Genomic DNA, 68,180 nt, shown 5'->3' with positions numbered 1-68,180 from the left:
CTCGGTTTTTTTAAATATATATGTTTTATCGATTTGGTAGATTTCACCTCATGCATCCTGACCCCACCTATCTCCCTATCCCACCACATCTGCTCTCTGCTCTTATAACCTCCCCTCTAAAACACAACAAAATTTAAGAGAAAAACCAAAAGGCAAACAAACAAAATGAAACAAACAGAAACAAAAACAAAAAACAAAAGATTATGCACATTAATGTTTTTCAAGAGACTTCCAAAGCATGCAGCTTGACCATGTTGTCCTTGTTTAACCTTCAAAACTGTAGAGTCCCTATTACAAAGAGGCACTCTAACAAATCTTTTAAGTCATGTCTGTTGGGGAATTTTTTAAAATTCTTATTTATTTATTTATTTATTTATTTATTTATTTATTTGTGGAGCTGAGGACCGAACCCAGGACCTTGCACTTGCTAGGCAAGCGCTCTACCACTGAGCTAAATCCCCAACCCCAGGGAATATTATTTTAAGGTATGTAACTTTTGTTTATGTTGCATTTTTTAAAACTCTGTGAAGCTGTGTTACTTTGCCTGTCTAGAACACCTGATGGTCTAATAAAGAGCTGATGGTAACCCAAACCCAGGAGGACAAACATGGTATGTACTCACTCATAAATGGATACTAAATATAAAGCAAAGAACAATGTCAGGCGATGGTGGCGCATGCCTTTAATCCCAGCACTCGGGAGGCAGAGCTAGGTGGATCTCTGTGAGTTCGAGGCCAGCCTGGTCTACAAAGTGAGTTCCAGGAAAGGCGCAAAGCTACACAGAGAAACCCTATCTCAACCCCCCCCCCAAAAAAAGGAAATTAAAGCAAAGAACAATCAGACTGCAACCCACAGAACCAGGGAGGCTATATAGCAGGGGGTACCCTAGGATGACTGTGGCTTGTAATGAGTTTTGGTTTTACTCAATTATTGGGCAAGCCTCAATGAAACATTTCACTATTAGGATAAGAATTTATACTGTATCAAGCTGATAATGGAAAAATAAATAAATAAATAATGGAAATAAATAAATAGAAAAAAGCTAAATGGCCAATAGCAATTCAGGAGTAAGGATAGGTGGGGCTAGCAGGCAGAAAGAATTAATAGAAAGAGAAATCTAGGAAAGAAGAAGTAGTTAGAGGAGGAGGAGGACTCTAGGGGCCAGTTACACAGCAAGCCATGGAGTAAGAAACAAAGAAATTCAGGAATAGAAAGGAAAAGCCCAGAGCCAAAAGGTAGGTTTGCGATAGGTTTGGACTTGAGCGAGGGGGTAGTAAGGACAGGTGCTGTTGTTTGTTCTTGCTCTTTTGGAGGGCCCGCAACCCAGCTTTCAAATAAATCACGCATGGGGGCTTATTCTTAATTATAAATGGCCTATAAATTATAAACAAAAGCAAAATTTCCATCACTTACACCCAAAAATTCTCATAAGGACTAACACCCCAAGTTAACCATAATGGAAGTCAAAGACTTAAGACAGACCTTTAGCATGGAGACAGGATGCAGAGACACAAATGCCTGGTTAGAATGGATAAAATAGTCTATACACTTGATAAGAATGGTTATTATTGTGTGTGGCTGGATGACCCAAGACTCAAATAGTCCCACTCTTGGTGGGGTAGTCCTTCAATCCAAATGGCACGCATTGTATGATGTTCCTCTTCCAAGATTGAGGGTCCTGAAGTGATGTGTCCTGTCTCACCTGACACTGCTGTTTCCCCCATCAAAGTCATGGGGCCCAGGCTACCATAAAGCTCCTACCCCCAGGAGTAATTGCATCTCATGCCTCTCTAGCTGGGAAGAGCAATTAACTCCAGTGGGCAACGTAATGGGGTGCCGTGAAGGTCAATCTTTTAAAGAGATGACCAGTCAGCTCTGGTAGTCACACAATCAGGTATCTGGTGACATTATGGAGGATCCTTGTTTGAAGTCCTACCAGTGGATCAGTGACTTGTATTTTAGTCCTACTGGTCACCTCTTTCAGTATGGCATTTAGTGACCCCACCTGCCTTAAGACCCCTCTTGCATGAAGAGGGAGCTGTTAAGTCCAGGAGACCCCATATTTATATAGATGGCATAGATATGTCCCAGGGAGCCCCAAATTAATTATTTTAATTAATTAACATTGAAACTAAATAGCAATCAGTTTCATGTCAGCCTTGTTCTGGTGGTCAATAGTTAATAATAATGTAGATTGTAAGCCAGGTGGCAGTGTCATGCACCTTTAATCCTAGCACTCGGAAGGCAGAGGCAATCGGATCTCTGTGAGTTCAAGGCCAGCCTGGTCTACAGAGCAAGATTCAGGACAGGCACCAAAACTACATAGAGAAATCCTGTCTCAAAAAACAACAACAACAAAAATGTAGATTGTAGTTTGCTTCGGCATATATATTAAAATTGGAACGCTATGGAGAAGATTAGTATGGCCCCTGAGCAAGGATGACACACAAATTTGTGAAGAGTTCCAAATTTTTTTTCCTCCAAGGTCTCTGCTTCAGTTCCTGCCCTGAGTTCCTGCCTTGGTTTTCCCGATGATGGACTGTAACCTGTAAGCCAAATAAAATCTTCCCCTCCCTCCCCAAAACTGTGGACTATAGAAACTCGCCTATTATAATTTTAAAAAGATGGCTTAACTATACTGGAGGTGTTTTCAAAGGCACAGCTGAACTACTGACCCTATAAAAATGGATTGGGAAAATAGACTGGCAATTTTAGCTGAAAAGGGTCAGAGTCTGTGTATGTGAAGAGGATAGTGCTGCACATTCATTCCAAACAATGTTGCTGCACATGGGACTGTTATCAGGGATTTCCAAGTCTTGATGTTCTCACTAATGAAGGAGCCAAAAACTTAGGAATAGACAACCTCTTTGCCAACTTGATGGAACTATGACCTCAGCTTTAACATCCATAATTATAATAGTTGGAGTCTTGATTCCAGTGGGTTGTTATAGACAACCTTGGGTTTGAGGTCTAGTCCCAAGGCTAATAAGAACAGCTGCCATTCAGCACCCACACAGCCCTTTCTGGTAGACGCCCCCGGGAGAGAGGTCCAGAGTCTCTTAACAGAATTTGAAGAGGCGAATATATAACAAAACAAGGGTGGGGGGTTGTGAATTTAATCTTTTTTATCAACAAGTTTAGTAGTCAAAAGCCTGTTTCCTCTCAGGTCCTCCTCTTGCTACTCTGTTAAGGACTGTGTGTTTGTTTAGCCAGATGTAATCTGCTTCTTGGAATGTCCATATGTCTGACACCCTGACTCATTGCCACAACTTCCTGGAATGGTTATCTGTTAAAATTTACCCCTTCAGGCTGGAGATGGCTTAGCAGTTAAAAGCACTAGCTGCTCTTCCGGAGGACCTGAGTTTGGTTCTTAGCACCAACATGGGAGCTCACAATGGTCTATAACTACTGTTCCATAGGGTTTAATGACCTCTTCTGGCATCCATGGACACCAGGCGTGCATATGGTTCACAGACATACATACAGGCAAAACACCTATACACATAAATCAATAATTTAAAAAGCATTTTACAGCCCATCCCTTCTCTCTGTACCCTTTTATTTCCTTTGTTGTTTTTCAAACTGGCCAATCAGGTGTAAAGTGTGAGGTTGATTCAGCCAGTAAGGAGCAGTCAGGTTCCCCTTGAGTTAGGGACAAAAGGCTGACACCATTTGGGGCGGTTGTGCCTAGTTTCCGGCTTTGGGCCGCTCTGTACCCTTCTGTGCAGAAGCAAAGTTTTGTTTTGTCAAACCACCTTTATTTTAGTTTTCGATTGACTTTTGGTTTGTCTGTGCAACAACACTGGCTGTCCTGGAACTCACTTTGTAGACCAGGCTGGCCTTGAATTCACAGAGTTCCACCTGCCTCTGCCTCCCGAGCACTGGAATTAAGGGCATGAGCCACCACACCCGGCTTTTATTTTGTTTTATGAGACAGGCTTTCTCTGTGTAGTAGCCCTGGCCATCCTAGAACTTGCTCTGTAGACCAGACACTTCTGTGGACTCATAGATCTGCCTTCTGCTTCCCAAGTGCTGGGATTAAACGTGTATGCCAACATGCTGGGCTCCAAAACATGTTAATTTGAGTGGCGATTTCTTGGTTTGTCTTGTCTCTGATCCTGTCTCTAATAACAGTATTCTGGGTGTATAGGCCTACATGGTGGCTTGACCCTAGCCTGACCCTGGGAAAGCTCCTGCAAAGGTTCCAAGAGAAACATTTTGTTTCTGTTTTTTTTAAACCTTTATTTTTATTTTATGTGTGTAGATGTTTTGTCTGTGTATATGCACAAGCGCATGTAATGCCTGCAGAGGCCAGAAGAAGGCATCGGATCCCCTGGGAACAGAGTTACAGACAGTTGTGAGCCATCATATAGGTGCTGGGAATCAAACCCAGGTCCTCTAGAAGAGCAACTAGTGCTCTTAACTGCTGAGCCATCTCTCCAGTGCCCTGTTTTTGTTGTTTTGTTTCTGTGAAAGGTGGCTAGACATCCAAGGGCTAATGATACATAAACACTCCCCGATGTGTGAAACTTTCCTGTACTTGCTTGTTTCTTCCACCCTCCCCTTGCACCCAGCACGAATTAGTCAGTTGAGTTAGATTGTGAGCTCAAACTCCTACCAATGAAATGAGACACAGTCACACGACCTGCCTTAGCATTAAAACGAAGTGAGCTTCCTGCCCCTGTATGCTTGCCAGACAGGTGACTTGTGGCACACCCTCACTGCAAAAAGTGCCTCACTTTTTCTTTGTGTGTCATTGTGCCACACTGAGAATATTCTTTTCCTACAGTCCTGAGAAAATACAGAGTTAGATCCCATTTTACAAACCAGGATAACAAAGCTGAGTGGGAGGAAGTCAGTCCTACAGAGTCAGAAGCTGGTCCCTGAGGGCCCAGGCATGGTACTGCTCAGCCTAGAGCAGTATTAACAGGGCGATTCAGAATTCAGGACCTTGTCTGCCAGTGACATGTGGTGCCCAGCTGAGAGCCTGGGTGGGTGCAGGGGGATGCACTCGGCCCTCCCAGGGCCCATTCCATCAAAGAGTAACTGTCATCTAGGTGTGTTGGTAGCTGCCAAAACAAGCCCGAGGCCAAGGTCTGTTGTTGGAAAGAAACAATCCAAATTCCTGCCCAGGTGAGTTGCCTGGGCTTGTCTCTCTCAGCCTGGCACCATAGCTCCTGGAGGCTTTTACCCCACCAGCTTTACAGATCTCTCTGGAATGTTCTTAGAACCCAAGGAAAAGCTGCCAGAGAGTCAAGGCCCTGCAGGAAGATTCAGAACTTTCCTGTGATGTACCCTCCTGAGCGGCTGCAGCAAAGGCAGCAGGCAGCTCATCATGGTTGAAGGCTGTCCTGAGTCCTTGGCAACAGTAGGTCAAGCTTTCCGTCTAGCCTCTTGAGTGCCAATCCCCGAGGGTGGAGCTGTGTAGGAAAGCAGGCCCTGGATGAGCTCTACTTCCGGCTAGCCACTGCAGTATGACCTGGCTGCTGCAGCCAAGACCTGTGCACTGCAGGGGCCATCATCCAGGTCCATGAAGGCATCCATCTGAGACCCACCTTGCTCCCAGTGTCTCCATCACCTTATGTTCCTCCTTGGTCTGCTGTTTCTTGTAGGCACTTTGCCTACTCCCTTTGTGAAAACCTCATGACCACAAAGCCCCTGGGCATTGTTCTTCACTGTATAATGAAGCCTGGATACCCCCTGCTCTGCCCTGCCCTGCCCTGCCCCAGGCCCAGCCAAGAAGAAACTGGGTTGTGCTTGAGTTGAGCCTCTAGCCCGCTCCTACTTCACCGTCTGCTGGGCCTGGGCTCCAGGCAGCCCCTGCTGTCTGCGCCACATCCCCAGCTCTAGTTCCAGGACTACCTGAGCCATAGTTCCACTGCTCTGGGCATTTGTTTAGTCCACAAGTACTCAACAAGTACCTGTTTGCCCAGGCCTGTGAGGGGCAGGGCAGGACAGGTGGCAGTTCAAGAGAGCCACAGAGGTCTCCCACAGGACAAGCGGCAACATGGGAGACATTTGTGGTCTCACATTTGTGGACAAGTACAAGGGCTCTTTTGTAGAGGCCATGGTGGCTGCTCATAGCCACAGGGCACAGGCCACTCACTATGGACTTCTGACTAACCCAAACAGTCAACAATGCCTAATGGACAGGCTTTGTTTTCATCTAGGGGTGCTGGGGATGAAACTCAGGGCACCCTGCATTTGGGGTCAACATTTATTATTGGGTTGAAACCATAGCCCGATAGTGAGTGGTTGGAGGGTTTTAAGGGAGATGGTTCCAAAAAGGAGCTGCATGGCTGGTGTGGTGAGGAAGGCCTCTTAGAGAAGTGGACTCTGCTTGCACGTGCACAGACCTGAGCTAGTCTTGCCTCTCCCACGGTAAGACAGGCCCAGCATGCTGGTGCTACTGTGCACAGAGACAGCTCAGCAGGCTCCCAGTCGTGCCAGGCCTGGGGGAATTCCAGAAAGAGGCCCACTGCATTCCTCCACCTGGGTGGGCAGGGGCGGGGGCTCTTAATTCCTGGTAGAGACAGGGGCCCACAGCCTGCGCCAGCATCAGGAGGGACCCGGATAACCTCTGCTCAGACTCAGCTCAGTGGAGTTGGGCTGGGCCTTGCTGAGGACAGCAAGGGTCCCCACCACACCTAGAGGACTGGGAAGAAGCCGGGCTACTAGGTCAGGGCTTTTCCAGCCTGGTGGGCAGGGTGGAGCGGAAGTGTGGGTGGGTGGGGGGAGGAATGGAACGACAGTGTCACTGGTATCTGAGGTCAAATGGCCACCTGCAGCATTCATAGGTGGCTTCTCTGATGGAGTCTGTTCTATGAAACAGATTCTAGAGCAGCTTACTCCAGGTGACAGGGTCCCATCCGACCATATACAGGTCTGCTGAGGCCAGGAAGTGGCCCCTAGCTCCATGCACAGAGGTGGCTCCGGGACTGGGCCAGAGGGCCCAAGGCAGATGGTGACAAAGCGGGAAGGCAATTCATCAATGTGTCCAAGGCTTCCAGGGGCCATGTCCAACCTGGTAGCATAGCGAGGCTGGGCAGAGCTAGGATCAAGGCATCACTAACAACTAGGTGTCTGGGTCCTCCTTCAGGAGACGGTACAGTGGCTCTCCTCCCATGTTCTGCAGGACTGTTGCCAGGGTTCTAAGAGAAAGCCCTCAGAGGACAGGAATATCCCCTCAGCTTGGCTACTGAGACAGCAGACAGAAGACCCCTGGAAAGAATAATCTTGCACTTACAATGAGACCTCCCCCCACCCCCTCCACCCCAGCACACAGGAGCCTCTAAGTCTCCATGTGTTTACATTCCCTGGAAATGTATTTCCACTCAAGAGTCACAGGACAAATATTTTGCTAATGTTGAAACTTGGGGCAAACAGAGACCGGGAGCTAAGACCATCTTAGTTCTTCCCCTTCCACATAGGTAGGGGGATTGCTACTTTCCAGGTGTGACCTCCCACAGGCCAACCCATCTTCCTAGATAGCTTAACCTGAGCTGAAGGCTACCCAGCCTGGCCAGGAATGGCCTGCAGGCCTTACAGGGCTTAGCTGTGGTAACAACTCCCACATCAAGGAACTTGAGCTGAGAACCACAACTCTCTTCCAAACTTTCTGCCCACATTGGACTGTCCTAGACCTCTGCTATCAGCCTGGGGTGACAGTCAGTGACAGTATCTGGGTATCACTTTGTAGACGGAAGCACTATAGACCCCAATAAGACATGTGCTAGGCCTCTGTGTATGGGATGGGATGGGAGTTTTTCCAGCTGGACTCTAGAAGGACTGAAGACAGGACAAGGAGGCCCGTAGCTCTCAGTTCCTGGAGATCTCATGTTGTCTCTCTCCAGGCTGAGTCAGCTTGAGGGTTGGGTGTCCTGGGTTCACTGCAAACCTAAACATGGTGCAAGCCTTCTAGTGCAGGCGACAGGGCCCAGCTGCTGTCAGAAGTCTGTGTGGCCACTGTTGCCAGGACCCCTGCCTCCACTGACAGCCTGATAAGCCCCAGGCACCCGCCCTACCTCCATGGCCCCCAGTCAGCTCCAAGACCAGATCCAGTCATTGATTGATCTTGCACAATTGAGCTTCCCTTTGACACCCAGAAGGGCCATGGCCACAGCATGTTCTGAGCTGTCCACCTCTAACCCCGGGCAGCCTCTTTAAAGAGCTGGTCTTCCAGGTCTGCACAGCAGGTAAGTGGAAGTGCAAGTCTTTCCTGCAGGAACCGCCTTCCTGAGCTAGTCATGGCTGACAGACAGCCATTGAGCCATCTCCACCTTTCAGCCGTGGGGACTGATGCTGCTGTAGACATGGGTAGACAGCATTCTGTGACTCACACTGAGCCACGTGTGGTTGTATTTCCTTGTAGAGTTGCCACTAGACTGCCGACTTGCTGCACCTCAGCTGTGGGTGCGGCCCCTCACACTGCTTCTCATCACTCCCATGGTTCTGCTCAGAGTGAAGGCCGCCCCTGCTGGCCTTGGGTGGCCACAAACAAAGGTGACCTCTGAGCACCAAGTCCTTAATCAGCTTAGGCTGTCTCTCTGCTCAGAGCCTCCAGCACTTAGAACAGGAAGGGGCTGGCCTCCAGGTCAGTGTGAGAGTGATGGCAGACTGGACCTCGGGTCATGTGGTCACTTTGATCCAGCAGTGACTCAGCACGGGGCTTAGGCTCACAGAACCATCCCACCTCATGGGCTCTTGTCTGCAGAGCTGAGTGAGTCAGAGTCATTCACTCTTTGCTGTTACTGTTGTGGGGGTGGGGGGGCGTGGGAGATGAGGGAGTTGTTTTAAGATAGAGTTTCTCTGTGTAGCCTTGGCTGTTCTGTAACTCACTGTGTAGACCAGGCTGGCCTCAAACTCAGAGATCTGCCTGTCTCTGCCTCCAGAGTGCTGGACTAAAGGCCTGTACCACTACTGCCCAGCTGTTTTGATTTTTAATGTAAATATATAAAGTGTTTATTATCAAGAAAAGCCTCCACATACTTCTTGGATATACCCATGACTCAGTCACTGTGGCCAGTGGTCTCAGTGTGCTAGCCTTGCACAAAAAGTATCCCAAAGTGCTGTAGCCCTCAGTAGACCCTTATCTTCCTCAGAAACTTCATGAAGGTTGTCATCCAGGCAGTGGTCAGAGTTCGGCTGTGTTTTCCAGCCTCTGTGTTCAGAACCTCACACTAATATAAATTTTGTATATTGGTGGTCACACATGCCTCCTCAACCCTGGCCTCCAGTGAGGCCACTGTCGAGGTCACATGAACACATCCTCACTGCCACTTTTCTTTCTTTTTCTTTTGAGACAGGGTTTCTCTGTGTAGCCCTGGCTGTCCTAGAGCTCTTTTTGTAGACTAGGCTGGCCTCGAACTCACAGAGATCTACCTGCCTCTGCCTCCCAAGTGCTATGATTAAAGTCATGTGCCACCACCACCTGACACAGTTACCTCTAATGGCAGTCACACCATAGGCTGTCAGCTGCTGCCCATTGATATTGGTGAGTCTCACAAACCATGCTGTAGCTTTCTAGGAACCATAAGAGACCCAGCAGCAGATCCCATGGATGGCATACTATCCTCCCTGAGCTGGGCAGCACAGCACTTCTGTGGTGGGGTGAGGACTGGAAACCATCTTGCTGTGTGAAGATCCAGTGTCCTATGGTCCTTGTGAATGAGAAGCAGGCCCAGCGCCATCTGCCAGTATCAGGCAGGATCTTGGTGCCCTGGAGTGACTAGCCTCTGTAATGGCCTCAGGCCACCTGCAGTATCACAAATAAGATGCTGAGTATGAGAACACGGTGGGGCAGGGGGTGAAGGATGCACTCTGGGTGCTCTGGAGTGGGGACTGATTTCAGGGCACAGCTAGGGAAAAGATACAGTGTTTCCGAGGACAGTGAGGAGGGGTTCCCAGAAGGCAGGTGGAAGAGACCTGGGGGCAGGCTAGGGACACTTATAGGCCTGAGAAGCTTCTGGAAACCCAGCCCCATGGCAGCTGCAGAACTAGAGCCTGTCAGCTTGGTGACCCAGAGTCTGATCCACTGTCTAGCCCAGTCCTGCCAGGGCCACACCAGACCCTGCTGCTGAGTTTGGTAAGTCTGGGGCAGCACTGGCCAGGGAGTAGAAAGAGAGTCAGAGATATACATGGAGACAAAGAGACAGAAGCTGTAATAGAGACATAGAGAGATAAACAGAAATAGATAGAATGGGGGTAGAGACAGAGCAAGACAGAAAGCAGTCTGAGAATGCAGCCCAGCAAGTTGGAGAGAAGTGAGGAGGGTTAGGAGAGATAGAGTGGATCGGGTGGGCAGAGGGGCTGATCTCAGCAGAGAGTGGGAGCTGCTGGGCCTGGGCAAAGGAGAATTGTCTGATGAGCGTGAGTGGGGTAGGCTGACCTCTAGTTCTGTTTTTGCTCACGAGGAAACCTGGCACAGTTGGAGTTTAAGGACCCTACCCACTCATCTTCCAGAAGCTGGTGAGAATCCTCTTAGGCGGTTCCCCTGCTGGGCTGTGGCCAGGAGGCCCAGGCCCGTGGGAAGCAGTCTGACAGTCCAGGAAGCCTTGTCCTAGCAGCACACTGGCTCTGCCGGAGGACCTTCCCTCAGAACATTCCTCCTGAGCTGAAGGCCTCCTGGCCATATAAGGCTGCCTGTGGGCACCTCTCACAGGCCCTCACTCCCCACCCCAGCCTACCCCATGGGAGCCAGTTTGACCAGCCAGGATAGGGAGGGGCCTGTTGCAGCATTGGTACTGGGGGAAGTACAGGGCAGCCTTGGGGCTGGCATAGCATCCCTGTGTGCTACCAGTCTCCCATTGTGCCCAGAGCTCCCTCTTGATCTCTCCCTACAAGTTTGAGCCTCAGGCTTCTCAGGGTACCAAGAGGTGGTGGGGATGTTGTAGGGAAGGCAAGATGAGTCTCAAACCAGGAGGTAGGCTGATGATTTCTCTGCTGGGTAGTTTCCTAGGAGCAGACTCACATGGAAGGACAGTTCCCTTTCTTGCTTGCTTTCTGGGGTTCCTAGGCCTATTATGCTATCTCTTCCAGGGGGCTGATGGGCCTAGAAGGACCTGACATTCATCATTCAGGCAAAGGGCTGGTCCTCTTGCAAACTGGCAGGTAGATAGAGGTGACATCTCATCTGGATGCGGTGGTGTCTTACCTATATTATGCTCCAGCAGGGATGCTTCTGGGAAGACCCCTCCTTCCAGTTCCTGACACCTGCCCCAGATTGGGAAGTGGCACGATCAACAAGAAAATTGGGGTGTACTGATGAGGGGTCTCCCTGGGAACACAGATCTTCCTTCAAACTGCAAGTTTCCTCTGAGGACTGCCAGGGCTCAGGGGAGGGGAACCCCAGGAGTTGGTCCATTACCTATTTGGCTCTAGGCACCTCATCCTGTCCACTAGTGGACAGACTCCCACACTCAGGTAAATTCAGTAAGGCTGGGGAGCATCTGTGTTGGACCCTGAATTCTTGAGCATCACAAGAGGAGTCCTGTGTAATGCCTGGGACCTGAGCCACCATTATGCACTCTCTTGACACACCCCACCTCTCAGGCCTCCACCCATGGGGCAGTGACTGCCTTGGGTCAGGCCTGTAGTGGTACCAGAGCTCAGTGCCTGCAGAGATGATGGACCTGCTTGGACCCTTAGGTTCTTCCTGTGGTATGAGACAGTATACTGTATGCAGTTATACATATATCATGGTGCCTAGGCTTGAAGGTTCTAAAGAATCTGAGGGGAGAAGTCCTTGCTTGAAGAATAGCTAGGAACTGTCTCCAGGCCCTGTCTCAGGCCAGAGATGTCTAGTAGCCATCAACCCCACCCTTATGGGTGTGGGAGCCGGAGACTTGGGAGGTTAGAACAGGTAGCTGCCTTTGGGACAGGGTTTTCCAAGCTTAGGGGAGGGGTCTCTGAGGCTACCAGGACTGCTGACCTCCAGATCACCAAGCTCCCCAGCTCTAGCTTGGGTTGCACAGTGCACAGTGCTGATGGAGGAACATGATGTGCTACTCTGCCAAGCAGTGGTCAACAGAGACCAGATGCTGTCCTTTGGGTTTACAACATCCTAATGTCAGCTTCTCATGGTTGTGATTCCTTTTGGCATCTGTCCAATCTGAATCTTTGGAGAACAGAGCTGGATCTTGCTGACAGCAGCTGCCAGAATCAGCCCTGCCACTGGCTCCTGGCTGCCTGCCATGGGCAGGGACAGCGGTTCCACCATTGGCTCCCTGAAAGGGCCTCAGAGCAGCCCTGAGAAGGGGAATGTGGCTTCCATACTGGCTTTTCTCCAAAGCCTGTCCCTGTGGAGGATCATATCCTGGGCCTTAGAACTGGACCTTCTTTTCAGTTTGTCCAAGCAAGAGGTAGTTAGCACAGCTCTCTGTGAAGGTGTTGCATCCACCCAAAGGCAGGAGCCTGTCTGCAGTTGCTTGTGATGCCTAGTGACATGCTTGAGTGTAAACACGGCTCCCAAGGTGGACTTCTAGGGTTGAGTCAGATGGTTCATGTCTGGTTTTGTTTCCAACAGCTGTCCCCAGGTTGGGTGTCTCAGGGGCTGATGTGTACCCCTAGAATGCTGTTGGGATAGGACTCTGGGCCAGGGCTGGGAGAAAATATGCCAGACTTCTTCCTCCACAAGCTGCAACTGACCTCTCTGCTTTCTCCTGAGTGGGGCCTAGGTGCATGTCCAGCTTACTCTCCTGGCCAGCTTACTCCTTACCGCATCCCAGATAGGCACCCGCTCCCATAGCTACAGGACAGAACCCTCTGGTGCTGTCTGGACTGTCAGAAAAAAAGGGGTCAGCTTTGGGGACGGGTACCCCAAAGATCCCAAAAGGCATGCCTGAGAACAGAAGTAACTGATTTAATTCCTTCTCTTTTTAGAACTGTGTTATTGACTGTCTCCATCCATGTAGCCTCAGTTTCTCCATCCACGAGGAAAAAATTGTCTGGGTTGCTTATGATGACTCAGAGGAAGTTGAAGATACTGGCCAATTGTAGTGATGACTGGAAACCGGACCTGGTCAGCAGGGAATGGGGGGAGTGGAGGGGGCAGAAAAACCACCTAGTGGGATGTCCCCCTCCTGCTCTATTCCCCAGCTCCAGATCCAGCTGCCCCCTCCTGGTCCAGGCACACCAGCTGCCACAGGGTAAGGGCAGAGTCTGGATACCTCACCAGCCCTGTATCACAATGTCCTCTGCCCACATCACCCGCCCTGCCCTGCCCGCCACCAGTTGCTCTTAGGGCAGCTGTCTGCTGGGAAGTAGCTAGCTTGGGGTTAACCCTCCCAGTGCTGGCTGCTGGGCTGACTCAGCACATTCTCAGGCATCTGCCCCTGTCTTCCACTGGCCAGTCTTCTGGGACCAATCCCAAGTACATCAGGCCTGGCCACTAGGGGGCTCAGAGGAGTCCTGGCACAACCTTTGCCCTTTAGACCCTCAAGAAACTCACATGAAGTCTGCAGGCTACGGAGCCTGACGGCGGACACTTTAGTACTGTATCTTTCAGCCTCAGGCTATTTGGACCCCCAGCTGGGGCGGGGAGGGGGATAGAGGCTGGAACAGTTTCCTGATGGGCATGGTCGACCTCCAGGCAGTAGTAGGGTGGGGCCAGCCATCTGGGAACCTGCTACTGCCCCAGCTGTGCCTCACACTGGGTCATAAATCAGCTCCTAAGCCTACTCTACTGAATTCCAGATTCCTCCTGTCTCACGCCCTCTCTGGAGCCAGCCCCTCCCCCACACCAAGCCTTCACAGCAAAGGGAAGCCGCTGCCCTGCCCTCCCCAGGTGGAAAACTAAAAGTGAGGTTATAGAGGAATTCCGGGGAAGGAAAGTGGAAGGAACTAGGGAGGGCAGCTTGTCTCAGTCCGTCTTGACCTTAGTTTTCAACTGAGGCAGGGAGCCACCCAGCCCCTTGGGGTTTAAGATTTGCAGGATGCTGCAGACAGCCAGGAAGATGTGAGGGTGGTGCAGCCTTTCCTAACAACTACGGGTCAGGATCCAGCCAGGACACGACGTCAGGAACTCACTCCTGGGATTATCCAGAAGACCCAGCGAGATGGGAGTCCTACTCGCTACATGAGATGATGTCCTGGCTGGCCTGGCTAGGAGACTAGGGGGAGCTGCTAGCCCTGCCTCTGTGCCTCACTCCTACCCCCTGGGACTTTCCTTGAGATAAGTTTGGCCCTAGAATCCACGGGGAGGAGACCCAGTGGCTGAGGCTGAAGTAGAAATGAGGTACACAATCATCTTAGCTCGACCTCTAGGACCTTCAATGCTTGGTAGCACAAACTCAGCCTGGCTGGTCATCTGGAACCCACTGTACCCCAGAAACACAGGAGCTAGAGGCTTGCTTAAGAGATGTGTAACCAGAGTCCTATCAGACTGGTACCTACAGGGCGATGAGCATCCTTGGAAATGTCCCATGGGTGGGCACCTGTGTCATTCATTTGCTTCTGTCCTGATCGATCCCTTATTGCAGAGGATTTTTAAGCCGATACGGCTAGACAGGGCTAAATCTGCCCTAACAATGGAGGAAGCAGGGGGTCCCCTCCTTCTGGTCTTTTCCCGACCATTTGCAGATCGTATCCCCTCTGGGCCCCCACCCATGGCCACACACAGTTTATACAAACGCCAACAGGGAAGGAAGAGAGTAACAGGATAGGGCAACCGGGAGGCGCCAGGTGGCTGAGACCTGTTTGAAGTCAGGGAAACAAAAAGGGGAGCTTCTGGGCGGGTAGAGGCAGGCCCGGCTTGCTAGGGTCTCGAGCATCCAGGGAAAAGGCAGCGGGGTCTCCCTAAGGATCGACGCCTGGACCTGGGGTAGAGGAAAGGCTCAGTAGCGCCAAGTTCCCACGGCCTGGCCGGGGGCCAGCAGGTGCCCCTTCGGGGACGCTGGTCCGGCCGGGTTCCGAAGGGTTAAGGTCCCCAGGCCGCCCCCTCCCTTGTGCCCTTCCCCAACCCCCTCCCCGGGGCACAAGGCTCGGGCGCCAGGGCGGGCCGAGGCGGGGCCTGACGTCCTCGCACAGGCGGAGTCAGCCGGGCCGGCCGCCCCAAACTAGACTTGCTAGGCTCCTGCGGCGCGCGCTGTCCCTAGAGCCGCTGCCCCCAGCAGGAAGATGGCGAAGCGCGGAGGGCGGCTGTGCGCCGGGAGCGCACCGCGCGCCTGTGGCCCCCGGAGCCCCGCGCCGCCGCCGCCGCTGCTGCTGCTGCTGCTGGCTGGGCTGGTGCTGCCAGGCGAGGCGCGGACTCCCGGGGGCGATGGCTTCAGCCTGCACCCGCCCTACTTCAACCTGGCGGAGGGCGCCCGCATCACCGCGTCCGCGACCTGCGGCGAGGAGGCCCCGACGCGCAGTGCCTCACGCCCCACCGAGGACCTCTACTGTAAGCTGGTTGGAGGTCCGGTGGCCGGCGGAGATCCCAACCAGACCATCCAGGTGAGCGCCGGGCGGAGGAGTTGGTTACACACACCATCCTGCGGTGTTCCTACTTGAACCCAGCCGACTCCTAGAGGCTCCCTGAGTCAGGGTGGTGGTGGTGAGGTTGTGGGGGTCTTATGTACCGACTCTCCCATCAGGACTCCCTGGTCCCATGTTTTGATGGGCCAAGAGGGATCCCAACGCAGCCACCAAAACTCGTGCAGAAACTGCATGTGCCTCTGGAAGAGCCAATGAAGTGTCCGGGTCGCGGACCAAGGGCCCCAGGGGCCGGTGAAGCTCGGGAGTGGGGTTCCTAGGCAGGAGGGGACCGGTGATCAGTCTCTGGCGGCCCTAAGTCCGCGATCCCTGCGTGGGCGGGACTTGGCCTGGGTGCCCGCTGACTGTGAGGAGGGGGCGGGAGCTCCTTCTTCCCCCGGGACAGGCTGGAACCTGTTGGCCTCCCGGATGAGGACGGAATGAGCGCGGAAGCTGTACCGGCGCCCTTTCTGCTGGTGTTGGGTCTCACTGTCCCAGCCAAGAGTTGAAACTTCTCTGTCTGGGATCTGGGAACTCCGGAGGGAGGTGGGAGAGCGCAGGCGGGCAACGTTTTAACTGAGCGGGAACACCTGCCCTGCCCAGCAGGTGTTAGTCCATGGGCTTCAGTCTCCCAGGAGATACGATTCTGTACCTAAAGACTCTCAGGACGCTTGTCTTTCATGCTGAGCCAGCAGGTGGGCTAAGTAGTCCAGTTGCAGGACCTCATGTTAGGGAGTAGGGAGAGTTGGGAGCCGTAAGGGCCTAATAACTTTAGCTACCTTCCAGGGACCTGCTTCCACCTTCCTGGAAGGAGGCTGAGGAGGGGAAAGTAGGTGAAAATGGATTCGTCGGGGTGGAGAAAGGGGAGACGTGAAGGAGCTTAGTTCTGTTTACTGCTTACCTGGCTATCACCCTCCTTGCCTGCCCACTTAGCCTTCTTGGGCCCTCCAGTGGGGAGGAAGGAGTTGGGAAGGGCCAGGCTCCTCCCATCCTCCCTCTGGTTTCTTAGCGGTCTGAGGGTAAGAACATGTGTGGGCCATCAGAGACAGGGCAACTGAGGCCTGGAAAGTTACACACACCTGTTTTTGAAGCCGTTTAAGTCAGAGCAGGACCCATCTGAAGTGAGCAGTTGGAAGTAGGGTGCCTCTTTGCCTGTGGTTCGCTGTGTATAGTGTCAGGGAGCTAGGTCTCAGGAAGGGGCCCAATAGGAACCTTCAGACTTGACCCAGAGAGGCTGGCTGGGCTCCCAGGGCTCCTCACTGCTTACCTAGTAATTTGTTAGTCCCTGGGAAGGGAAGTCAAGTCCATGTCCACACCCTAGACCATTCATTCCCTGCTCTACTTGTGCACAGGCTTTCTCAGAGGGTTACTGGCTTGGATGGGTTCTGTCCCTGCACAACTGTTATTACTCCTTATAGTGAATGATAAAGGTCCAGCCAGGAGCCGGGCGGTGGTGGCGCATACCTGTAATCCCAGCACTCGGGAGGCAGAGGCAGGTGGATCTCTGTGAGTTCGAGGCCAGCCTGGTCTACAGAGCTAGTCCAGGCCAGGCTCCAAAGCTACAGAGAAACCCTGTCTCGAAAAACCAGAAAACAAAACAAAACAAAAAAGGTCCCGCCAGGTGGTCAGAGGTCAAGCCCTTCTCTGTTGTATCTCCTTGGTGAGAGAGTAGAAGGTAACAACTGCTTTGCCAAGGTCCCACTATCTAAGGGGTTAGACATGGAACGCAAGAACCCAACCTCACAGCATGGCCCCAAGGAGCCAGGGACCCTTCACGGCAACAGAAGAGGGACTGGGCATCTCAGAGAGGAGCCTGTGCGAGTCCCATAGGGCCTCTGGACAAGGTGGACCGTGGGTTGGCACTCCTGCCCTCTCAGTGTTAGGTGGGCATCAGAAGAACTCTGCTGGGATCCACTCAGGGCAATTGGTGACTCATTGGAAGGGAAACTCCTAATCAGCCCCAATGTTTCCTAGTTCTGTTCCTGGCAGGACCCTCTGCAGCAGAGGGGTGGAGGAAGCCTGGTTTCCCAGCCCTGTCTGCTGTAAGCCAGAGGTCAGTGGGGAAATCCAGGCCACCAAGGGTGTTTGTGGCTTGCTGCTCAGTGAATAGCTGATTGGAGTTAGTTTCCTAACTCTCAAGACCTCCTCTGTTGGCTGGAAGAGGGCACACACTGGCTTCCCTGGAAGGGGGTACACACCACTGGCTTCCCTGGACTCCTGGGAAACTGGAGACCTACCTGCATCCTTGAGCCTGGGCCTGACTTCTGGGGATGGTATGGTCATGTTCCACGTGGTGTGGACCACAAGAAGCCTCCTTAGAGGCCTGCCCACTTGACCCTGCTTGGCACCCATGGGGTCAGGGTCCTGTCAGTGAACCTCTTGGGCCCCTGCTCTGTCCATTCTGTGGCTCTGAGAGCAGTTAGGGGATCAGCAGTGAGGCTTGACAGACAGGCCTCTTTAGGTTCACCATAGTCCTGGCTCCTCTGTGGATCTGTGGGTGGTGGAGCACAAAGGTGTGTCCAACACCAAAGAGCTCTCCGGGCCCCAGTGGGACTGTCCGGATAGGATAGTTGATGTGGTGGGATAAATAGAGCAGGCAATGCCTGGCAGGGGGCAGGCCAGCTTCTTGGGTGGTCCAGGACAATGCCCGGGGCAGGCATCTAAACCAAGATCAGAATAGCAAGCACCCAGGCCCCTACAGGCTGCCAGGCAGGAGCTCCCCAGATATCAACACCTGGGGTTCTTAGGAATGAGCAAACCAAATGGAAGTATGGAGCTAGCTGGACTTCCAGGGAGGCAAAGTCTACTCTGTGCCAGTGGGGGCTAGAGGCTCTCTTACCACTGAGACCTCCTAATTGGGGCAAGCGTCTTTGGAAAAAAGAAGCGTCTTTGGAAAAAAGTCCTGTACCCCATGCTCAGTCTGAGGTGAGTGGAGTCACTTTCTAGGCCTCCATCAGGGTGAGTCTCCAGGGCTGTTTTTGTGTAGGACAGGTTTGGTTTCCCTGTGGAGTCTGGGGGGGGGGGGAACTCTCCTGGCCTGGAGCCATGGCCCTCCCCTCCCCCACCAGGAACAGCTCCAGAAGGTGGCTAGGCTGTGATCGAAGCACTACCAGGCCCTACCCTGCAGATGGGAACACTGAAGCTCCCAGGACATCTTGACTTCCTTTGTCCCAGAGCTCAGAAATGGCAGTTGAAGCCCCAGGCCTCTCCTGCCATTGCCCACATACCTTGCATTTGATCAGGGGCTCCCACAAGCTGCAGACAGCTTAACTCTTGTGTCTGGAGACCCAGTCTAGGAAGTACTGGACTCACCTGGGGTGGGACCTCCAGGCACAGGCCGGGAGTTAGGGGGACATCTGACTCCTCCATGAACCCTCTTTCCCAGATGGTCCCTCTTCCTAAGAGATCTCCTTTTCTTACTCTTATACCTGCCCCCCAAAATCCCATACTATCAACCCTTTGTGGGGATCCTTGCAGTGACCTGCAGCAGGGACAGTGGTAGCTGGGAAGGGTGCAGGGTATCTTACCTGCTCTCACTTCCTTTGCTTGTAGGCTGCATCAATCCCAGATCCTTTCCAATAGCCTGCCCCCTGCCAGAGCTCCCTTTACCCTAAAGGCCTCTGATGCTGCCTTCCCATGGAGGCTTGCCTTGATTTTTCTCAACTAAAGCAGGTGTCTCCTCAAACAGTGGCTTTCCTGTAATGTGAGCCATACCTCTTGAGTTGATTTAATAACTGAAAGATGATGGGAAGGTTGACCATAGAGACCTGTTTTGTGGGACCCAGGGTTCATATGTCAGGATGGTGGCTCTAGAGGAGGAAAGGGGTGCTTAGATCTTTCTGGTCATCTGGCCATCTTCTCCTTTGCAGGGCCAGTACTGTGACATCTGTACAGCTGCCAACAGCAACAAGGCACACCCTGTGAGCAACGCTATCGATGGCACAGAGCGCTGGTGGCAGAGCCCACCCCTGTCCCGTGGCCTGGAGTACAATGAGGTCAACGTCACACTGGACCTGGGCCAGGTAGAGTTCATTTTTGTCTGTGCAGCTCCGGCCACAAAGCTTGCCTTGGGCACAAGACAATGGGATTGGTGAGATCACCATCCGGGGAGACAGAGCCTGGGGCAGGGCCGCTGGGAGCAGGGCCAGCCCAGGCAAAGGCCCAGTGGTGGGCATCTTTGTTCTTCCAGTGTCCCTGGATGCACATGGAAAGTGGGGACTGAATTGGGTGCCACCAAAGGCCACACCAGAGTTGGTAGGGGGAAGTGCTGGCTGTGCCCAGGAAGGCATGGCAGACCTGCTTTAGGGCCCTAGTGCCCTCAGAGTCGCCCTGGTGTTTACTCTCAGGAATTCCTGGTGGAGATGGGAGGGGTGCAGGAATGTGGAGGAAGCCTGGTAGAAGTGGACATTCCTGAGATACCTGTGCTCTGGTGACCACCTTCAAGTCAGAGGGTCAGCGACGGAACCCAGACTGCCAGCTCTGAACCCTCATAGGCCTCCAGGCTCCTCTGTGAGCAAGAGGGTAGATCAGGCTGTGTCTGGGCGATGAGCAAGCCACCCCAAGGTGAACAGGGCCTGGGGACTCTGATGTTACTCCAGGACTGGGTCACACTCACAAATCTGTGTCCTAGTTCATTGGGATTCTGGCTTATAGGAGTGGTGGCCATGGGACCAGGGTAAGGGTGCGTGCATGAGCTAGGCTTGGTAGAGCTGGGGCTGGGGCAGGCTGCATGTGGATCCTACAGACTTGCCATCCTTCCAGGCCAGGGGCTTGTGTTGCCATTCCTGCCGCAGCACAGCTGGTTGGCATCTGCTTCTTCTGGGTCTTTGTGCCTACTGCAGCCTTAGGTGTTGGGGGATGAGAGATGGGGCAGACGGAGTAAGGTGTGTCTCCAGAGCCAGGCTGAGGGACAGGCCTGAACAGCTGATACCTGTTTCCCCACCTGGTCTCCTGTGGACAGACAGCTGGAGAGCAGGCTGGGTCTCAGCAAGTGGTCTAAAACTTTACAGAACCTGAATTCACAGTTGTGTTCTGGCAGCCAATGTGGGGAAGGAGGGAGAAGAGAAGGAGGTTGCTGCCCCAGTGCTGACTGGTTTGGTCTTGACCCGGTCCATTCCCCTTATCTCTCAGCTTTCTTTCCATCATCTGAATTCCTGTACCCTGGGGGCCAGGGGGTCTCAGGAGCTCCTTGAACCCAAAGCCACCCTCTTTGGCACAACAGTGGGGCACCTATGGGAGGCCGTGTATGTGAATTGTCACTTGCTGGCGGCAGCAAGGGGGTGCTCATGCCCTCCTTCCTTCCAGTCCTGCTTGGCTGGGCCTAAAGAGGCAGGGGTGAGGTAGTGCTAGGGAGAGGGGGCCTGTCTCCATGGTAACCCCAGACTGCCTACAGAGCAGGTGGGCACTATGCCCAAGTGCTGTGTGGGAGGGGATGAGGGCAGTGGACTGCCTTCCTGACAAAGTGTGGACTCTGCTACCTCCAGGGCCCGGAGCCACCTCTTAGCCTCCTTCTCACATCTGCCCACTGGACCTTGGGTTGTTCCAAGCTGGGAGAGAGCTTCATGCATGAGCATGTTGTCTCTCTCTGCCTCAGTTTTACCAGCTGTAAAATGCCACAGGGAAAAGAAACCCTTTCTAGCTGGATTTGAGAAGAGGCCACCACCAGCCTTCCCTATCTGCTTTCTCTTTGTCTGCTCCAGTCCCTGTCACTGCTGGCCCAATGGCTGCCAGCCATGGTAGGGGAGGAAGCTCTGGGACTGGAGCAGGCAGACTGACTCCAGCTCTTCATGGTGGAAGTTCTTCCTGGGTCTGTGCTACAGGTCTGGGAGGTCCTCCAAGGCGCTAGCCCTGGGCTGGGGCTCCTTCAGGAAGCATCAGGAAGTGCCTGGCCAGCCGCCTTGCCGCCTTTGTTCTGGTGAAAGCGGATGCCCTGGGAAGGGGTGGGGGTGGCTGGCAGAGAGCCGTACAGGCCTGGGGAGGGCGGGCTAGGCTCTGGGCTGCCCTGGATCTTATGCCCTGGTGTGTGGGTCCAAGGCTGGCACTGGGCTTGGAAGGCTAATCCCCATGACACCTGTCTGAAAGTAGCTAGGGCACCTGGACTGGACACCTAGGAGAATCTGGGTATTTACTGTTGGGGAGGGTCCCCAGGAAGAGGTTCCATTCTAGAATCCTAGCCCGACTTCCCAAGGGTTGGTTGATGGGGGGCTCTTAGATCTCCTTGGTCCTTTAGAAGTTTCTGGAGCGCAGTAGCCAGATTGCTGCTCCCATCTTCTTTCCAGAGTCAGACCCGGTGCCAGGGAACCAGGCTCAGGCCTCATGGCAACCCCTTAGCAGGCGGGGATGAGTTGGCTGGCCCTGGTCTGTGTCTGTTTTTCTACCCCTCATCTGCAAACTTGGCCACAAGGACTATTGGCAGTAGCTCCTCTCTACCTGTATCATCAGCTCCCCTCACCAGGTCTGCTCAAACCAGGAGGTGAGGTGTGTTAGTCTCCTTCCTGATGGGGGCTTTGTCTCTCTTGCTAGTGTGCAGGCTACTCAGGTCCCAGCCCCAGAGGCCTTGAGCTTCAAGACACACTGGAAGTGCCAGGCTAAGGGCACAGAGGAGTATATAAGGGCACTGAGGCCACTTAGGATGAGGGCTGAGCTAGTTGGACCTAATCCTAAAAATGTTGGTTAATGTCGAATAAGGCTAGGGATGTCTGTCTGTGTGACCGGATCTTGCCTCCACCACAGGTTTTCTACCTGCCGTCGGCATGGTGGCATATTGACTGTCTGTCCTGCAGGCCTGCCTTGTCTTGCTTGCCTCAGACTGGCAGGTGTTGGGGGCTGTGGACAGGCTTGCTAGTCTCGGGCTGCTAGTGGTCATGAGGCCGAAGCTTCTGGCATGGCTCCCCAGGCCTGGCTGGGCACACAGCCATATGGCCAATGTCCTGAGACCAGTTGGGTTGTTCAGGGAAGCAGCAGGAAGTATAGCTGTGGCCTGGCTTAAGTTACAAGTCAGAGTCCAGTGGCCAGGACAGGTGCGGGGTCATGCCGTCCTGACCCCTTTAGCTGGACTCGCAGGGGTTAGGATGGGTAGGGTCCTGCAGGCAGGCTCTCAGACCAACCCTGAGCTGGGGCCTTCTTCCCTCTCTCACTGGCACGCTTCATGCTCACACCGCCACCCTCTGCCACCCTGTCCTCCCTCTATCCCCTTCTCCCCCTCCATGTCTTCTCTTTCCACCTCTCCCTCCCTTTCCTTCTTCCTCTGCCACCTCCTACTTCTTCCCCTCTACCTTTCTCTTCCCTCTTCTCTCTCCTCCGAGCTCAGAAGAGGTCTCAGGGGCTATGAGCACCCTGGCTGTCCCTTTGCGGCCACACTGGCACTCAGCAGCCGCATACTACTGTCCACACACGTCAGTCCCTTGCTCAGGCTGAATAAAATGACGTACACTCCTAGGCCATCCTCTCTGACTATCCTCCATGCCTTGGCAGCCCCCAAAGGTTTCCTGTTTTCTATGTTTTTAAACAAACTCCACGGCCTGACCTCTCACTCTCACTGTACCTCTCAGTGGAGACTAAACTGTTTGGGTTTCAGCCATGGGGGGTCCCCTTGGGATCAACTTTACTTCCTCTGCCCTACTAACTGACCTTTTGGCCTGACCTGGCTGGGTGGTAGGGATGGGGGGGGGGGGGGGACACAGGGAGCTTGGGCCAGCTATGGGTGTTCAGGGTCCATGAGCCCATCCCAGGAACTCCTGTTGCTATGCAGGGGCTGTTTGGCATCTGCTTAGCTCAGACCCCCTAGTTGACAACCTCCTGTTCCCTGCAGGGCCCCTCACCCCTGCTAGTTCCTTTACAGTCTTTCTGTGGTGCTTGAGACGTACCTGTGGACTGGGCAGTCATCTGTTCTGGGTGTACACCATGGTTTTCGTTTTTGTAATTTTTTAAAAAAGATTTATTTATTTATTACGTATACAGCATGTATGACTGCAGGCCAGAAGAGGGCACTGGATCTCAAACCCAAACAGGCTCACCAGATGGTTGTGAGCCACCATGTCGTTGCTGGGAATTGAACTCAGGACCTCTGGAAGAGCAGTCAGTGCTCTTAACCTCTGAGCACCGTTTTTGTAATTTTTGTGAGACAGTATGTCATGTAGCTTAGGCTGGCCTTGAACTTGCAATATAGCTGAGGACAACCTTGAACTCCTTGCCTCGACTTCCCAAGTGCTAAAATTACAGGCATGTGCTACCATACTGACTTCTGTCCCATGCTTTCATTGAATTATGTGACTCTTTTGCAGTCTGCCCAGGCCCTCATACATGCTAAGCAGGCACCACACCTCTAAGCCACACCGTACCCCCATTTGGTTTTTATCTCTGTTTTTGAGTGGTGGGCTTGCCTGGTGGCTTCCTGACTTTTCTGTTCCCCTGTCTCTTGGGGTGGAGTCCACACATGGCCTGTTTTTGGACTCCCTGGTTTGTTGAAGTAACAACAGCTCTGCCTGTTTACCCAGCTGTTAGCCTGAGCAGATCCTATCATGGCCATGCCATCACAGCCCCTTCTGTGGTGGCAGCAGATTTCTGTGTGAGGACAGAGAGACTGGGGGCTGAATTAGATCACTCAGGGTCTTGGAGGACTCAGCAGGTCCAGGTGCCCTGGAGCTTGATCTGAAGGGGAGCGGTCAGGGCATTAGCCGGATGCCTGGGGCTAGGAAGGGCTTCCTGCCTCCACCCAGCACCGCCTGGGACCCTGGCCTGTCCCCGGGAATTGGCAATGGGCCGCCTTCCTGCAGGGCGCAGGCTGAGTCACAGGCTGCTCGCTGAGTCACTCCTCTAGAAAGGTGGGTTGGTCCCTTTAGTCCCAAGACATGTTACAGCCACCTGCACCCAGCCTGGGTCTCCCTAGACCCCAGAGGGCCAGGGCAGAGCACTGACCCTTCTCTGGAGGTGCCAATTGTAGCCCACTTCTTGATGAAGTGGTACCCAAGTCTAGGAGGCTGCCAGCCAGGAGGCTTACCTTCTGCATGCCAGGGCCTGGGAGGCCTCTCCAGCTCCCCTCTCATCCTTGCGTGTATGATGTCCAGACTCAAGATCACCCCACTTGCTTTTCACATGGCCTTCCTTAGAACCATTGTGCCAGGTGTCTCTAGTGCTGGCTACCTTGGCATCACTTCTGCCCATCCAGGAGACAGGTGTCGGCTTCCAAGTGGGGCTTTGGAACGTTCATACCATCATGGAGTTGTCTTATTTGACCCTGTTTGTGTACCTTTTCCCACTGCCCTGTCCCTAGGATAGAGAAGCGGCTTCATAGGGCCACACGGTCCCTTGAATCTAGAGCCTGCCCTAAGCTTCCACCCTGGATGCCCAGCCTGGTTCATGGGACTTTTGCCCATGTTGTCAGGCAGGGTTATGGGGCATAACCCCTCTTTTAGAGTCTTGGCCCTCTGAGGTCTGGCTGGGCAGGGGGTAAGGAGGTATGGTGGCCAAGAGCCTGGCCCCGGCTGCTGCCCTGGAGACGTGCCTGCCTCAAAATAGCAAGAATTTTAAAAATAACCAGCAGCTTTTGTTTGCCTTTTGCTTTAAAAGACATTTTTTCCCTCTGCAAAGAGCTGTGCAGCAGCAGAAAGGTCAGGCTGCCTGGGCAGCTGAACAGAGCAGGCGTGGTGGGGGAAGGGCTGAAGCCAGGGGTCTGTGCCCCTCCCGGGTCATACCACGGGCATTGCTGTAGTCCTGGGAGCAAGGACCAGGTTGGGAGACAGTTGGAAGGGACTAGGGCACAGTCTTCCTGCCCTCCTTGCAGCCAGCAAGCCCTTGAGGACAGCTGCCCCGGAGGGCTACCATGTGATAGAGGCCTAGCTGGACAGGTAGATAGAAGGTGGGGTGAATAAGTGCATCCTAGCCCAGGGCTAGAAGTTTCCATGTTCCATTACTCTGTTCATCAGCGGCTTGGAATCAGTATTTGTAAAAGTGCTCTCAGCTGGGAAAAATGCAGGGCCAGCTGACTGGGGAAGGCCAGAGCCTCCAGCAAGGGTGCAGCCTGGGGTCTGGCCTAGGGAAAGGCGGGGGTGGGCCCCAGGGACTCAAGAGGACCAGGCTGCCAACTCCCAGGAGCAGCCAGTGTCCATGTCTGTTATGCCTAAGTTTCCCTCTTGCTGTCCCTGGCATGAGGGTCCTTCTGTCTGTTCCAGACCTGCTAGACCTCCAGTTTGGGGTCACAGGGCACAAGAGGCTGAGGCATGAAGCTGAGTATAAGTTTATCCCTGAAGTGGCTAGAATACCTCCTGGGTGGGTTATCTCCCTGCCCTACCCCCATAGGGAAGTGGACAATGACCTCAGTACTGGCAGCTCATGAATAGGCCCTCTGCCTCTACCCTGGGAGAGGTTGGGCTTGGCCCCACCCTTTATTCCAGCAAGGACAACACTCAGCTTGTGTCTGGGGGTCCTGGTGCACGGCCTGCTTGGGGTCTGGGTAGCTTGGATCTCCCCAGGGTTAGAGCCCCAAAGTCTGTGGTCCCACCTGAGGTACCATGTGGCTTCAGGATGACTCAAACTGTGTGCTGTTTAGTTTTCGTTAACTAATGTATACATTTCTAGGACATATATTCATTCATTCATTCTGTCTGTCTTCAAGACAGGGTTTCTCAGAGTAGCCCTGGCTGTCTTGGAACTAGCTCTGTATACCAGGCTGGCCTTGAACTCAGAGATCCACCTGCCTCTGCCTCCCCAATGCTGAGATTAAAGGCATGCGCCACCACCGCCCAACTATGGGAAGGATTCTCAATTGAAGAATTGCCTCCCTCAGATTGGCCTGTAAGGTATTTTCTTGATTAATGACTAATGTGGAAGGGCCCAGCCTACTGTAGGTGGTGCTGTCCCTAGGCAGGTTATTCAAGAAAGGTAGCTGGGGGGTTGAGGGGGCTTGGAGAGATGGCTCAGAGGTTAAGAGCACTGGCTGCTCTTCCAGAGGACCTGAGTTCAATTCCCAGCACTCACATGGCAGCTGACAACTATCTCTAACTCCCATTCCAGGGAATCCAGCACCCTCACACAGACATATGTACAAGCAAAACACCAATGCACATTTGAAAAAAAAAAAAAAAAAAAGTAGGGCAGACCAGGGAAGCAAGCCAGGAAGAAGCATTCCTCCCTGGCTTCTGTTTCAATTTCTGACTTGGCTTCCTTCAGTGTAAGATGAAAGAAATCCTTCCCTCCTCAAACTGCTTTCAAACTGCTCTCTGTTAATTGTTTGTTTGTTTGTTTTTGCAAGACAGGGTTTCTCTGTGAAACAGTCCTGGAACTCGCTCTGTAGACCAGGCTAGCCTCGAACTCACAGAGATCCACCTGCCTCTGCTTCCAGAGTACTGGGATTAAAGGCGTGTGTCACCACTTTGTGTTAATTTTTATCACAGCAACCAAAAGCAAATAGAGAACTTCGTACCAGAGAGTGGGCATTGTCTGATGGACCTAACCATGTGGGTTTTTTTTGTCTTTGTTTTGTGGGAGGAAGGTGGAGAATTTTGGAGTTTTGGACTCATAGGTTAACTGGCTGTTGTGAGACCTTTAATGGTAAGAATGCTGAGAGACATGGCGGATAGTGGAGGCCTGAGGATAGTGGAGGTTTCAGAGCTCTTCAAAGATTCTGTTGGAGTAATTTGTGTGATATTTTAAATAAAGATTCTGTGGTCCTTCTGGGCAGTGGTGGAGTACATCTTTAATCCCAGAATCCAGAAGGCAGAGGCAGTCGTATTTCTGTGAGTTCAAGGCCAGCCTGGTCTACAAAGTGAGTTCTAGGACAGCCAGGGCTGTTACATAGAGAAACCTGTTTCAGGGAAAAAAAAAATAAAAAATAAAAAAAAAAATTCTGTGGTTCTGGTCATCTGGGATCAAAGCATCAACTGTGATTAACAAGAAACCAACCCCTCTGGTGTGAAAACTTTGCTTTCCTGGGACAATCGATGCTCATTGACTGGAGCTAAAAATCAGTCATGATCTTAAAAAAAGAGAGCAGCATAACTGAGGTGAGATCTTCTGGGAAGTATTCTCAGGGTCAGCACACAGCAGCTGTGGTCCATGAGGTCAAGGCTTTTTCTTAAGCCAAACTTGATAACATGTAAGAGTCTCCCATGTGGTACTCACTGGTTTTGCTGGCAGGAAAGCTGCGGTATCGAAGGGGTCAGGAGAGGCCATTGGTGAAGGTACAGCTGTGGGGACCCTAGGATTGAAGGGGTCATGGAGAAAGGCTGGAAAGGAAAGGTGATAGTTTAATAGTGATGCTTTCATGTTGAAAAGGGGTCAATTGTGCTGTTACTTTTTGTCAAGTTGACACAAACCTAGACATATCTGGGAAGAGGAAATCTCAATTGAAGAATTATCTCCAGCAGATTGGCCTGTGGGCATGTCTGTGTGACCTTTTCTTGATAATTAATGATGGTGGGAGAGGCTATCCCACTGTGGGTAGTGCCTGGGTTTTGTTTTTTTTTTTAATATTTATTTATTTATTGTGTATACAGAAGAAGGTGCCAGATCTCATTACAGATGTTGTGAGCCACCATGTGGGTGCAGGGAATTGAACTCAGGACCTCTGGAAGAACGGTTGATGCTCTTAACCTCTGAGCCATCTCTCCAGCCCCGGTGCCTAGGTTATTTAAGAAAGGTAACTGAGCAAGCCAGGAGGGAAGCAAGTCAGTAAGCAGCATTCCTCCATGGTTTCTGTTTCAGTTCCTGCTTCAAGTCAGAGTTTTATCACCAAGGCAAAAAGCAAACTGATACAGCCTGGAATGGGGTTCCCTACAGACTTGGTTACACTTTAGCCTGGTGACTTCCACCTGTCGTTGGTAAGAAACAAGCAGCAGATGGCAGGAAGGATCTGTCCCTTTGCAGGCCGGTTCTAGCCTGCTCACACCTTTAGCTTCCTTAGCTCCAGCACTTGGAGCAGATCTCGACAACTGGTTCCTCAAACCCTTTGTTCTTTGTCCCCTCCAGTGTCCAGGATGTGTGGGGGTGCATTCTTCTTAGCTTTCAGACTCATGGGAAGGCCGTGGAAACCATTCCCTCCCCTTCCTCAGTGTAGGAGAGGCCACACCTGGAGTGGGTGCTGATGGGCTGCCCCAGAAGCATATAGGGGAAGGGGCATGAGGCCCGCCTGTCAGCACTGTGGGCTGAGTTGGGGCATGAAGATAGCAGGTGAGATCGAACTCACCCAAGAGTGCATGAGGAGTATTCGGGTGTGTGTTTTTCTTGGAATGCAATCCAAGGCTTCCTGTATTCTTTTTGGTTTTTCAAGACAGGGTTTCTCAGTGTAGCCTGAGAACTCACTCTGTAGACCAGGCTGTCCTCAAACTTTTTGTTTGTTTGCTTGGTTTTTTGTTTGTTTGTTTGTTTTGAGACAGGATTTCTCTGTGTAATGGTCCTGGCTGTCCTGGAACTTGCTCTGTAGACCAGGATGGCCACAAACTCTGAGATCCACCTGCCCCTGCCCCCCAAGTGCTGGGATTAAAGGTGTGCACCACTACCACCCACCCAAGGCAGACTCTTAATGTTTGTAAGACTGAGAAGTTATTTCCAATATAAAATGACATTACCGGGTCTGGAGAGATGGCATAGTGGTTAAGAGCACTGACTGCTCTTCCAGAGGACCCTGGTTCAGTTCCCAGCAACCACATGGCAGCTCACAACTGTCTGTAACTCCAGTTCCTGAGACCCAACACCCATGGCAAAACACCAATGTATGTGAAATAAAAATAAATAAAATTTAAAAATAAAATAAAATGACATTACCATTCTTCTTTTTATCTGTCTATCTATCTATCTATCTGCTTATTTTGTTTTTTTCTTTTTGAGACAGGGTTTCTCTGGGTAGCTTTGGAGCTTGTCCTGGAACTCACTCTGTAGCCCCGGCTGGCCTCGAACTCACAGAGATCTGCCTGGCTCTGCCTCCCGAGTGCACCACTGCTGCCCAGCACCATTCCTCTTCTAAGTTTATTCATTCATTCATTCATTCATTCATTCATTCATTCATTCATTCATTTATTTTGAAATAGGTCTCACTGTGTAGCCCTGACTGTCCTGGAACTCACTCTGTAGGCCAAGCTGTTCTTGAATTCAGAGAGATCCACCTGCCCCTGCCTCCCAAGTGCTGGGATTAAAGGTGTGCATCCCTATGTCCTGTGACATTCCCACTCTAAAAGGAAGGAAAAGGACCAAAGCAAAAGGACAAACTTTAAATCCTGTGTGCTCAACATTTAGTTTTTCGAGACAGGGTTTCTCTGTGTAGTTTTGCACCTTTCCTGGAACTCACTCTGTAGACCAGGCTGGCCTCGAACTCACAGAGATGCTCCTGCTTCTGCCTCCCAAGTGCTGGGATCAAAGGCGTGTGCCACCACCGCCCAGCAACGCTCAACATTTAAGGCACGTGGTGGCATCATGTGAGCTCTACCAGGCAGGTAGCTCCATCCAAATGGTTTGTTTTTGCAGACCACATGGCTTCTCTGGGGTCAATGCCACTTGGTGCCCATAGCTTTTCTTTGCAGTTCTTCCAAGTTCCCAGCATTACTAATATTGGGTTTTTGTAGCTTAGGCTTCATTTGGAACCTGACTTACACATCATGTTTCCTGACGGGCTTTTCTTGAAAATTGGTAGAAGCCTCCATGACCCCATAACTCTTGTATTCTGTACCCCAGCAAATCTAGATGATTTGTCAAGCTCTGTCACCAGCCTGAGCACTAGATGGGTCCTTTGTACCATAGTTACAGTGGCCTGAATCTGTGAGAATGTGTCCCTAGTTAGCCTTCTGCTGGTAGGCAGCAGAGTTCCTTATAAAGCCTTTCAGAAGAACTTGCAGTTTCATACCACAGAGCCTGGTGAAGTCACCTCACTTCATCAAAGGCCTTCAGGGACCTTTCTTATTTTTCCAGCTGCTAATTATGTAACTTCTAATTAAAGTTACTAATCTCTTTAATTATATTTAAACAAGCTACCTTTCTGGCATAATGTACATTTTTCACATCTTTGCTTGGTTTTTCCTTCCTGATTCTGATTGTAAATCTGGCCAAAAGCAACCAATAATAACTATGGCACAACCTGAATGCTAGGCTGTCTTAAAATTTACTCCCCAGAATTAGTTAGTCCATTACTTTTGAGTTTTCAGGGCACAGACAGAGGATAGACAGATTCCCTGCCAGAATGTAACACAATGACCCTAGTCTAGTCTCCTACGGAATACTTGTTCCAGTCTGAACTTCATGAACCTAGTCTTTGTTGTCCACAGTGTTTGTTTGTTTGTTTCTTTGTTTGAGACAGGGTTTCTCTGTGTAACCACTCTGGCTGTCCTGGAACTCATTTTTAGACTAGGCTGGCCTCGAAATCACAGAGATCCACCTATCTCTGCCTCCCAAGTGATTAAAGGTGTGTACTGCCACTGCCCAGCTGCACATTTAAAAAAATAGATTTAAAAAATTTTTACTTTATGAGTGTATTGTCTGCATGTATGTCTATGTACCACATAAATGTCTGGTGCCCATGGAAGCCAGAAGAGGGTGTTGAATCCCCTGGGACTAGAGTTACAAACTTGTGAGTTACCATGTGTGTGCTGGGAATCAAAACTAGGTTCTCTGGAAGAGAAGTTAATGCTCTTAATGGCTAAGCCATCTCTCCAGCCCCCGTCCACATTTCTTTATTATATTGCTATTGTTGTATGTTATTATGTCATATGATTATGTATTTATGCACGTGTGTGTGTGTTTGTGTGGACATGCATGCCATGGTACACAAAGTGTGGAGTCAGTCCTCTCTGTCCACCTTTATGTCAGGTTCTGAGGATGAAACCCAGGTTTTTGGGCGGGAAGTGCTTTATCCGTGGAGTTGTCTCCTTGCTGGCCTCATCGTCCATATTTCTACTGGGGTCCTGGTCTTTCACACTTAACCAGCATGGCCCAATCAGCTCTTCTTCCAGCTTCTAGACTTTTCTAATCTACATTTCCCACATCATCCACATTCCTCCTTCGAACTAGTTCCAAAGGCCTGAGAACCACGGGATTAGCTTTAGTGACAGCAGTGACTCTACTCTTTTGGTATCAAATTTCTTTATGTTACCTTTGCTTTGCTGTGCTTATAGCACCTAATGGAAACCAAGAAGCAAAGGTTTATTTTGGCTCATAGTTTCAGTCTGTCCTGGCAGGGAGGCTGTGGTGATAGAAGCATGCCGGCAAAAGCTGTTCAAATCACAACAGACAGGAACTGTGTCATCTCGGTTCCTAGTGACCCACTTCCTCCAGCTAGGCCCCACCTCCTAAAGGTTCCACACTTGCAGCATTCAAAACATGACCCTGGAGAAGACATTTCATATTCAGACCTGGAGAATTCCTCACAGACATGTCGCCCTTGCATCACCTGCTGTACCTCACACCTGAGAGAGTGGGAAGGTACATGGAGGGCCCAGTACCTAATGTCACACTCTTTGTCCCCCCGCAGGTGTTCCACGTGGCGTATGTACTCATCAAGTTTGCCAACTCACCTCGGCCTGACCTCTGGGTGCTGGAGCGGTCCACAGACTTCGGCAACACTTATCAGCCATGGCAGTTCTTTGCCTGTGAGTGTCCTGAGCTGCAAGACTGGGGAGTCTGCAGTGGGGGTATAGTTGCCTCAAGGCTTCTGATGCCACGCCTTGCCCATGTGATGGCCTCTTTTGGTTCATTACTGCCAGTGCCACCTCGGGGTAGACGGGAGCTTATTGACTTCCAGCACTGGACATGGCTGGTATACCAGGAATCTTGGGGCCATCTTCTTGCCCCTCTAGATGGACTTCAGCTCAGGCAGCTCCCATGGTAACAAAGAGGCCCTGGCATCTGTGGGCCTATTTCCTGTCAGCTCTACTGCCTGTGGCTGAAGAAAGCTGGAGTCCTTGGCTGTCCTGGCCACATGCCACCCTGACCAATCATGTTTGCAGGGTGGGGATGCTCTGATTGGATATGCCTGGTGACATGTTCCCCCAAAACTCCCTGGCTGAGAGTGGGAGAGAGGTGGTTGAAGACTGCCTGGGAAGAAGTTAAGGAATGTTTGTTCTCTGGCACGACCCAGGGAGAGGCCTGAGAATGGCTACGGAAGGCTCTACAGTCCACCCTGGCTTGGCTGCCTGGGGCCAGGACTGCCTTGGGTCAGGGTTTTGCTCTCTCTTCAGTAACTCCTGCTGGCCAGTAGAACATGGAACAGCAATCCTGTTTCAGAGAATTAGGGGGGCACAGGGTACTAGGTTGGGATCCAGGGTGGGTGTATTTCTAGTGGCCTCACCTTCTCATCCATTTCCTGTAGCCTCCAAGAGGGATTGTTTGGAGCGATTTGGACCTCGGACACTAGAGCGCATCACACAGGATGACGATGTCATCTGCACCACAGAGTACTCTCGAATAGTGCCTCTGGAGAATGGCGAGGTGGGGGTGCACGGCCATGTTTGTCTGGGGGTGGAGGGTCCTTGGAACCACTTGGCCTCACCTGCCATGCCATCCACAGATTGTAGTGTCCTTGGTGAATGGGCGCCCTGGGGCCATGAACTTCTCTTATTCACCTCTACTTCGAGACTTCACCAAGGCCACCAACATCCGATTGCGGTTCCTGCGAACCAACACACTATTGGGCCACCTTATGGGCAAGGCGCTGCGGGACCCCACTGTCACCCGCCGGGTGAGTGGATGAGAGCTTGAGGAAGGGAGGCAGAGCTGCTTTCTTGTGGAGGCTCTGGAGAGTGGGTGGATGCGGGTGGCATGCCTGTGGCAAGGCCCTGCCAAGGTGACCCCTGACACTCATGGCCTCCACTGCAGTACTATTACAGTATCAAAGACATCAGCATTGGCGGTCGCTGTGTCTGTCATGGCCACGCAGATGTCTGTGACGCTAAGGACCCCACAGATCCTTTCAGGTGAGACTTTGGGCTCTCTGTCTAGCCTCATCTACCTACCTGCCTATCACAGCTCCAGCTTCCCAATGGGACCTGTACTCTGGGTCTCCATTTTCCCATCAGAAGAGGCAGTACTGTGTGAACCTCTCACAGTCCTGGTCTTGGGTGGCAATTTGCCTTGAATTCCACAGAGGTGGGGTTCTAGACCCAGGGCACTTGGGATAGGCATCAATGATAGATGTGATCCCTCGCCACACACCCGCGTCCCTAGATGGATGTGTACCATTTGTCTAGGCAGCCCAAACCAGCTCCCCCAGGACAAAGACTCTCTGTTGCTTTCACCCTTGACCTTTACCCCACTAAGGGGCAAGGGCCAAGGTCAAGGACAGGAGCAGCAAGTGTTCACCATCTCATGTGCCCAGTGCTCACGTAGTTAGGGCCAGAGGTGGCTGATGGGCCTTAATTAAGCATGGTGTCACGAGCTGAAGAACTCAGGCAGGTCATTTGGTCTTCTGGGAAGGCACCATTTCCTCTAAGGCTAATTTGGTTCTCTAACAGGCTCCATCCTTTCTCAGCCGTAGGGAGCTGTACTCCCACTTGGCATTTAATTTCCCAGGGCAATTAGCAGTGCCTCAGGATCTGGGTCTGTACTTACCTGCTGGGAGAAGTTCACCATTTTGCCTGTCTCACATGCTCGGGCCTGAGCTGAGGCCAGCCCTCCCTTCAGGGCATGAGGAATGGTGTATGCTGGCATTTTCCCCAGAGCCACAGACTCCAACAAAATATTATCACACAGCTCCATCACAGCCCATGTTCTCAAGCTAGCCAGTGCATTCTTTCTACACCCATTCATCACTCATCTCCAGAGTGGGGATGTGTTCTTGTCCTCGGCTGGGTCTTCTCTGCCCGTTTTCCTAACTCCCTCATCCTGACCCTCCAGTGTTGTGTGTGCCCCCCATCCCCCGCTTGAGCTTGTGCATGCTGGGCAAGCGCTGTACCACTGAGCTTCATCCCAGCACTCTGCTTCTTGCTTTCACAGGCTTGTCTTGAACTAACTCTGTAGTCAGAGCAGACTTCAATCTTCCAGCCTCCTCTTCCCTAGTAGCTGTGATTATAGGCTGTCCCACAGGGCCTGGCAGCCTGTACTTTGTCACAGGTTTGCCTGGTTCAGTCAATTCCGGATGTGGGGAGATTCCCTGGTACCTCCCCATGTGACCTGGTCCTCAGCCCCACATTATTCCCACCTGGGGGACATTTGTTTTTTCTCGAGTGTCTGGGTCACCCCTTTTTGTTACCAGACCCACGTTCACATGGCCCCTCCCTGGAACTCTGTTTCCTTTTTCCCCCAGAGTGCACATCTTGGCCTCTTAGTGGGTGACCATCAGTCATCTTTAGAAATGTTTGCTTGGCCAGTGGTGGTGGCGCACGTCTTTAATTCCAGCACTCAGGAGGCAGAGGCAGATGGATCTCTATAAATTCAAGGCCAGCCTGGTCTACAGAGCGAGTTCTAGGACAGCCAAAGTTACAGAGAAACCCTGCCTCGAACCACCCCCCCCCAAAAAAAAAGAAAGAAAATGGTTGCTAACTGGAGTATAGCTGACTTTGCTTGCTTGCTGACTGCCTTCAGACCTTTGTAGGGAGTTCTTTACCTGGGCCAGCATTAGGTACTCCTCAGGGTCCAGGGTCCCTTGGGCTGTTACTGTTGGGGTTCTTCCCATGCTTTCATGACCTCTGTGCCTGTGTGCCCTGTGGGTCTAGTTGGAAGTGTGGAGGGTGTATGTGGAGGATGTTTCTTGGGCCTCTGCTCTCTGGTTCTGAGATCTAAGAACGCATGTATCTTTGCAGATTGGGTGGCCATGGCCCTCCTGTCCTCTCTGCTCCCACCAGATGAGTATGGGAACAACATACTGCTTCCTGTCTGAGAACAGCTCACGTCTTCCATTTGTCTCCTCAGCTGCCTTCCCAGTAGCTTCCTCAGTTCCCCTCAGAGCGTCTCCTGTTGGCTGTGACTGTTCTTTTGTCTATTCCTTTGAGAACCTTTATTTTTCCTTTAAAAACATTTTTAGAATTTTCTATGTATGAATGTTTTGCCCACATGTATGTATGTGAACCACATGTGTGCCTTGTATCTGAGGAGGCCAGGAAAGGGTGTCGGATCCCCTGGAACTGGAGTTACAGATGGTTGTGAGCCATAATAGGGGTACTAGGAATCAAACCCTGGCCTTGGAAGGCCAGTGCTCTTCACCTCAGAGCCATCTCACCAGCTCCAGTCTTGGCGCTTGGCTTGGGTTTTTTAAATTTCATAATTGCATTTTTTCAATTCTAGAAGTTCTAACTAGTCATTTTTTATATCTGCCTATTTTTAGATTCCTTTGTTTATAGTTATCTGAAACAGTCTTTCACAGCATCTACCAGATTGTTCTATTAAATGGAGTTCTTGGGCCCAAATCTCTGTGTGGCATCTCCTGCCCCCATTTTGTTGTCCCTTTGCAAGGCTTCCTCAGGGGCTCAGTCTGTGACTAGGGAGAAACCCTCAGGGTGCATCTGTAGAGATTTTTACCAGTTGGCCAACCTTACACCCCTTGAAACCTATGTCTTCCCTTATGAGCTCAGGGGTGCCTTAACTATGCAGATCACTCAAAATGAGACATGCACTGCAGACCTTTGGTTCTCCCCCTGCTGGGTTAGGCTACATAACCTACTTATCTGTACCAACAGGTAGTTCATTCCTTCCTCCCCTGCTGAGGATGAGGCTTTGCCTTTGGGATAGGAGGGGCGGCAGGATTGACTCCCAAGGCTGTGGGGGCCCCTGTTGGAGATCAATGGGAGTAGAACTTGATGATTTGAGGCTCTGAATTTCTGTTATGCACAGATAGGCTTCTGACTTTTTGCTGCCCCTTGGAGAGGGTTGGCTGTGACCCTGCCACACATTGGTAGAATGCAAGGAGGTGTTGGTTTATACATAGCAGATGTTCCACCCTTGTCCTCATCTCCAGCCAGCTGTCCCCTTGCCCACTGGGACAGCAGGCAAGCTTCCAGCCTTTGGAAAGAGGAAGTAGTTCTTGGCCACTTGCCCTTGGGGAGATGCCCTAGATATATGGGGGTGTCTGGCTGACATGAGGATTTCACAGGCTGAGTGAGATCCAGGTCTCTGTGGGGAACCAATGTGTCCCTCCCTTAGAACTGGATCAGGGTTTTGGGGCCAGGCAGTGTTGGAAGGGCCAAGGTTCCACCTGTGCTAAAGCTCCTAAGCTCTACCCCACCATCAACACACACTCTTCTCTAGCCCTCCACATAAGGCTATCACTGAGATCCCCTCTCCTGTCTGCTGACACGGGAAGTCTCCCCCTGTCTCCTCTCTTTCTCCTGTGCCTATTCTCTGAGCCTCAAGCTGTGTGCAGAGCCACTGGGGTGGGGTAGAGTCTGGACCAGAGCTTACTGCATGGCAGCTGGGAACTGTGGGGAGGGGAGCCTGTGCCCACACAGCAAGCCAGTGATGCCCAAGTACATGCCACCCACCTTGTCTCTAGCCCTCTGTCTCTCGTGTGGGTCCTAACTCCTCTGTGTCCCTTTGTAGGCTGCAGTGTGCCTGCCAACACAATACATGTGGAGGCTCTTGTGACCGATGCTGTCCAGGCTTCAACCAGCAGCCGTGGAAGCCTGCTACCACCGATAGCGCCAATGAATGCCAATGTGAGTATCCTGTGCATGTGTGCCCTGCCAGCACCCATGGCTCATGGACTATGTCCCGGGAGTTCCAGGGACACAGAGGACATGCTAACTATTGACTCTGATTCTACAGCCTGCAACTGCCATGGCCATGCCCATGACTGTTACTACGACCCTGAGGTAGACCGGCGTAATGCCAGCCAGAACCAGGACAATGTGTACCAGGGTGGGGGCGTCTGCCTCAATTGCCAGGTAGGCTAGGCAAGCAAGAGCTGGCCAGGTGTGATGGGAATGGGGACATGCCTGGACTTGGCAAGCTCTGTGTTCCCTGTATCCCCAGCACCACACCACGGGCATCAACTGTGAACGCTGCCTGCCTGGCTTCTACCGTGCCCCTGACCAGCCACTGGACTCACCTCATGTCTGTCGCCGTGAGTACAGCTGTGTTCCTAAGCTATGGAGGCTGTGAGTTTGAGGGTGGGAGAGAGTCTTAGTCTCTCAGACCTCCTCACCCCAGGAGGTGAGGCCATAACTCCCCATCATTTCATGATTTTATCTCTGTTCCTTAGGCTGTGACTGTGAGTCAGATTTCACGGATGGGACGTGTGAAGATTTAACAGGCCGCTGTTACTGCAGGCCCAACTTCACAGGGGAGCAGTGTGCTGCCTGTGCTGAGGGTTACACCAGTTTCCCACACTGCTACCGTGAGGACCAGCTAGGTGTTGGGGGTGGGGGTCAATGGAAAGGCCCAGGGTTGCTGCCTGAGGGGTCTCAGGGCTGAGTTAGGGTGGAGGACCCAGAGCCCTGGGGTAGTCTGTGGTTCTGGAGCCAGAGAGCTTGCCCAGCAGACCTGGTTGACATGTGTAATATCTACCCCTCAGCGGTATCCTCATTTCCCTACAATGACACCAGAGAACAAGTGTTGCCTGCTGGACAGATTGTGAGTAAGTACCCTGAGGTCACCAGGACCTACAGGAAGAAGTGTGCACAAAGGACCAGGTTTTTTTTTTTGTTGTTGTTGTTTTGTTTTTGTTTTTTAATCTTAGTTACCTTTCATTTAGTCTATTCAATTTTAAAATTAATTTTTACTTCGTGTGTATGTGTGTTTTTCATGTATGTCTGTGCACCATGTGCATGCCTGGTGCCCGCAGAGGCAGAAAAAACGGTGTTGGACTGCCTGGTCCTAGAGTTACAGTTCTGAACCACCATGTGGGTGCTGGGACCCGGTCCTCTTCAAGAGCAGCCAGTGCTCCTAACTGCTGAGCTATACCTTCATCCCTGAATTTTTTTTTTAATTTTATTAAAATTTTTTTCATTTTACATACCAACCCCAGTTCCCCCTCCCTACCCTTCTCCCGCCAACTCACCTCCCTCCCACTCTACCCCCATCCACTCCTCAGAGTGGGTAAGGCCTCCCATGGTAGTCAACAAAGTCTGGCATACCAAGTTGAAGGAGAGCCTAGCCCCTCCCCATTGTATCAAGGCTGAGCAAGGTATCCCACCACAGGGAATGGGCTCCAAAAAGCCAATTCATGCACCTGTCATCCCTGAATTTTTATTTATTTTTTAAAATAATGCACTGTCAGTCACATTGGAAACCCTTCCAGAAGCTCAGTGCCTGGGAACGGCCTTCTTGAGGCTGTAGCTGTAGCTCAGTGGTACAGCCTGCCTGTCTTTCACAAAGCCCTGGGTTCCATCGTCAACACCTCGGCAAACACAAAAGGCAAATAACCCTCTCCATGCACCCTGAACTCTGTCTGTGTGCACTCATTCTTATAAACACTGTAGTGAACCACGCATGCTGTTTAGGGATTGTGTCCTCTGCCACCGCAATCCCATAAACATGTCCTTTCACAGCCTGTTATACAGACAGATGGAACACTGAATTAACTGACCACTCTGCCCTCCTTCCAAAAGACACAATGACAAACACTCAGACAGCAGAGACTTTTCATGGTCTTGTCTCCACAGGGTGTTTTCCTAGAAGTCAGAAGGCTCTCTCTGGCTTACCAAACTTGCGTATTTGGTGGCCTTTTGCCCAGGTGCCAAGTCGCTCTCCTAACACACGATGGCATACTGGTGCACTGGCTGTGTATAGCTGCTAGCTGGACCGTTGCCGACCTGCACAGTAGAGTGGAGACCTCTCTCCTAGTGCAGAGACGGACGCCCCCTTCTCAGTGTTTCTGGTTTTGCGGGGTGGGGTTTTGAAACGGTTTCTTTGTGTCGCCCTGGCTGTCCTGGAACTCGCTCTGTAGCCCAGGCTGCCCTCGAACTCACAGAGATCTGCCTGCCTCTGCCTCCCGAGTGCTGGGATTAAAGGTCTGTGCCACCATATCCAGCCAGATGTTTTCATTTTGCAGTTTCTTTTCCTAAAGTACCAACTTTGGGGATTTTTTAGATTCTATTTTGTGCTGTGTAAATGTGTAAGGGTGTGACTTTGTGGAGAAGCTGTTTTCGGGGGGTTGGCTTCTGCCCGTGCCTAAGCCCCTCTTTCCGCCTGCCCCCAGACTGTGACTGCAATGCTGCGGGGGCCCAGGGCAACGCCTGCCGGAAGGACCCGCGGTTGGGACGCTGCGTGTGCAAAACCAACTTCCAGGGCACCCACTGTGAGCTCTGTGCACCCGGGTTCTATGGCCCAAGCTGCCACTGTGAGTGCAATCCCCTCCTTACCCGCTCAGGAGGTGCTGTGCAGCAGCTAAGCCCTGGCTGACAGTTGGTCCTCTCTTTGCAGCATGCCAATGTTCCAGCCCTGGAGTGGCCAGTAGCCTCTGTGACCCAGAGTCGGGCCAGTGCACCTGCCACACAGGCTTTGCGGGGGACAGATGTGATCACTGTGCCCCTGGCTACTTCCACTTCCCTCTTTGCCAGCGTGAGTGGTGTCCCTTCGTGTGGGCATAGTTGGTTGGGGTGCTGAGGGACAGCCTGCCCCTGTCGGGCTCCCCAGTAACTCATCCCACTCTGCAGTGTGTGGCTGCAGCCCTGTAGGGACCCTGCCTGAAGGCTGCAATGAGGCTGGCTGGTGCCAGTGCCGACCTGGGTTTGATGGCCCTCACTGTGACCGCTGCCTCCCAGGCTACTATGGTTACCCTGACTGTCATGGTAAGCAGAGAATTAGGGCAAGAAGAGGTCAGGCCATCCCCACAGGATCAGGGTCTGACCCTCCCCAACCCCGCCCTTTGTGCCCACAGCTTGTGCCTGTGACCCTCAGGGGTCCCTGGATCAATTCTGTGCAGTGGGTGGTTCATGCCGCTGCCGTCTTGGCTACACAGGCACCAATTGCCAGGAGTGCAGCCCTGGCTTCCATGGCTTCCCCAGCTGTATCCGTAAGTTCACTGGGAGAATGGGAGGCAGGTAGTTCTCAGCCCTACCTTGTACCCACTGACTTCACCCCACAGCCTGCCACTGCTCTGCCGATGGTTCCTGGCATACAACCTGTGACCCTACAACGGGGCAGTGTAGCTGCCGGCCCCGAGTGACCGGACTACGTTGTGATATGTGTGTGCCAGGTGCCTATAACTTCCCCTACTGCGAAGGTGAGCCGGGGGTGGTGCAGCAGAGGGCAGCCCTGTGAGTGTGTGATCTGTGCACTGTTCATGGGGGTCCACTTGTATGTACATCCAGGGACTGTGTTCTGTAGCTGTCTGTGTCCATGTGCTGTTTTTAAGGTTGTTCATAGCTGTGTTGATGAGTGATGTTTCCATGTGCTATGTATGTTCCCATGCTTTGTGAATGTTCATGCAGCTAACTATTTGGGTTTTATTTTGATTTTTCGAGGCAGGGTTTCTCTGTGTAGCTTTGCAACTTTCCTGGAACTCACTTGGTAGCCCAGGCTGGCCTCGAACTCACAGAGATCCACCTGCCTCTGCCTCCCAAGTGCTGGGACGAAAGGTGTGCGCCACCACCACCTGGCTGTTTTTTTTTTTTTTTTTAAAGATTTATTTATTTATTATGTATACAGTGTTCTGTCTGCACATATCCCTGTAGGCCAGAAGAGGGCACCAGAATTCATTACAGATGGTTGTGAGCCACCATGTGGTTTCTGGGAATTGAACTCAGGACCTTTGGGAGAGCAAGCAGTGCTCTTAACCTCTGAGCCATCTCTCCAGCCCTGCAGCTAACTATTTGTGTGACTGCTCTGTGTGCATGTTACATGTGTGCACATGTGGAGGAGTATGTGTGCCCTTGCCATGGTAGCTGGTTCATGTTTTCTTTTCTGTTTACAACTACAGGAGGGACTTGGGTTCTAATTGGGGCTGGGAAGTCATTGACCTTGGGGTCGATCACTGAGGGGTGATCAACGCTTGGTTTGTCTCTCCGTAGCTGGCTCCTGTCATCCTGCTGGTCTGGCCCCAGCCAATCCTGCCTTTCCCGAGGTGAGCATAGGATTGCCCTTGGTGTATGGTTAGGCAGGGGACCCAGCCCAGGCTAAAGCCCAGAGAGCCCCGACTCCCTCCTACTGCTTGTTTGCTGTGGACTGCAGGGCCCACTTACTCTCTGCTGGTCCTTTATTTCATCCTGGGTGGCTGCCAAGCATGGGGCACGGACAGGCAAGGGCTTTGGCCCTCTTCTGTCCCTTGACAGGACTCGAGGGCTTTTTGGGAAGGACCTCCACTGTGTCCCACAATTTTATCCTCTTTCAGGCACAGGCTCCCTGTACATGTCGAGCTCACGTGGAGGGGCCAAGCTGCGATCGTTGTAAACCTGGGTACTGGGACCTGAGCCCCAGCAACCCTGAAGGCTGCACTCGTGAGTCTGCCCTAGAAGGATGGTTAAGGGTTTGAAGGGTAGACCGAGGCCCTCCAGTCCCCAGGGCTCTCACTCCCACTCTGCCCTCCCCAGGCTGTAGCTGTGACCCACGAGGCACACTGGGTGGAGTTACTGAGTGCCAGTTGGTGAGTCAGTGTCTGGGTATTGGGTTGGGGTCTGTGAGTCAAGGGTGTTAGGACTCTGCCCTACCATGTCTCACTTCTGGTTCCTCCCCAGGGCAATGGGCAGTGTTTCTGCAAGGCTCATGTGTGTGGCCAGACCTGTGCAGCCTGCAAGGATGGCTTCTTCGGCCTAGATCACGCGGACTACTTTGGCTGCCGTAGTAAGTGCTCACACGCTTGCCTCCAGACTTTGTCTATGCTGTGTCAGTGGGAGACTGACATCCAGGGAGGTACAAGTGGGTCAGGTAGGTAGTGGTCTAACCCTGGCAACAGCAAGAGGGCCAGCTCTGTGCTGGGGGTAGCTCTGTCCTGACACATGGCCATTTGCTCTGTGCTGTGTTTGTAGAGGCATCACTAATCCATCCCAGTTCCCTTGTCCTTGGTCCCCAAAAAGACTCTAAGGATTGGTATTAGTTTCTATACCGAGGGTGGATAGAAACCTGCCTGTGAGGCCTAACCTGGAGGGTTGTTAGCTGCTAGGAGCTAGGCAGCCTCTGACCCTGCTCTTTCCCAACACAGGCTGCCGGTGTGATGTTGGTGGTGCTCTGGGCCAGGGCTGTGAACCAAGGACAGGTGCCTGCAGGTGCCGCCCTAACACCCAGGGCCCCACCTGCAGTGAGTAAGTACCTTCCGCTGGCTGGGCCTGGGTTGGGGAGGCAGCATGTACGTCGGGTGCCCCATGTGTTCCTGCTAGGAGCCCATCTACACCTTGGAAATCTGGGTGGCCATGGAGGGCCAGTGCCTGTCCCACCCAGACACCTATGCCATGGCAGGCCAGTGAAAGACCACTACTTGCCGGACCTGCACCACATGCGGCTGGAACTGGAGGAGGCTTCCACTCCTGAGGGCCATGCTGTACGCTTTGGCTTCAACCCCCTGGAGTTTGAGAACTTTAGCTGGAGAGGCTATGCACACATGACGCCTATCCAGGTGGGCCATGCTGCCCTCTTCTGGGGCTTGGTACAGAAATGGAGCCGGCTGGGTCTCCTGGCAAGAATCATGAGACCCAGGTCAGCAATGGCCAGAGAAGTGACCCTGTTGTCTCACACCCATCACAGCCCAGGATCGTGGCCAGGCTGAACGTGACCTCCCCTGACCTCTTTCGGCTGGTCTTCCGATATGTCAACCGTGGACCCACAAGTGTGAATGGGCGGGTCTCTGTGCATGAAGAGGGCAGGCTTTCCAGCTGTAGCAACTGTGAGTGGAGTCTGCTCACTCATCCCTTTTCCACCCCATACTCCACCTCCCAAGTCATGCAGGTGGTGGACCCAACCCATGTCATTTCATCTTGGCCCTCCACCCCACGGAGGTGTACAAGGGAAGTACAATCCTGGGGGGTGGGGTGGCTGAAGATTGAGCCCAGGCATCTTACCCTCCCCACCCAGGCACAGAGCAGAGCCAGCCAGTGGCCTTCCCACCCAGCACAGAGCCTGCCTTTGTCACTGTGCCCCAGAGGGGCTTTGGGGAACCCTTTGTGCTGAACCCTGGCATCTGGACTTTGCTGGCGGAGGCTGAAGGTGTACTCTGGGTGAGGCAAGGACCGCAGTAGGGTGCGGGCAGGCCCTGGGCCTCAGGGCCTTAGTACTCACCTCCTCTCTCTCCCAGGATTACGTGGTCCTACTGCCAAGTACCTACTATGAGGCAGCTTTGCTACAGCATCGAGTAACCGAGGCCTGTACCTACCGGCCCCCGGCCCTGTACTCCACAGAGAAGTAAGGTCCCATGGGATGAGTTGGAGCTGGATCCTGGAATGACCTGTGCTGACCTTCATCTCTATTCTCCAGCTGCCTCCTCCATGCTCACCTACCCCTGGATGGCTTCCCTTCAGCGGCTGGAACTGAGGCCCTGTGTCGCCATGACAACAGCCTGCCCCGACCCTGCCCCATAGAGCAGCTCAGCCCTTCACACCCACCCCTGGTGACCTGTGTTGGCAGTGATGTGGGTATCTGAGGGCCTGTGGAGGGGTGGGTGCTGTGGACCTTGGTCTGGAGGAGGGACCTATCTCAATGGTAGAATGGGTGCAAGGCAAGGTTGTGGGATCATGGAGCTGGTGTGCATGGCCCAGAGTGGCTTCTGCTGTCTCCAGTGGACACTGAGTGTGAAGAGGGGCTCACTTAGCTCTTTCTGTTTCCTCCATGACCTGGATTGGCCCTCTCCTCCTGTTTGGAGATGCCCTGGGCACTAGGACCTAGCCATAGACAACTATGGGAAAGATGAGGTCTGGGGGCCTCTGGTCACTCTGCCCTCCCCCAGGTGGAAATCCAGCTTGAGATGGCAGTGCCTCGGCCAGGCCGATATGCTCTGGTGGTGGAATATGTCAGTGAGGATTCACACCAGGACGTGGATGTGGCTGTGCACAGCCCTCAGAGAGGCCCCCAGCAAGGGATGCTCAACCTCCATCCTTGTCCATACAGGTGAGCTTAGACTAGGAAAGGGTTGATGGGAAGACCCTGCCTAGGACTTTCCACTTACGGACTATCCCTCCCCACAGCTCCCTGTGCCGGGGTCTGGCTCGGGATACCCAGCATCACCTGGCCACCTTCCACCTAGACTCTGAGGCCAGCATCCGGCTCACAGCTGAGCAGGCTCACTTCTTCCTGGTAAAGCCCCTTGAGACCTCACCCCAGAGCAGCTTCTTACAGCATATTTTAAATATCTGGGAAGAGAACAGAGCTCTCGGTCCCGGGAGCTCCTGTAGTGTGGTGCTGCACAGTGTGGCCCTACCCTCTGGGCTGTGAGAGCTCAAGAAGAGATGGGTGGATGGAGACAGAGTATATCAGTGGGGTACCCGGAGGGTTGGGGATAAGCCCTAGAAACTGTTACCAATTCTGTATCCAAATCTGGCTCCAGGCAGAAGGCAGGAGTGATTGGTCTAGGCTCAGTGGACTCCTGGGGTCTAAACTGTGTGACTAGCCATCTCTGTCCCCTGCATCTCCTGTGCTCAGCTGTCCAGGGGACAGCAACACATTGTCCTTCTGCCCACAGCACACTGTCACCCTGGTACCTGTGGAGGAGTTCAGCACAGAGTTTGTAGAGCCCCGTGTCTTCTGTGTGAGCAGTCACGGCACCTTCAACCCCAGCAGGTAGTGGTTCTGGGAGTGGCTAGGGTGGCTAGCAGGTCCCTGCTATCCACAAGAGCATACTCAATTCTGGTACTTCCCAGCGCTGCCTGTCTGCCCTCCCGCTTCCCGAAGCCACCGCAGCCCATCATCCTTAAGGACTGCCAGGTCTTGCCGCTGCCTCCCGACCTCCCTCTGACCCAGTCACAGGAGCTCACACCGGGTGCACCCCCAGTTGGACCACAACCTCAGCCCCCAACTGTTGTGGACCCTAATGCAGAACCCACCTTGCTGCGCCACCCCCAGGTGAGGGCTCGGGCCAGATGGAAGCCTCCACAGGGATGAGCATGGGACAGGGTGGGGTTCTGGGTCCTCTACTCCACCTCCTAATAACAGATGTTCCAGACAGCAGTGGGACCAGCTGCTACCCACTCTGGCCACTCATTGGAGACTTTTCCTACAGGGCACTGTGGTCTTCACCACCCAGGTGCCCACCCTGGGCCGCTATGCCTTCCTGCTGCACAGCTACCAGCCAGTCCACCCTACCTTCCCCGTGGAGGTACTCATCAGCGGTGGCCGCATCTGGCAGGGTAAGTGGCCGAGTGTACCACAGTGACAGGAATATAACCTGGCTGCTGTCAGTTTTCTGACTAAGTGCCCTGGGTGAGTGGCAACCCCTCATCTACCTCCATTCTCAGAAGTCTAATCCCAGCCCCTGTTCCCTGTATCAGGGCTCTCCATTTCTGTCACAAATGGTGAAACAATGTTTCTAAGGTGCTTGGAGGACCTGGTCACTTGTACATAGGGGTGGTCAGTGTATGGCTATGGATAATTCACAAAGAAAGAGACCTGGTCTCAAAAGTTGCCTGTAGGCTGTCTGCCTGTGACATGTCATCACCTGCGGGCCTGTCTGTGTCCCCTTGTGTCTCTAACTGCCCTATACCAGAATAGGGCAGCCATGCAGCTAGAGTGGTCGATATTGGAACCTGACTTTTGTGTTTTGATCCCTGCCAGGCCACGCCAATGCCAGCTTCTGCCCACATGGTTATGGCTGCCGTACCCTGGTGTTGTGTGAGGGGCAAACTATGCTGGATGTTACCGACAACGAACTCACCGTGACCGTGCGTGTGCCAGAAGGCCGGTGGCTCTGGCTGGTGAGGCCTAGGGCCGGTGTCCAGCTTGCAGAGTGTGGAGTGATCTTCCCTTTATGCCTGTCAAGTGTCTGTGGGTCTCAGCCAGAGCATATCACCTGTTTGCCAGGGTGTCCCCATCACAAGTGTGCCATGTGAGGCTCTGGAGGGTCCCTGAGAGCTAAGCCACTAAGTCCCACTGGTGGAGGGACCTTCCCAGAGGAAGTGGAGCCTGGGTAACAGGAGAAGAGGAGGACATGAGCAACCCAGAGGCTTGGCTTACCATCTCTTCACTGTCCCACTCTGTGATGAACTTCCTTTCTGAGTAACCTAAGTGCCTGACAGGACTGCCATACCCCGGCCTTATCCAAGCTGAGGGGGCTGCCTCTACCTGTTCCTGCCTACAGGCTCTGTCCCCATTCCCCCAGCCAGGCCCTTCTGCTGGACCCTTGCGAAGGTGACTAGCTATTGTTTCTTAGGACTACATACTCATGGTCCCCGAGGATGTGTACAGCTCCAGTTATCTCCGTGAGGAGCCCCTGGACAAATCCTATGACTTCATCAGCCACTGTGCCACCCAGGGCTACCACATCAGGTGTGCTGGGTGAGGGCAGGGCGGGTCTGGGGTGCAGGGGTCCGGCCAGGAGCCAGCCTCACCACTGTTCTTCACTGTAGCCCCAGCAGCTCATCCCCATTCTGCCGGAACGCTGCTGCCTCCCTGTCTCTCTTCTACAATAATGGGGCCCTGCCTTGTGGTTGCCATGAGGTGGGTGCCATAAGCCCCACATGTGAACCCTTCGGGGGCCAGTGTCCCTGCCGGAGTCATGTCATTGGGCGTGACTGCTCCCGCTGCGCCACCGGCTACTGGGGCTTCCCCAGCTGCAGGCGTAAGTACCCAATGCTCAGAGCATCAGAGTCAGGGTGCTGAATCCCAAGGACTTCCTGGGAGGTGGGGCGCACTAGGACCCAGGGGGCATGGTGATCAAGGGAAAATTCTGGAGCCTAACAGACCAGTCCCATCACTTCCTGTCTGTGCACCTCTTCTAAAAGGTTCTAGGATGCAGCAGGTACCAGTAGCCCCTGACAGTGGCACATGGTTCATGTCAAGGGGACTATGTGAGGAAGGGGTGGAACGAGGGTGGTGTCCCTAGCTCTCCCTACCACATCCTTATGGGCTGCACTTGGGGCAGAGGGGTCAATAATGTTATCTGCCCCAACAGCCTGTGACTGCGGTACCCGCCTTTGTGACGAGCTCACAGGTCAGTGCATCTGCCCACCACGCACTGTGCCCCCTGACTGCCTGGTCTGCCAGCCACAGAGCTTTGGCTGCCACCCCTTGGTTGGCTGTGAGGAGTGTAACTGCTCAGGGCCCGGAGTCCAAGAACTGACAGATCCCACTTGTGACATGGACAGTGGCCAGTGCAAGTGAGTCTAGATAGCACCCTCCTGTCTTGTGGGATCTCGGGTCAGGGAGAGCATCGCCCCTCACCCAACAACTCACTCCTCTGAATCTCAGAAGACTCTAGGGACTTAGATCCTATGGCTTCTGGGTGACCCAGGGTAGAGGAGTTTCACATTGCCTTTATCCACATGCAGGTGCAGACCCAATGTAGCTGGGCGTCGCTGTGACACCTGTGCCCCAGGCTTCTTTGGTTATCCTAGCTGTCGTCGCTGTGACTGCCATGAGGCTGGCACCATGGCCAGTATATGTGACCCCATCACAGGCCAGTGCCATTGCAAGGTGAGCAGGGGCTTGTGTCCAGGTCGCTTTCCTGCATCATCTGCTTCAGTTGAGACATTGTCCTCAGCAGCCTTTCTGGGAAGGTGGGGGGATTCCTAGAAGCTTTTGGAGGGCAAGGTGTAAAACTGATCTATGGTTTGTTGGGTCCTCAACATACAGCCAACTGACCTTCATTGTCCTCTGACCTTAGGAGAATGTACAGGGTTCAAGATGTGACCAATGTCGCTTGGGGACCTTCTCCTTGGACACTGCTAACCCCAAGGGCTGTACCCGCTGCTTCTGTTTTGGAGCAACAGAGCGCTGTGGGAGCTCTAACCATGCCCGACATGAGGTATCCTGCCCTAGCCTGAGACTGAGATGGGAGCCACTAGAGGGGCCTGGAATGCAGGGCAAGGCCAAGTTTCTACTCTATGTGACCCATGTGTGTGCTTGCAGTTTGTGGACATGGAGGGCTGGGTGCTGTTGAGCAGTGATCGGCAGGTGGTACCTCATGAGCATCGGCCTGAGATGGAGCTGCTCCATGCAGACTTGCGTCATGTGGCTGACAGTTTCCCAGAGCTGTACTGGCAGGCTCCACCCTCCTACCTGGGTGACAGGGTGAGCAGGGGCATTTGTTTTGAAGGGCTGTACTTTGAGGGCAGGAAGTGCTCTGAGGAACTGGGGAAAAAGCATGCCAATAGGGGACATCCAGGAACCCTGGAGACACATTGTAAGGGGAGTGTGAGAGATGCCTGACGAGAGTGCCATAAGGAATGGGCATGGGAAAGAGGAGGACCATTCCCTCTATGCTGGCTCCAGGTGTCGTCCTACGGTGGGACCCTCCACTATGAGCTGCACTCAGAGCCCCAGCGTGGTGATGTCTTCATTCCCTATGACAGCCGGCCGGACGTGGTGTTGCAGGTGGTTGAGTGGGGTGGGTGTGTCTGGCTGGGATAGTGGGCCAGCCCAGTTGCCAGCCCTTACCCTGGTCCATGTGTGTCTGCTCTCAGGGCAACCAGATGAGCATTGCCTTCCTGGAGCTGGCATACCCTCCACCCGGCCACATTCACCGGGGACAGCTACAACTGGTAGAGGTGAGCAGAGCTGGCCTGGACCCCAGTCCTGCCCAGGAAGGACCCAAAGGAGCCATAGTCAACATACTCACTGTTCTCCACAGTGGAGCCCGGTGGTAGGAGACAGGGGCCAGTGGTCTTCCTTTCTGATCTCTCTGAGTGGGTCATCTCTGGTTTTAAGACCCCTGAACAAAGTGGATGAGAAGCCCTGGGCTCTTTGACCCACTCTTGGAGCTGCCTCTCTGTGTCTGACTTGTTGGCCTTTGTTACTTTTTAAAGAGCTTCCTCTAGAAGCTGTCTTCTAGCTTGTAGCTTGATCCTTTTTAGTTTATTACATTTCATTGATTGATTGATTGATTGATTGATTGAGAGTGTGTGTGTGTGTATACGTGTGTACATGCATACCCATGTATCATGTATGCATGTTACAGTGTGCATGTGGAATCGGACAGTTTAGAAGAGCTGGTTCGCTTCTCCCACCATGCAGGTCCTGGGGATTGAACTCTGCTTGTCAGGCTGAGGGCAGGCATCCATTACTTCTTGAGCTGTCTCACTGACTCTGTAGTTTCTTTTCTTTTTTAAAATGTTCTTTGTTCAATAAATTCTTGGTATATTTAAAAGTTGATCAGGTTTTCATGTTTGTTCAGTTTTTGTGTCTTATTTGTGAAAATATTTCTCACTCTAATGTCAGAAAGGATCCATTTATGTTTTGTTTTTTTTCTAAGAACTTGAACTATTTTCTTTGCTTATTTAAATTCTTAATATGCCTGGTGTTGACTGAGGTAGAGCCCAGCTGCTCCTTTTCCTCGAGGGCGGCTGAGGGAGTTCCCCACTCCTGTGATCTCTGTGCGCCTCTGTCCTCTACAGGAGGGTCTTTCTGTGTACTCTGTGCTCTACCCCAGCTGAGGTGCTGTCCTGGCTCCACAGGGGAACTTCCGTCACTTGGAGACTCACAACACGGTGTCCCGCGAAGAACTTATGATGGTGTTGGCTGGCCTCGAGCAGCTGCAGATCCGTGCCCTCTTCCCACAGACCTCTGCCACTGTTTCCCTGCGTAGAGTGGTACTAGAGGTGGCTAGTGAGGCTGGCAGGGGACCCCCAGCCAGCAATGTGGAACTGTGTATGTGCCCTGCCAACTACCGTGGGGACTCATGCCAGGTAAAAGTGGTGAGGGTGGGTGCTTGGCTATGAAGGTGCCGCTACCATGGGTCCTTTCCCGAGTATATGTCTGCCAACATCTGCCTTCACTCTGCCCTTTCTCTGCCCACACCTGTCTTCCTCTCTGCTACCCTGCCAGCCTCCTTGTCCAGTCAGCGACTCCATCATCACTTGTTTCCTTGATCACTGCCTACCCCTGCATACACATAGCTGCCGTCACCCATCATTGCTCACTCAGTACCCGCACAGCCGCCCTCCCCATCCACCTAGTTCCCAGCAGTCACCTTGTCTCTTGCTGGTGTCCATCTGCCTGTGGCTCTGGGTAGTCTAGCATGGTACCCTGGAAGGGTTGTGACTGACCACGACTAGAAAAAGATGTTTGGAATAGAAAGAAAGCAGCTCTGGTCACCAGCCACGTAGTCTAGTCATCCCTGAGCCGTGCCATCTACATTTGGCAGTGTGTCCACAGGTCCAGAGGCCTAACAGCCAGAGAGGGCCAACAGTTCTGGCATCCAACGACTGGGCCATGTGATCCATGGTGTGGTATCCCTGCAGCCCCTCCTGGTGCATGAAGGTCCCCAGGGGCTGACTTGTGAACTGTCTATCTGGTCTGCCCAGCCTTGGGGCTGGCATCACATTTTTCCCCCAATCATTAATACTCTACCTGCCTTCCCCCAGGAATGTGCCCCTGGCTATTACAGGGACATCAAAGGTCTCTTCCTGGGCCGATGTGTCCCCTGTCAGTGCCATGGTCATTCGGACCGCTGCCTTCCTGGCTCTGGCACCTGTGTGGTGAGTATTCTTCGGAGCCTGGCCAGCCAGGGAAGACCCCAGGGCCTGTGGTTCCAGATAAACTTGGCCCAGACCCAGAGTACCAGTTGGCTTTGGGCAGTGGGGGTGGGTGGGGCTGTGTCTCTTCTTTCAGCACTGACTTTCCACTGTGCCCCAGAATTGCCAGCACAACAGAGAAGGGGACCAGTGTGAGCACTGCAGGGCGGGCTTTGTGAGCACTGATCCCAGCGACCCTGGAGCTCCCTGTATGAGCTGCCCTTGCCCCTTGGCAGTACCTTCCAACAAGTAAGCAACACCTGGTCCCTTCTGCAGGCCCTGAGCAGCTGGGGTAGGCCCAGAAGGTGAACCCAGCACCGGGTGCCTACCCCGATGGAGAGGTACTGATGTACAGCAACTGCTTGTTCATTCTTGTAGCTTTGCAGATGGCTGCATCTTACGAAATGGCCGGACCCAGTGCCTCTGCAGACCAGGCTATGCTGGGGCCTCCTGTGAGCGGTAATTAGGCAGGGTGAATCTGTACAGACCCTAGGGACCCTGAGTGGGGCCACTGGATCCTGACTGCCCCTCTCTCCTTGTCTCCCACCCCCAGTTGTGCACCTGGCTTTTTTGGGAACCCTTTGGTGCTGGGCAGCTCCTGTCAGCCCTGTGACTGCAGTGGCAACGGAGACCCCAACATGATCTTCAGTGACTGTGACCCCCTGACAGGCGCTTGTCGAGGCTGCCTTCGTCACACCACTGGGCCCCGTTGTGAAAGCTGTGCCCCTGGTTTCTATGGCAATGCTTTGTTGCCTGGCAACTGCACCCGTAAGCACTGGGTGGGATTTTGGATGTTCCCTAAGAACAGGTTATATGTCAGTGTGACCAGGCTTCCTTCCCTGCAGTCAGATCCTCCTTGGTGGCCAGCTTCATGGCCAGACCCTATCCTTGCCTTGTCCCCTTTAGGGCAAGGCTGCAGGGAGAAGGCCAAACAGGACCAGTGAGGTTGTGACTATGGGGTGTGAGAGGACCGGACCAAGTCATGGGAAAAACTGTAGGAAAGAAGGGGGCTAGGTTTGGAAGGACTGGGATGGGGGATAGCATGGTTACCACTGCCCCCACTTTCTACAGGATGTGACTGTTCCCCATGTGGGACAGAAGCCTGTGATCCCCAGAGCGGGCGCTGCCTGTGCAAGGCAGGCGTGACTGGACAACGCTGTGATCGCTGTTTGGTAGGGCTGGGAGTGAGCCTGAGGACAGAGCAGGCTACAGGGAGGGACCAGGCCTGTGGAGGTTTACTGAGGGAGAGCCTGAGATGATAGCCCAGAGCTGGAAGAGGTGTGGTGCTGAGGGCTGGGCAGGCTGGTGACTGCAGGGTGTATCACAGGAAGGACACTTCGGTTTTGAGCAATGCCAGGGCTGTCACCCTTGTGCCTGTGGACCTGCTGCCAAGGGCTCTGAGTGCCACCCTCAGAGCGGTCAGTGTCACTGCCAGCCAGGGACCACAGGACCCCAGTGCCGCGAGTGTGCCCCTGGCTACTGGGGGGTCCCAGAGAAAGGCTGCAGGCGTGAGTACAAGAGTGTGGGCAGGCAGGGTGGAGAGGCAGGCATCCTTGGACATCCACAGTTACGTCTACCTACCCCTCTTGCTGCAGGCTGCCAGTGTCCACGAGGCCACTGTGACCCACACACAGGCCGCTGCACCTGTCCCCCAGGGCTCAGTGGGGAGCGCTGTGACACCTGTAGCCAGCAGCACCAGGTGCCTGTACCAGGCGGGCCTGGGGGCCATGGCGTCCACTGTGAAGGTACGCCCTCACTGCACCCTTCTCTCTCTTTGCTCACTCTCCCTATCCTGCGTGGTGTCTGGGGTTCTCAGCACCCAGAGGGACCCCAGCTGTCTGTCTCCATTTCCTGAGGAATTTCCACAAATCCATGCTAACCTGGTACCCACTCTCTTCTAAGTTGGGGATGTAGCTCAGAGACTGGCCACTGCCCCTTCAAGTAGACCTCACTGCCCAGGATTTTCCCCAATAGATTGCTCCATAGCCGCCTCTAAGACCAGTTTCCTCCTGCCCATTCAGTGTCCTCCTGACCAGATGAGGGTCTTCACCTGACCCTGGGATGCCCTTGCTGACCTCTTACCCTTATGACTTTGACATAACTGGTGTGGCTCAGTCTCTTATGCCAACCTCTTGTGCTTCTCTGAATCTGACCCTGTGCCAACCCTATTTTCCTGATTAATTCTTGCCCTGACCCATTTCCCATAACCCTGGTGCTGGCCTCTTATACTGACCTCATGGTGCTGACCCATTCTTCGGTTGGTCCTCTAATCCCCGGTTAACCCATATCCTCAATGCCTGCTCTCCTCTGCCTGCAGTGTGTGACCACTGTGTGGTCCTGCTTCTGGATGACCTCGAGCAAGCTGGTGCCCTCCTCCCTGCCATCCGCCAGCAGCTGCAAGGCATCAATGCTAGCTCCGCAGCTTGGGCCAGGCTGCATAGGCTGAATGCCTCCATTGCTGACCTGCAGGTATTTCATGCCCACCTGCCTTCCCTGCCTCCTCCAGATGGCCATGTGGTACTTACTTGTTGCCCCAACAGAGTAAGCTCCGGAGCCCACTAGGACCTCGCTACCAGACAACACAGCAACTACAGACTCTAGAGCAACAGAGTGCAAACCTTCAACAGGATGTTGAGCAGCTGGGCAGTCAGGCAAGACCTGTAAACCCCACCCCAGTGTCCCGTGGTACCTTTCCTCAGGAAGCCCTCGCCCCAGGACCCCCAGTCCTTGACAGTGGTTACCTTCCCCACTTCTCTTAATCATTCCACACCATCCCCAGGGCCACCCTTTCCACCCTGCTCATGCCCCAGCCATGAACCCACAAACACCATAGCTGAAAGAAACTGTACCCACAGGCCATCGGGGCCCGAGACCAGGCGGGCCAGCTGATGGACAACACAGAGGCCACACTGGACCGGGCACAGACATTGTTGGAGACCGTGCGTGCTATGGACCGTGCTCTGAATGGTAAGGCTGGCTGATGCATGGGCCCAGTATAAGGTGGGCTGCTTGGGGTGGTGGGCAGGACCTCCTAGAAGTCTCCCCCTGAGCTGGCTGGGTCCTATATGTTTATCCTCTGGGCAAGTGGCTGGTTGGCCAGGGTTTCTTTGTTCCCTTAGCGCTGGACTGATCCTCACCCAGCTCCACTGGAAATACTTACAAACTTCCTTAGTGGCAAACAGTGCAGTGGCTGAGAAGAAACTGGGCTCCCAAGCTTATGACAGGATCTGGCACAGCCAAAGGATTGGGAAAAAATAAAACTGAACTTTCTGCTTAGGGAAGGCCAGGGAATGGCCTGCACCAGCATGTCAGGGTTGCAGGAGAGAAGGGTATAGGAGATAAAGGCAGAGAGGGGTATCCTCTAAGAGCCACTGATGTGCTATTGGGATACGTGCTGTGGCCTGCCGAAATGCCCTGGACAGGTCTCAGGCTTGCAAGTAGATGAATGGAGGCCACCCCAAGGCTCTGACAATCCTCTCTCTGTAGAGCTGGCATCTCACATGGGCCAAGTGTCTCCAGGCAATGCCTCTGCACCGTCTGGTGAGCAGCTGCGCTGGGCACTGGCTGAAGTGGAGCGGTTACTCTGGGATATGCGGACTCGTGACCTGGGGGCCCCACGGGCAGTGGCGGAGGCTGAACTGGCAGAAGCCCAGAGGCGTGAGTAGGGCCAAATCATGTTAGGCAGGGCCGCTCAGGGTGGACTAGATGGGCACAGGGTAGAGACTGGGGTTCACGAAGGGGTCTAGGTACCAACACCTACTCTGGTGTTGGCCAGTGATGGCTCGTGTGCAGGAGCAGCTGACAAACTCCTGGGAGGAGAACCAGTCATTGGCCACACACATTCGGGACCAGCTGGCCCAGTACGAGGCTGGCCTCATGGACCTCCGTGAGGCCCTGAACCACGCGGTGAATACTACCCGGGAGGCTGATGAACTCAACAGCCGCAACCAAGAGCGGCTGAATGAGGCCCTGGTAAGTACACTTGCTTTTTGCCCTCTGTTCCTGCCTCCCACCCTCTCCCCTCTCCCTGCTCCTCTCCAGGCCTCTCTTCTCCATGTCCTGGCCTTCTATCAACTCTCTCCCTCCTCTCCCTGCCTTCTGTCCTCTCTACATCTCCCCTCCTCTTTGTCCTTTCTGCCTGTCCTCATGTTACCCTGAACCCCATCTCCACCCTCTCCCTGTTCTCCCTGCTCCCCTACCCTTGCCCTCCTCCTTCCTCTCATTGCTCCCTTCCCTTTTCCTTGCTCTCAGCTTTCCCTCCCCTCCCCCTCCTCCCTTCCCCATGATGCTTAGGGCCCCATTTCATCCTTTATTCCCACTCTCCTAAAATTTTATCCCAAGCAATGGAAACAAGAGCTGTCCCAGGACAATGCCACACTAAAGGCCGCTCTTCAGGCTGCCAGCCTCACTTTGGGTCGTGTTTCTGAGCTTCTACAGGGCATGGACCAGGCTAAGGAGGTAAATACAGCCCCACCATCTCACTTATTCCTGGCCAGTTCCCTCAAAGATTTTTGGTTGCTGCTAGCTTAGATGTGCTGGACTCCCTTGCATGCAGAGCACCATCTGGTCCTGGGGTCCCAAATTAGGAGGGTAATAAAGCCCACCTCCCACCTCAGGACCTAGAGCACCTGGCAGCCAGTCTGGATGGAGCCTGGACACCCTTATTGAAGAAGATGCAGGCCTTCTCTCCTGCCAGCAGCAAGGTGGACTTGGTAGAGGCTGCTGAGGCCCATGCTCAGAAGCTGAATCAGCTGGCGATCAATCTGTCTGGGTGTGTGGCACCTCCTCCCTAGGGTGCAGCCTGGGTGCCCATGGGTGCAATTGACGCTAAGTAGGGTAACTGGTCTGGGAGGACTCATGGAGGGAGAAGTCAGTATTCCAGAAGGGTCTAGGCTTTCTGCAGCCTCATGGGTAGTTTGGGGCCCAAATTTTGGCAGAAAGGAGCAAAGGCATGGACCCTGAGATGTGGCTAGCCAAGCTGTGATCTCTAGCACCTCCATCCACATATCCCATGATTCTCCTTACCCCCTATAGCATCATCTTTGGCATCAATCAGGACCGCTTCATTCAGAGGGCTGTGGAAGCTTCCAATGCCTATAGCAGCATCCTGCAGGCTGTTCAGGCTGCTGAGGGCGCTGCAGGCCAGGCACTGCAACAGGCTAGCCACACATGGGAGGTGAGACTCCGAGCATCTGTGGCTCACAGGAGCCCTGCTCCCTAGCCCTAGTGGTGTGAACATCCCTGTGAAAACAGCTCCTGATCTTCTGCAGACAGTGGTGCAGCGGGGCCTAGCAGCCCGAGCCCATCAGCTCTTAGCCAACAGCAGTGCCCTGGAGGAGACCATCCTTGGGCACCGGGAGAGGCTGGGCCTTGGTGAGTACTTTGATCCTTGGGAGTACACTGACCTCTGGAACATGTCCATGTAGCTTTGGGATGGTTCTATGTGGTTCGGGGTGAGAATCAATAGGCACTGCCCTATGTGGCTTCTGCAAGATGGCTCTATTCTGGAAGGCAGGAGGTGATGATAATGTCTGCCTGTCTTGGTGGTATGCCAATCCATCTATGTATGGGCCAGGAGGGTTGGGTAGAACTTGTCACTGAGGCTGCCTCCTCCTCCACAGCTCAGGGCCGCCTGCAGGCTGCAGGGACCCAGCTGCACGATGTTCAGGCCAAGAAGGACCAGCTGGCAGCCCAGATCCGGGAGGCACAAGCCATGCTGGCCATGGACACAGGTATGTGGCTTATCCCTGCTCTTGCCTATCACTTCTTTGTGCCCCATAATGCCTTTCGAAAGTGGACACATTCACATTGGTGGCCAGTGAGTCACTGTTGTTGTCAGTGTGTCTGAGGAGGTGCCCATGCTAAGGTGCACTCTAGGGTTGTGCCTCTGACCTGGGGCACAGGTCACCAACACAGCAGCTCTAGGCACTTGGCACAGGTAAGCAGTTCATAGGAGTGCTGGACAGTGGTGAAGGCATGGGTCGAGAGCACAGGGTGAGGAGCAGTTGGTAGGTACTGGAGGATGTCCAGCAGAATCTGCTGGCTCAGGAGAAGGACATTCCTAGAAAAGACCAATTGATCAGTAACCATAGAGGTCAGAGTGGGGTTCATCTGGCTGCCTCTCCCAAGAGGGTTCAGAACTGACAACAGCATGGTCTGACCTAGTTGTCTAGGTTTCCTTTCCCTGTATCCACCAAAATGTCCCATGCCCATGTGGGTACAAACCTCAAAAGCTGGGCAAGTCTTGGGAATTGATGGCGGTCCCTGGTTGGGAGGACTTAGGATCAAGAAAGGTGTCTGGGTAGAATTTTGAATGTGTTGAGATGTAGATACTATCCATAGGTAGGCATCTAGCGTGGCCATCCTAGGTGGGGCCTAAGAACATGAAGTTGGCCCCTGCTGGGCATGGCCTTCATCTGCTGCAGGTGGGACCAGTGAGAAGATTGCTCGTGCCAAGGCTGCGGCTGCTGAGGCCCGGGACACGGCCACCCATGTTCAGTCCCGGCTGCAGAGCATGCAAAAGAATGTAGAGCGATGGCAGAGCCAGTTGGGGGGCCTGCGAGGCCAGGACCTGAGCCAGGGGGAGCGTGATGCAAGCAGTTCAGGTGAGCCAGTGATCCTTGTCCTCCTGGGGGCCAAGCTATGGGAGACAAGGCTGTCAGCCCACCTTTCCTGCAGTGTCTAGCCTGGAGAAGACACTGCCACAGCTACTGGCCAAACTAAGCCGTCTAGAGAACCGTGGAGTGCATAATGCCAGCCTGGCCTTGTCTGCCAACATTGGGCGTGTGCGCAAGCTCATTGCCCAAGCCCGGGGTGCTGCCAACAAGGTGGGTAGCTTCTCACCTTAGGGCTGTATGTGGGAACAGTGGGACCTGGGAAGCTGAATAGTAACCTATCATGTGCTACCCTCCAGGTCAAGGTGTCCATGAAGTTCAATGGGCGTTCAGGGGTGCAACTGCGTGTCCCACGGGACCTTGCTGACCTCGCTGCCTACACTGCCCTCAAGTTCTACCTACAGAGCCCAGTGCCTGCACCTGCGCCAGGCGAGAACACTGGGGACCGGTTTGTTCTGTACATGGGCAGCCGCCAGGTACTGACCAAGCAGGAGTGGGTGGGCCGTAGTGGACTGCAGGTTAGAATTGGGTAGTGCTTAGCCCCCATCCTAACTGCATCTTCTGGCCTTCACCACAGGCCACTGGGGACTACATGGGAGTGTCTCTGCGTAATCAGAAGGTGCACTGGGTGTACAGGCTAGGTGAGGCTGGCCCCACAACTCTGAGCATTGACGAGAACATTGGGGAGCAGTTTGCAGCCATCAGCATTGACAGGTACAGATACCTTGAAGAGAGGTTAGATACTTGTGGACTCAAAGTCCCCTATCTATTTCTCACCCCTTACCTCTGCTCTTAGGACCCTCCAGTTTGGCCACATGTCTGTCACAGTGGAGAAGCCGACGGTTCATGAGATCAAGGGGGACACGGTGGCCCCTGGGATAAAGGGGCTACTCAGCCTACAGCCTGATGACTTTGTCTTCTATGTGGGAGGGTACCCCAGCAACTTCACGGTGAGCCTGGCTCAGCCTCAGTATAGTCCTAGAGTGTGCTGGCAGTCCTGCCTGTCTTGACCTGGGAGAAAGTCCTTGTCTGGTTTTAGTCCATTCTGCAGTCTGAGTGTTCATTGGTCTCTAGAAAGTAGGAAGGTGCCCTGACCATGCACTTTACCCACAGCCCCCTGAACCCCTCCGATTCCCTGGCTACCTGGGCTGCATTGAGATGGACACATTGAACGAGGAGGTGGTCAGTCTCTACAATTTTGAGCAGATTTTCAAGCTGGACACCTCAGTGGATAAGCCTTGTGCTCGGTAGGTACGGCCCAGCACCCTGTGTCTCCACTTATCCCCCATCCCCCCTCACTGACCTAAAGCCTCTAATGTGCAGCTCCAAGGCCACTGGTGACCCATGGCTCACAGATGGCTCCTACCTGGATGGCAGTGGCTTTGCCTGCATCAGCTTCGAAAAGCAGATCAGCAACACAAAGCGCTTTGACCAGGAGCTGCGGCTTGTGTCCTACAATGGGATCATCTTTTTCCTCAAGCATGAGGTATGGCTGACCCTATGCCCTACCTTCTCCCTATTCTGGCTCTTCCTAATGCCTCTGAGCTGACCCTGCTCTGCTCTGCTCTGTTCTTGCAGAGCCAGTTCCTGTGCCTGGCAGTGCAGGAAGGCACCCTTGTGCTCCTTTATGACTTTGGCTCAGGCTTGCAGAGGGCCATCCCACTGCAGCCTCCACAACCCTTGACAGCAGCCAGCAAGGCGGTAAGGCAAGAGGCCTGTGGGTAGGAGGACCAGCAGGGAGTTGGCTTTCCTGAAGCCTGCTACCCGTTCCCTGCAGATCCAGGTGTTTCTCCTGGCTAGCAGCCACAAACGTGTGCTGGTGCGTGTGGAGAGAGCCACTATGTTCATTGTGGAGCAGGACAACATGCTAGAGATGGCTGATGCCTACTACCTAGGGGGTGTGCCACCTGAGCAGCTACCACCAAGGTGAGCATGGGCCCTGGGGCATGTGGGTTTCCAGTGCCAACAGAGCAGCCACTCACGACCTGACTGGTGCCCTGCAGCCTGCAGCAGCTCTTCCCCTCGGGAGGCTCTGTCCGTGGCTGTATCAAAGGCATCAAGGCTCTGGGCAAGTATGTGGACCTCAAACGACTGAACACCACGGGTATCAGCTTTGGCTGCACCGCTGATCTGCTGGTGGGACGTGCCATGACTTTCCACGGCCATGGCTTCCTGTCCCTGGCACTTCCCAATGTGACGCCCGTCACTGGCGAGGTCTACTCTGGCTTTGGCTTTCGTGGCACCCGGGAGAACAGTCTGCTCTACTACCGTGCCTCCCCGGTGAGCTGATGACACCTTGCTTGTGCTGTAGCCATGGTCTGGGCCTGTGGGGGTTTGGAAGGGATGAGTCTGGACTACTGGCTTCGCCAGCTGACCTCGACCCTGTCCCTAGGATGGGCCATACCAGATATCCCTGGAGCAGGGCCATGTGACACTCCGGTTTTTGGGAACAGTGGTGGAAACCCAGGCAGTCTTTGCCGACGGTGCCTCCCACTATGTCGCCTTCTACACCAATGGCACAAGAAAGTAAGCCTCGCCTCAGGCAGGGAGGGAAATAGTGCCAGTGTGCTCTACAGCCTCTGGGTGAGGCTGGCCCTTTAAGAAGAATGTGCTGGCAATGGAAACACTGTCTTCTTCTCAGGGTACAGCTATTGGTGGACGACCAGCCACAAGAGATAGAATTCCGCCAGAGAACAACCCCCACACTCCAACCTGAGGAACCCTCACTTCTCCTGGGAGGCCTGCCTATGTCTGGTACCTCCCACAACTTCAGTGGCTGCATCAGCAATGTTTTTGTGCAGCGGTGAGCTGGTTGGTGTAGAGATTAGGTCTCAGCCAACTCCCTACTCCAGTTACTGACAGGTACCCACCTGCCTCTCCCCCACAGACTTCGGGGGCCACAGCGTGTGTTTGACCTACAGCAGAACATGGGTAGTGTCAATGTGAGCACAGGCTGTACACCGGCCCAACTCATCCAGACCTCGAGGGCCATGGCTCAGAAGGTGGGGTATTTAAGGTGGTGTGTGGGCAGGGCTGGAGTAGCTGGGAGGCTGGTTACCAACATACTGGCCCCTGCACTGTGGTCTGGTCTGTGCCCTAGGTCTCTCGCCGCAGTCGCCAACCCAGCCAGGACCTTGCCTGCACACCACCCTGGCTCCTTGGGACTATTCAGGATGCATACCAGTTTGGGGGGCCCTTGCCCAGTTACCTGCAGTTTGTGGGTGTCTCTCCATCCCACAGGAATAGGTAAGTTTGGCCAGGCCAGGCTTGGGTGGGATTGAAGGTGCTGCCCAGGCTGACGCCATGCTTGGCTTTCAGGCTCCATCTATCGATGCTTGTCCGCCCACATGCTGCTTCCCAGGGCCTCTTGCTCTCTGCTGGCCCCCTGTCAAGCCACAGCCCTTCACTGGTACTCTTTCTGAGCCATGGACACTTTGTCGCACAGACGGAAGGCCCTGGGCCCCAACTCCAGGTCCAGAGCCAGCAGCATTCATGGACTGGCCAGTGGCACAGGGTGAGAGGTTAAGGAGAAAGGGTGTGGGTTGCAGGGCACAGGGAATGCCCTCTGAAGCTGCTTTCTTCCCAGGGTACTGGGATACTGCTGACCAGGTTACTTCCCACACTCAGGTGTCTGTGCACTGGAGGATGCAGCAGATCCAGCTTGTGGTGGATGGCAGTCAGACCCGGAGCCAGAAGGCACCCCGCCATCGGGCCCACAGGGCAGAGGGCCTACAGCCCTACACTCTCTTTGTTGGAGGTCTCCCTGCCAGCAATTACAGCTCCATGCTCCCTGTGAGAATCATACTGCCCCCGTCCCTGGCCTGGGCCTGGATGTCCGCCCCAGCAGTCCCGCCCGACACCATCTTCTTCCTGCAGGTGTCTGTGGGGTTCAATGGCTGTGTGAAGAATCTGCGACTGGATAAGCGGCCCCTGAGGACCCCAACACGAATGGTGGGGGTCATACCCTGTGTCTCAGGCCCCCTGGAGGATGGCCTGTTTTTTCCAGGCAGCGAAGGAATTGTCACATTAGGTGTGTGAGGCAAGGGAGGTCCTGTGGGTAGATATAGGGGCTCTAAGCAAGGGCCTGGAGCCCTCCCATCACGGTCCCTCCCCACAGAGCCCTCCAAGGCCAAGCTGCCCTATGTAAGCCTGGAGCTAGAAGTACGGCCTTTGGCAGCTGCTGGCCTCATCTTCCACCTGGGCCAGGCTCAGGCCACCCCCTACATGCAGCTCCAAGTGTTGACAGATCAGGTGAGCAGGGCTATGGTGCTGGGTGAGTGATTTCTTCACCACCACTGTGGCCTCTGGTGGACAGAACCTAACTTTCCTTCACCCCAGGTCCTGCTGCGGGGAAACGATGGGGCAGGAGAGTTCTCCACATGGGTGACCTACCCCAGGTTTTGTGATGGGCAGTGGCACCGAATAGCAGGTGAGGGCCCTTTCCCTCTTCTGTAGAGTAGGGTAGGTTGTGGAAGGGGCACTGCAGGTTGGCTGGCTAGGAAACACGAATTTGCTCCACAGTGGTCAAGGGCAGGAACATGCTCCGGCTGGAGGTAGACACATGGAGCAACCACACCACAGGCCCTTTGCCCACCACCTTGGCTGATACTCCAGCACCTTTACACCTTGGGGGCCTGCCCAGTAAGTGTGGACTGTCCCGTGGAGACTGGGATCCTCTCACCCTCCAAAAGGGTAGGAGAGACCAGGCTGACTGGCTAACGCAGGGACAGATGACCTTCCTCTACCAATCATCTTCTCTGGTCCCTCTGTATTTTCAGAGGCAACAACTGCTCAGCCAGAGCTCCCTGCCTATCGAGGATGCATGAGGAAGCTGGTGGTCAACGGGGCCCCAGTCACTGTGACTACTTCTGCACAAGTCCAGGGGGCAGTGGGGACAAGTGGCTGCCCCTCTGGAACTCTAGCCCCAGACCCAGCTCACTCTGCAGCATTGACCCAGAAGCAGGTGAGGTCCAGTGGGTTTTGGCAGGCCAGTCCCAGTACCCTCCCCTTACTCCAGCATTAAGGGTTCCCAGACACTGGTGTTTGCCTAGGCTTTCTAGTTTAAGCTGTCTTTTTAGATAAAAGGACACTGCAGAACAGACATTTATATTTATACTTTGTTCCTCTTGCCTGACAACTGTTAGTACTGAGATCTGTAAAATCACTGGCTCCTTTGAAATTAAAAGCGACTTGTTTCACTTGAGTGTGGTGGTGACTCAAACATCAATGGCTGGGCCATGTACAGGCCTGAGTGGGGTACAGAACCCAGTGTGACAGCTGGCCCCACCACCCTCTCCTCACCAGCTAAGCTCTCAGGGCAGTGGAGCTACAGGTAACACAAGGCCAAGATCAGAGTTGGCAGGTACAAGAAAGGACTTTATTAGTGAGGTGGGGCAGGAGAGGGTACAACGAATCACAATCGCCACTACGGAACCACACAACTATGAATTCCAACTCGGGGAAGGACAGCCAATAATTTAATCTAGACTCATGTCCTCCTCTTCGTCTTTCTTGTCTTTTGCGTCGCCCTCCTTCGGCTCCGATTTGGCATTATTCTGCATGGCTTTGGCAAATGCTTCCACATCTGAAATGGCCACATTAAGGCTACTACCCAAGCAGACAGCCTCCAGCACTCCACACAACAAAAGGCTGGTTCTGGCCAAGATTGAGGATCAGTACTCACCACCTTTGTTGGCGGCCTCCACAGCCTCTGCAGGAAGGCCAAACTGGCACATGAGGGGGCCAAGCTGTCCCGAGGCCAAGGCTGCACTGAACATACCCAGGGCCTGCAACAAAGAGCATGCGTGTAGAGCCGAGTGCCTACAGCACCAGGCCCACCATGCTAGAAGTTACAGCACAGGTACAGAGAGTGCCGCGGACACACATACCTGCTGGAACTGGGGTGAGGTCAATGTGTTCTGGATCTCATCTGCCGTCTGGGGCAGAGACTCCCCAGAGGGCAGGTAGGGCAACAGGCGCTCCTGAACGTCTGCATTGGCGAGGATGGGAGCCATGATCTCTGGTGTCAGCACGCTGGCCAGATCCACTAGGGTCCAAGCATTGTGGCCATCAGTGGCCCAATCCCAGCCCAGGCATCGGTGAGATGGGCAAGTGTGGCTTGACACCATAGACACGCCCAGGCTCCACATCTTAAAGAGCCACTGAGTACATGGGCAGCAGACCTTCACCCCATGAGTACCTGCAGCTCTTTACCTTGCTGGCTGCCTCCTGGCCCTGCCGGCACATTCATAGTGGCCAGAATGCTCTGGAGGTCGCTCAGCTGGATGGGTTGGGTCGGGCTGGCTGCTGTGCTGGTTCCATTACCTGAGCTGGGTGCGGGGCTTGGGCTGGTGGTCGAGGCAGCTGCTGGGGCAGAAGGGGCTGGGGTGGCGCGAGCGGAAGAGGTGGTAGAGGATGGGGTGACGGCTGCCGACTGGCTCCGGGAGCTGGGGAAAGTGAGCAAGTGCTGGAACAGCTAGGCCCACTGTTTCAGGGCTAATCCACAGGTCTGGAGGCCTACCTCCCCTGGTAACAACCTCAGGTATAATGGGGGACCCCTCTACCCTACCTACTAGGTGAGGTCTCCAGAAAAGAGAATGTAAAGGCTGGTGGCAGGGCCTGGGCTCACCTGGATGAAGAGCTGCTTGCCGGAGGCCCGCTGCTCCCCAGCAAGCTGGCCAGGCCTGGCCCAGTGAGGGCACCAAGTCCACCTAAAGAAGCAAAGATGTGTGCTAGGCACCTCCAGCCCACCTGAGAGGCACTAACCCCATGTCCTCAGACCCAAGAAGCCACACATTCCAATCCCAAAGCCATGAGATAAGCAGGGAGGGTTAACAAGGCAGGCCACAGGAGGCTAAAGAGACTAATCTAGTCTGCTGAATTCTAAAAGCTTTTACTGAGCCAGTCATTTCCACTCACCCCCATTCATGCTCAAAAAACAGCCACAACTTGGCCAGAACAGTGCCTTCTAAGTGTCTAGAACATCTGTTGTACCCCAACATGATCATCCTTGGCTCTGCCCCAGATGAACTATACATGCACAGATATTAGACCAGGTCCCTCCCTGACCACCCAGCTTGTACCTAGCAGACAAGCATTCCAAAATAGGAGTGGTACAAGGAACACATGTATACAGACCCAGCTGAGACCCCAGGAAAAGGAGCTGGGAGGAAACCCTGTGTCTACAAGTGAACACTACAAAGGCGCCTTATTGGAAAGCCAGGGATAGTGGGGTGTTACCCAGTCCTCCGAGGCCGGCTGGTCCGATGAGCTGCATGAGCTGGCTATGACTCATGTTCCCCAACAGGCTCTGCAGGCCACCCTCACCTGGAGAACACAGGGATCAGACATGGGCTTGCAGTGGCCATGGCCAAGACCTATGGTCACTACACATTGCTGACTATGGCAGATGCCTGGCCTTGGCCCCACCCCTGAGCAGCTCAGGGAATAGGTCTGGAAGGAGGCATCAGGGACCAGGTGAATTCTGTCCAGTAAAGATGGGAGTAGAGAAAGAACCAGAACCGAATTTAGCTGGGTTCTGTCTTACAACCAATCTCCCAGTTCACTGAAGAACACTGCCCCACCCAGGTCTAGGTGATCATTACCGCCCAGTGCTGAGAGCTCATGGCCACCACTCCCACTTGCTCCCAGTGCTCCAGGCATGGGGGGGTTGTTCAGACACTCGTTGACTTTCCGGCAATGCTCCTCATCTTGGTCAGTCTTGGGCTCCTGCCAGAGGAGATAAGCAAAGCCAAGGGTGAGCAGTTTGCACAAGGAGCTGGCTCATGCCTGCTGGCTCCCAGTACCCAGCAGCCATCCTGATTCTGCCCACAGTGACCTGCAAATGTCACAACAGATAGAAACTAGTCTAGGCTCTTAAAAGAGACAGTAATGGCACCAGTGAGTACGACCCCAAAGCCAATCATCACCATAAGAAGCCTAGAGTGTCTTCAGAGGTAACAAACTAGCCCCCATCTCAACACTGCCTGAGAGATGGCTGCCCCTAAAACTTTGGGATAGAGAACTATGTGGCCCCTGCGCCTGTGGCAAAGGGCCAAGAAAGACATTACAAGAGTGAAATTAGGAAGAGTTAACAGTGATGGGGGTTCATTAACAATGTTCAGAACGGTAGAGAATGTTCTGCAGTGAGCAGCCACTTTCTGAGTTTCCACTAAAGATGTTCTGGATCCACGCCGGGCAGTAGTGGCGCACGCCTTTAATCCCAGCACTCGGGAGGCAGAGTCAGGTGGATCTCTGTGAGTTTGAGGCCAGCGTGGGCTACAAAGCAAGTTCCAGGAAAAGCACAAAGCTACACAGAGAAACCCTGCCTTGAAAAACCAAAAAAGAAAAAGAAATAAAGTTCTGGATCCTTGGGCTCAGGTGACCAGAACTCAGGCTAAGAGGAAACTTCTTCCCTCCTGGTACTATGCAGACCAACAGCTGCTGCCTCTTTAGACAGGATGACAGTTGCAGTGGCTGTCCACACTGAAAAGGTGTACACACCCCCGAACATACCCAGTGTTAGCTTCTGACCCTAGACTGTGCCCATATACCCAAAAGAAAGCCCATGTTCCATACCACTGCAACAATGCATTAACAGCCTAAGAAACACAGATATGTCAATGGCCTCCAACAGGGCAGAATGTGAGGGGCACTGCAGATGTGGGTGAGAAGGAGTCAAGACACTGCAGTTCTCCAAAGACACAGCCCAGGGAGCAACGGAAGACCTGAATGAGGACCTGAAGCTGTATGCCTGTAGATGACTCCATGGGCAGGGCTCTGGTGCTAACCATGAGCCACTCACATAGGTGGGAACTCCGCTCCCCCAGGCCCTTCAGGTCAGCACCTTCTGATGTGGAGAAACACAAGGAAACAGAGTGGACCATTCTCCTGCATACCTGCATCCAAAAGAAGAGCCTCTTGGACCCTGCCTTAAACTTGAGCACGTAGACCCTCCCGCTGGGGCACTGAGGCACCCGCTTGAACTCACAGTCATCGGGAAAGATAATCAAGTCCTGGAGACACAAGGAGGACAGTCAGCCACACATACCTCCAAGGTTTACATCCCCTGGACCCAAGTCTAACAGGGTGGCGTCCAGAAGGCTCAGACCCCAGTGAGGACAGATGGAACAGGGCCCAGAGTGGTCGGGTAGAAAAGGTGTTCTCTGAGGACCCGCTGACTTTTAACAAACATTCTGGAACTGTGCTCCAAAATGCAAAAGGTCAATCAAGTGTAACAAAGAACAATGTAGTCTGGGAGACAATGAATGAGCCTCAGGGGAAGTGGCCTCTTCCAAGAGCTCAAACTACCCCGGCTGTGGTGAAGGTCGGATCTGTACACTCCTCCACAACACTGGGAGTTTAAAGCCAAGGCTGATGGCAACGTCACCAGCTGACTTTGTCAACCTGTCAGCAAGCTGTCTCTGCTAAAATCTGAAGAACCATGGTCACCATGGGATGCAAGGCTTCACAGTGACCGGAGCAGTCTGCCAACCTTGGGACCAGACAACTCCTAAAACCGATCTACTGCAGTGAGGCCAGCAGTCCCCTCGCCCCCAGCTCTTGCCCAGAGCTCCGCGGGCCGGGTCTGGATACAGGACTCACATCCTCCACGGTCCCAGAGGTCCTGTCTTTCCAACAGAAGTGAATGAGAGAGTCGTCCGTCTGCTGAATGTACACGAGCCCTTTCCGTTTATCTGGGGTGACCGTAGTTCCTTTTAATGACATTTTTCCTGCCCGGAACTCCACCAAATACTTGGTAGAGGATCCCCGAGAACCGGGCACCAAGCTTGGGAACAGAGCGCCTGAAGTCGTCATCCTGAAAAAGCAGAGCGAGGCCCGTCGTGCGGCGTCACGTGCGGAATGTCCCACCCAAATGCTGGTCAGCCCCGCGGCGGCCCGGGCGTGGGAGCGCGCCAGGCTGTGCAAGGCCAGGTGGTGCGTGCGGGACCGAGCGCAGCCCCGCGGGCTCCCCGCTCTCGCGACGTCACTGCCTGCCCGCGCGGAGCCTCGCCGCGTACGGCCCGGCGCGTCTGGGGCACCGGCGGCCGGCCCAGACTGCCTCGGCTCCGCACTGTTGCCGCGTCCCGTCCTCCCGCCGCCCGGCCGAGCCCGGCCCCGCGCGCTCCTACCTGCCGCCGCTGGGCCCCTACCTGGCTGTGCTCACACTTGGCCTTAGGGGCGCCGTCCAGGCTCGCTCTTCCTTCTCGGCGCCTGCCGGGCCTCGCCGGAAGCCCGCGCTCGGCCCGCCCCGCCGCCGATTGAGTTCCGTCAGCCGCGCGTCCGGCCCTGGCCCAGCCCCGATTGGCCCTCACCGCCGTCCATCGCGTCCGGCCCGCCTCCGCGCCGGCGGCCTGTTTCCGGCGGAAACGCGGGCCAGAGCGGCCTCTATTGTTGCTGTGTCATAGGGGAGCGGCGGCGGCCCCTGGCGGCGGCCCCGGGAACAGCGGGTCGCCTCTGCCGACAGGCAGAGGGCCCCCTCGGGGTGGCGCTGCGGGTTGAGGCCTGGACCCGGGTGGTGGGCGCCGGACCGTACACCAAGGTGCCGGTGGGGCTGAGTTGGCTGACTGCACCTAGGGACGGGTGTCCGTAGCGGTTACCCACTCGGTTCTGAATGGAACCAGCTCTCCTCATCCGCAGGAAGACAGCCCATCTGACTTGCATTATTCGGTGAGCGAGATGG

At 53.7% G+C, this 68,180-nt stretch overlaps 2 protein-coding genes and 1 non-coding gene across 4 annotated transcripts; 2 read left to right on the top strand and 1 right to left on the bottom strand.

The window, feature by feature from the left end:
* The first annotated feature begins 2,372 nt into the window (after nt 1–2,372).
* Nucleotides 2,373–2,474, top strand: LOC118583361. Its single transcript, XR_004944932.1, has one exon. It is a non-coding gene; the product is annotated as a U6 spliceosomal RNA (small nuclear RNA).
* A 12,598-nt stretch (nt 2,475–15,072) lies between these two features.
* Nucleotides 15,073–62,702, top strand: Lama5 (laminin subunit alpha 5). The gene is made up of 79 exons (XM_036183821.1): nt 15,073–15,432; nt 19,320–19,472; nt 31,901–32,018; nt 32,738–32,856; nt 32,936–33,106; nt 33,244–33,341; nt 36,898–37,013; nt 37,123–37,241; nt 37,330–37,420; nt 37,559–37,693; nt 37,871–37,933; nt 39,497–39,637; nt 39,721–39,858; nt 39,954–40,088; nt 40,178–40,312; nt 40,385–40,522; nt 41,310–41,362; nt 41,630–41,735; nt 41,829–41,881; nt 41,973–42,078; nt 42,437–42,536; nt 42,691–42,847; nt 42,976–43,114; nt 43,303–43,445; nt 43,523–43,629; nt 43,702–43,855; nt 44,171–44,331; nt 44,409–44,517; nt 44,903–45,000; nt 45,081–45,282; nt 45,440–45,566; nt 45,991–46,130; nt 46,586–46,701; nt 46,782–46,993; nt 47,327–47,531; nt 47,703–47,847; nt 48,038–48,178; nt 48,283–48,444; nt 48,646–48,747; nt 48,837–48,920; nt 49,827–50,057; nt 50,736–50,849; nt 51,007–51,134; nt 51,264–51,344; nt 51,439–51,653; nt 51,957–52,057; nt 52,213–52,393; nt 52,481–52,630; nt 53,203–53,354; nt 53,426–53,536; nt 53,741–53,852; nt 54,372–54,542; nt 54,661–54,857; nt 55,227–55,343; nt 55,502–55,656; nt 55,920–56,061; nt 56,156–56,258; nt 56,507–56,617; nt 57,311–57,490; nt 57,564–57,712; nt 57,799–57,975; nt 58,077–58,213; nt 58,296–58,449; nt 58,613–58,746; nt 58,823–58,985; nt 59,078–59,200; nt 59,277–59,425; nt 59,503–59,779; nt 59,892–60,025; nt 60,141–60,302; nt 60,387–60,501; nt 60,600–60,745; nt 60,818–61,013; nt 61,127–61,291; nt 61,376–61,529; nt 61,617–61,750; nt 61,838–61,928; nt 62,021–62,140; nt 62,278–62,702. The coding sequence occupies exons 1-79, from the start codon at nt 15,115–15,117 to the stop codon at nt 62,520–62,522; spliced, it is 11,187 nt and encodes a 3,728-aa protein (XP_036039714.1). The 5' UTR covers nt 15,073–15,114; the 3' UTR covers nt 62,523–62,702.
* A 152-nt stretch (nt 62,703–62,854) lies between these two features.
* Adrm1 (adhesion regulating molecule 1) lies at nt 62,855–67,783 on the bottom strand. Of its 2 annotated transcripts, none has more exons than XM_036183830.1 (10): nt 67,651–67,783; nt 67,103–67,316; nt 66,397–66,513; nt 65,104–65,227; nt 64,739–64,825; nt 64,128–64,209; nt 63,713–63,945; nt 63,388–63,545; nt 63,183–63,285; nt 62,855–63,083 (listed from the first exon to the last, which is right to left on the bottom strand). In XM_036183830.1, exons 2-10 carry the CDS (start codon nt 67,313–67,315, stop codon nt 62,977–62,979), a joined length of 1,224 nt encoding a protein of 407 aa, XP_036039723.1. In that variant the 5' UTR covers nt 67,316; nt 67,651–67,783; the 3' UTR covers nt 62,855–62,976. The 2 variants fall into 2 exon arrangements, with proteins under 2 accessions (XP_036039723.1, XP_036039724.1); XM_036183831.1 differs by having other exon boundaries at nt 67,630–67,736.
* Nucleotides 67,784–68,180: the final 397 nt, after the last annotated feature.

This window comes from Onychomys torridus, chromosome 4 (genome assembly GCF_903995425.1).
Source record: "Onychomys torridus chromosome 4, mOncTor1.1, whole genome shotgun sequence".
NCBI classification, from domain to species: Eukaryota; Metazoa; Chordata; class Mammalia; order Rodentia; family Cricetidae; genus Onychomys; species Onychomys torridus.
The sequence above is the reverse complement of the archived record's forward strand: the minus strand, read 5'-3'. Positions and strand labels throughout refer to the sequence as shown.

What these genes read in the sequence shown, in the direction of transcription:
- Lama5 (XM_036183821.1), top strand. Translation starts at nt 15,115, where the DNA reads ATGGCGAAGCGCGGAGGGCGGCTGTGCGCCGGGAGCGCACCGCGCGCC. An exon ending in TGACCTGTGTTGGCAGTGAT is followed by an intron (nt 43,856 to 44,170) that starts GTGGGTATCTGA and finishes GCCCTCCCCCAG; the next exon opens with GTGGAAATCCAGCTTGAGAT. An exon ending in GCTGGGGCCTCCTGTGAGCG is followed by an intron (nt 51,345 to 51,438) that starts GTAATTAGGCAG and finishes TCCCACCCCCAG; the next exon opens with TTGTGCACCTGGCTTTTTTG.
- Adrm1 (XM_036183830.1), bottom strand. Translation starts at nt 67,315, where the DNA reads ATGACGACTTCAGGCGCTCTGTTCCCAAGCTTGGTGCCCGGTTCTCGG. An exon ending in CCTCTGGGACCGTGGAGGAT is followed by an intron (nt 66,514 to 67,102) that starts GTGAGTCCTGTA and finishes TTGTGTCTCCAG; the next exon opens with GACTTGATTATCTTTCCCGA. An exon ending in GCAAGCAGCTCTTCATCCAG is followed by an intron (nt 63,946 to 64,127) that starts GTGAGCCCAGGC and finishes CACTTTCCCCAG; the next exon opens with CTCCCGGAGCCAGTCGGCAG.